Below are 67305 nucleotides of genomic sequence, written 5' to 3'. Positions count from 1 at the left end.
TAGCCTACTTGCGAGTTGCAAACTTCAAACCATTTTCCAAACAAACGGATATGCAATGCTTTGTTCCAAATTAGGCGATCTAGTCTATACTTGTTTTGCTGTGCGCATCACATAGTAAATCTAGGCTAATAACCGGAATAAGACGCATAATGTTTTCAAAACAAGGTATCATGGTTAGTAAAGGCCGATCTTTAATCGGGCGAGCGGGGGTGCTCATAGCTGACCTTCCCCAATCGTACCCAAGTTCCCGAGCCGAGACAACTTTGGTGATGACAGACACATGGCCTTAGGCAAACGAGTCAGGGTTTCCTAAATTCCCCAAAAATAAATATTTAGGTGGCGACTCTGTATCTGGCAAAGCAGTCCATGTTTGGCACTTTTTTACAAAAATCTGTTTTCCAAAACGATTTGCCAGATTTGGACTCTTTGGTTCAGATTTAGAACCGTGACAATTTGAGAGTCCGAACTGTAGTAAGCCCATACGAACAGAACGGGACTCATCCTCCCGGGGAGTTCAGGGAACGTCTACATTTTCTGGCGACTCTGCTGAGGAGAATAGAGAACTTGACTCGATCTCATGATATCTTGTTTTGACTACACTTATGCGTTTCTTTGCATTGCATGTGCATTGGTGCGCCTAGGACACCGTGTTGGCCATCTGCTATTCCTGAACGGTTTGTTGGAGGCTTCCCTTGTCAAGGCATGACCATAAGGCTGACCGGTTGCAGGCTCTGCCAGTATGGAAACACAAACCCCGATTTTACCGGGGCACCCTTTTTGACCATTCGACCTAGTGCATATTCGGAATCCAAAGTGACCATTCCAAGCTAGGACAGGTTGCTTACCCGATTGTAGGTTGTGTGAAACCACTGCGTGCGTAGTGAAACCCTAGCTCCTGACAAAATAGGACAGGGAAACCCTATCCCAATATAGGGGTGTTTTGGTTCTCACTTGCTTGTTATGTGCTTTTAGAGCGTGTCTCTACAGGAATGCATGTATCAGTTTGCAAGTCTGGGTATCAGGCCCGAGCATGACTCAATGTGTTTTGGTTGTTTACCTTTTGTTTTCCGTTGTTGAGTCGTAGTGCGCTGTGTTCAGTCGTAGGCCCAATACCCGATCAAGAACTCATTTCTCAATTTCAATCAAATCGTTCTGTGCTCGGAGTGCTGTGCGATTCTCCACATTTGTGCAAAACAAGAATTTGTTCTTTCTTAAAACTGCAGGGTTCAACCCAGGTCATGCAAGAGCAGTAAAACAAGGACCTATTTGAAGCTATATGGATTCTAGACTACAAAGCAAAAGAAAAGAGCGAAAATCGAAGCATCTGAGTGTGTTTCACCTTCAGCAAATTCCGTGATTGTACTTCGGATGTACCTCTTTAGGCCTTGTCAGTGCTCCGAAGAATGAGTGTGCCTCTACTCCAAGCTTAAGCTTGCTTCAAGTCAGAATGGCAATTAAAGCAGCAGCAGATGTTATCTCTCGCCAATATAAACAGGGTGTACCCTTTTAAAGCGAAGTGTGTTACAAACCCCTCCGAGAGGTAAATCGGAGGTCGCGTTTGGATTTGGTCTCATTAAGGCTTGTATTTCCTTATTCGGCATTTTGTTTCAAACACGCTTTTGAAGTTGCACATTCGTCACATCGTTATGCACACCATTTCTCGCATTGTTACACACACCATTCGTTGCATTGTTATACACATTTATCTAGCATTGTTATGCACCGTTACACCTACATTGTTATGCACATTATATTTGCATTGTCATGCACCTCTTCACTTGCGTAGTCACGCACATTCCACTTGCATTGTTATGCACGCCCTTTTCTGCCTTTCTGAAACACCGGGATACGTCCTATGTTTCTCCTCCTTTTCGAAACACCGGGATATGTCCCTATGCTTCTCCCCTTTGGTTAAGAGCATTTGGAATATGTTCCAATGCTTATACCTTTTCGAGACACCGGGATACGTCCCTACGTTTCTCTCTCTCCGAAACACCGGGATACGTCCCTATCTTTCTATCTTTCTGAAACACCGAGATACATCCCTATGTTTCTCATCCTTTCCGAAATACCGGGATACGTCCCTATGTTTCTCCTTCATTCCGAAACACTAGGATACGTCCCTATGTTTCTTCTTCTTTTTCGAAACACCAGGATACGTCCCTATGTTTCTCATTCCTTTCCGAAATACCAGGATACGTCCCTATGTTTCTTCTCCTTTCTTTCTTAAACACCGAGATACATCTCTATGTTTCTCTTTCTTTCCGAAACACCGGGATACGTCCCTATGTTTCTTCTTCTTTTCTGAAACACCGGGACACGTCCTTATGTTTCTCATTCCTTTTCGAAATACCGGGATACGTCCCTATGTTTCTTCTCTCTTCTTTCTGAAACACCGGGATACGTCCCTATGTTTCTCTTTCTTTCCGAAACACCAGGATACGTCCCTATGTTTCTCATTTCTTTCCGAAACACCGAGACACGTCCCTATGTTTTTTCTTCTTTTTCGAAACACTGGGATACGTCCCTATGTTTCTCCTTCGTTTCGAAACACCGGGATACGTCCTTATGTTTCTCTCTCTTTGGTTAAGAGCATTTGGAATACGTTCCGGTGTTTGAACCACTCTGATACACTGGGATACGTCCCTATGTTTCTCCTTCGTTTCGAAACACCGGGATACGTCCCTATGTTTCTCCCTCTTTGGTTAAGAGCATTTGGAATACATTCTGGTGCTTGAACCACTCTAAAACACTGGGATACGTCCCTATGTTTCTCCTTCGTTTCGAAACACCGGGATACGTCCCTATGTTTCTCCCTCTTTGGTTAAGAGCATTTGGAATACGTTCAGGTACTTGAACCACTCTGAAACACTGGGATATGTCCCTATGTTTCTTCTTCGTTTCGAAACACCAGGATACGTCCCTATGTTCTCCCTCTTTGGTTAAGAGCATTTGGAATACGTTCCGGTGCTTAAACCACTCTGAAACACTGGGATACGTCCCTATGTTTCTCCTTCGTTTCGAAACACCGGGATACGTCCCTATGTTTCTCCCTCTTTGGTTAAAAGCATTTGGAATATGTTCCGGTGCTTGAACCACTCTGAAACACTGGGATACATCCCTATGTTTCTCCTTCGTTTTGAAACACCGGGATATGTCCCTATGTTTCTCCCTCTTTGGTTAAGAGCATTTGGAATACGTTCCAATGCTTATACCTTTCCGAAACACTGGGATACGTCCCTATGTTTCTTGCATGATCATAAGTTATGCTCGGCTTTGTGCATTGTCTTGCATTTTGCCCCTGCCCTCGAGCGCATATCTTTGTCTGCTGTTTGTATGCTTTGTCTAAGTCTTTGGCCTTGTCAAAAATGGGTCGTCTCTAGGCTTTGACATTCATTCCCTTCATTTTTATGACTTTCGAGTTTTGTCAAAGAGGGGCAACTGTAGACACCCCATTTTTGACCGTCCTTAAGACTTGAACGTCATCGTTTGAACACTCGATGATTACCCTTGTTTGTGTTCGTCTTGAGTTCTCGGAGGTTTCGGCTACGCGCCTTACCTCAAGACCTCTCGACTTGTTTGTTTTGTGTTTGGTTTTGCATCAAACACTTGTTGTTTTGCTTCTGAGGGTGGGAAATAACTTGTAGGCCATCCCCACACCTCACAGGCCATGGCTTGAGGCCACCAGCCTTGGTTCCTTGCCACTGGCCATTGGTGATGGCCGATCGGCACTATTGATGGTCAGTTGGCATTGTGTTTGGTCGGCCGGCCACTGATTTTGGTCAATCGGCCACTTTTTCTGGCCGAGACCTTTTCTTGAGGGGGTTTGAACCTTTTGAACCCTTGGTTTTAGCTTCTCCAAGAAGCTTGAACCCTTTTGTCTAGCTTCTCCAAGAAGCTTGAACCCTTTGTCTAGCTTCTCCAAGAAGCTTGGCCCTTTTGTCTGGCTTCTCCAAGAAGCTTGGCCTTCTTGGCCCTTTTTGCTCCAAGCTTCTAAGAGAAGCTTGGACACTTCTTCCTCTATAAAAGAAGAGCTCCTCTTCCATTGCAAGGGTTCCAAGAAATTTTTCTAAGGCAAAAAACATCCATCTCTCCCTATATCTCTACATTTTAGCTTCAAAGTCCATAGTTCTTGGCCCCTTTGCACCACAACTCCTAAGCACACACCTCCACCACTCATCTAAGGTTCTTGGAGGGTCTTGTGGGGACTCAAGAATTGGTTTTGACTCAGAAAAACCTGCTAGAGTGCTGATTTTGAAGAAGGTCTTCAAGGGTGAGTTTCTCCCTCTTTTATTCCTCGTTTTTGCACAAGTCTTTAGCCTATCTTGCACACTGTTTTGAGCTTAGTGTATAACTGATAAAAGCTCTATTTTTGCATGCTTTTGAAGTTTGTTTCAGACCTCTTTTGAAGTTTTTTTAAGACCACTTTTGTGTTTGGGGTTGTTTACCCCCTCTTAGGCCTTGTTTGGCCCCCATTTTGTGCTATTTTGGTGAGCTCCGGGACCACCTTGTTTGGGCCTCCTCACCACTGAAATCTTGACGGATTTTAGTGGTGAGGATGGTGGTTTAAGGTCCTAAAAATGAGAGGGCCATCCCCTCTCCTTGTCGCCTTCAATATTGGCCATTTTTGCCTCATGTGTGAGCATCATTCTTAAGTTCATGTTGACCATGTCTTAGTAGGTATTTGGTAGTATTTTGCCATGTTTTACCTCTGTTTTAAGTTAGTTTATAGACATCATGCTTGCTTTGCATACTTGTCTTGTAATGCCATGAAATTGCCTTAACATGTATCTAGCATTTAGACCACTATGCTTACTTGTTTTGCCTTTGGCTTTGTGAAGCTTTTATGCATGTTTTAGTGTGCTTGAGGACTGTTTTTCGTTGTTTGGGTCATCCATGCTTTGCTTTGTATAGCTACCATGTAATCTCCCTTGTAGGCCTTGAGTGTTGGACCCTCTAGCATGCTCTATTTACATTATTTTAGTGGTTTGGAACTACTTGCCATGTCATTTCAGTCCTTAGGGCATGCTTGTATGCTTGCATTTGATGCTCCTTTAATACTTTAAGAGGTTGGTGTCTTATGTTCCATGTTTGGCCCCTTTTGCATACCTTTAGAATTAGGCCATTTAGATGCCATCTAGGTGTGTCTTTGACCTTGTTTTGACATGATTTGGGGTTGTTTTGTTTCACTTTGGTCATTTGCTTCATGTGTCAGATGACCATAGTTTAAGTCCTTGGGCTTGGTTCCGTGCCTTGCATGCTTGTTAGCTTAGGTTGTGTGCCTAGTATACATTGCTTGCGCCCATGCTCATGTTGCATACTTAGCTCACATGCTTAGGTTGCATTTGACATGCATGCCTTGCCTTTTGATTAACCACGATTGAGGTTGGGCCCCTTGTTTGTTTGTATGCATTTCATTCTAATATTGAATTGCATGCTTTGGCTTCTTGGGCCATCACGCATTGAAATGCATGATTGGTGGTCTGAGGGTCGAGGACCATCCTCCTTTGAGTCACGAACATGATAAGGAGGGTGTTGGTACAAACATGGCTTTGAAAATTCTTTGACATGCCTTGTCTGTCCTCTGCTGCTGTCAAAACAGGTTTCTATAGGAATCTTTGGCCGGCCGACCATCTATACTGCCGACCGACCAAATATTTGTGGCTGAGAGCTCCATAATAGGTCAATGACCAACTCCCTTTGGCCGGTGGTGATTTCCCTTGGTCGGTGGTGTTCCACAGTGTCCATGGAGTGTACTTTGGGACTTGTGCAATTTTCAGAGGAGTAGAGCAGGGAAAACAGAGGCAGCTTGTGCATGGCGACGAATTTCCAAGCAAACCCGAGCACGCATGCATCGGACCCTCTTCCCAAGGTTGTTTATTGCTTTCTACTAGTTAGGTGGTCTGTAATAATTAATTAGTTTGTAGGTTAATTAATTTGTATATTCTTTTGGTTCCTCCGAGCGAAGGCGAATTTGTAATAAGTGTGGGTGAGTGTGTGCATGTCTTCCAACCCCCACTTCTTTCTCCCTTTTACTTACCTACTTTTGATGGTTAGTACTAGGGCATGTTTCAATTAGCATCCTTATGCTTGCATGTTTGCATCATTCATCTATATTGCATGCACCGGGCTCGGCGCATCATACTAACTGCATTGTATTTCAATTCCAAGTTGAATACATATATTGAACTGTCGCATCTCATATGCCATTCTTAGGGTAGCCGAGCCTATTCTAGTTGCATTTTTGCATGTGTTGCATTAGCCATCTTAACATGAACTAGGATCGTGCATTTGATTACTAACTAGTTTCTGTTTTGGCTCGGAATACTCGGTAAGTGCTTATGCTTTAGCATCCTTGCATGCGTGTGAGTGTTGCCATGACAGCATGCTTGCCATGAGGCTAATTGTTTATGTGATATAACTGCCTGAATGCCTGTGAGTGAAGGTTGGATTGCTTAAATTGGGACAATTCATTGAAATCTGTATTTTAGCCTACTTGCGAGTAGCAAACTTCAAACCATTTTCCAAACAAACGGATATGCAATGCTTTGTTCCAAATTAGGCGATCTAGTCTATACTTGTTTTGCTGTGCGCATCACATAGTAAATCTAGGCTAATAGCCGGAATAAGAACGCATAATGTTTTCAAAACAAGGTATCATGGTTAGTAGAGGCCGATCTTTGATCAGGCGAGCGGGGGTGCTCATAGCTGACCTTCCCCAATCGTACCCAAGTTCCCGAGCCGAGACAACTTTGGTGATGACAGACACGTGGCCTTAGGCAAACGAGTCAGGGTTTCCTAAATTCCCCAAAAATAAATATTTAGGTGGCGACTCTGTATTTGGCAAAGCAGTCCATGTTTGGCACTTCTTTACAAAAATCTGTTTTTCAAAACGATTTTCCAGATTTGGACTCTTTGGTTCAGATTTAGAACCGTGACAATTTGAGAGTCCGAACTATAGTAAGCCCATATGAACAGAACGGGACTCATCCTCCCAGGGAGTTCGGGGGACGTCTACAGTTTCTGGCGACTCTGCTGGAGAGAATAGAGAACTTGACTCGAACTCATGATATCTTGTTTTGACTACACTTATGTGTTTCTTTGCATTGCATGTGCATTGGTGCGCCTAGGACACCGTGTTGGCCATCTGCTATTCCTGAACAGTTTGCCAGAGGCTTCCCTTGTCAAGGCATGACCATAAGGCTAACCGGGGGCACTTTGTTGTACATCTTATATGAACTAATTTTATTGAATGTGGGGCACTTTGTATATGTAGGACCAATGATTGTGTAGATGTGCGTGTGTATGTGGTAATGTGGGGTTATGTGAATGTCAGCTCGGGGGTGTCTGTGTTGGTAACTGTTTTGTGGTGGGGATATGTTGTATGAAGACTTGTAAATGTCCTCTTGTGGGGGGGAGTTTAATGGCTGCAAAGTACTTGTAATTTGGGGGTCTATTGTCACCTGGTTTCCTTGACTTGATATTTATATGTAATGGTTAATGATGTGTTAGTTGTACGTTAACTGGAATGTTGAATGTGTTTTTATACCGTTGAAGACTTAAAACGTGATTTGTTGTGTGGATTTATGAATGATGGTAATGTTGGTTAGTTGTGTTTCGTTGTTGTTAGACGTGGTAGGTGTTTTTTTGGTTTTTGTCCATGGTTCTTGTTTGAATTGGTAAGTATTATTGGGTCGTACTGTATTTGGTCGTGTGTTGTTATTACACTGTTATGGAACAATTGTAATAACTGTAGTCCAGTTGGGTGTGTTACTGTATAGGTAAGAACTTCAATATAATTGGTTGTGTGAATTTACGAATAATGGTAATGTTGGTCGGTTGCTTTGTGTCGTTACTGGACGTATCAGTGGTTTTGTCCTTTGTGTCCCTGTTTTTATTTTGAAGTAAAAAATGTTCTTGGGTCCTAGTGTATTTGATTTCTCTATTATTGTCAGGTTGTTGTCAAACAAACGAAATTGCTATAGTCCCATTGATTATTGTTTGATTGATTAACGGGTTTGTTATTTTAATTTGTAAGTGTTGCTTATGGTAGATGTTAATTTCAGGTACGAAAATGGGTTCTAGTCCATAGATGAGGTTGTGTGAACATGAATGACGTGCCGCTGCTGGGTTGGCGTCTATAAGTAAACTTAGGGTGAACATGCCAGGACGAGTACTGTTCAAGCAACCTAACATTGAGGCTCGTTCGGTTGGTGCTAGCAAACAGTCGAAACCGAGACTGAATTTTTGTTCTAACGTTGCCGAAATCATTAAAATGGTTTACGCTACGAACTTGAGGGACGTGTATCTAGCACATTTGAGGACGACGCCTTTTTGGGTAATGATTGAAGCTATATTAATTAATCAACTTGATCACAAAGAGTTCAAGAAAGGGGATGACCTGATTATGCGAATTATAAGGTCGTACAACGTTAGGGAAGGGAAGTTTGTTATTGGGGGACGAGGTGTTGATTTTATGGATCAGGACGTGAAGTTGTTGTTTGGTTTACAAGATGGAAATACATTCCTTGATTTGACGCCAAGGCCAAGACCTGCATCCGATTTTGTATAGCGTAGATGCCCCAGAACAAGCCGCATTACTACAAAACTTGTTAGGGATTTGCTGACCGAGACGGCAGCAAGTGATATGCCCCGTGACCATAAGGACACTACAAAATTCCTGTGTCTATATGTGTGTGGTAAGTTGTTTTTTGCAACATCTGGAGACAATAAGTTGGACATTCATCCGGTACATGGACAACATTGATGTGATGAAATTGTATGATTGAAGTGGAGTTGTACGTAACGTGCTAATGTGTTCGGTGAGGGATTTCCATCAGAAACCGGAAAGAGTGACCGGATATGTAGTTACATTGATAGTAATTATTTTGTAAATAGTTCGATTGGTATTTTTTTATTTTTTTTACCACTGTTATGGTTTTTGTTAGTAAATTGGTTGGTGGTTGATTGGGTTTGTTTTGTGTTTGATTGCACTCCAGTTTTGGCTATGTGAATACGCGTCTAATATGAAAGCCAAATACGCATATAGATTTCCCAGGTTCCTGAAGTGGGACATTGGTGAGGTGGTATCACGTTTGCGTGGTTTGAAACTATCTGGCCCAAACAACTTTGAGGTACGTGTTTTTTGGATTAGCATGTTCTTTTGAGCCGCCAGTTATTCTAGTGGTGTAACTGTAATGTATCTTCATTATAACATGTGTAATAGGTTAATTGTGTTATTGTTTACTGTAGGTGGCGATGGAGCAGTTAGTTGTCGAGGAGCATGAGTTGATGATATTGGTAGGGGATTCTGTGTGAGTGGAAGGAGTTGTTGGAGTGGGTGCTGACGGGGGAGAGGGGTACAGTGTCGGGTGGTGTTTGTAACATGACTGGAGATGTGGACGTATTTGGCGTTGAATTTGGTAATGAGTTTTACGGGAACATGTAGACCGAACCGAGGACGCCAGTTTCAAATATGAAAAATGGACGACATGGAGAAGAAACTGGTGAGAATTATGCTGCGCTATGTACGCAAGCTACACGACAATGTAGTAGTGAAGTTGGATAGGACGGGTGTGTTCACATTGATCTGTCTGAAGCCAAAATGACGCTGGGGGATGGTGTTGCAAGCCAAATTATAACGGATTTGAAAAATGAAGTTGCTCGTTTGAAACAGAAGAATGACATGCAAGCAGTTAACTTGGTGGGGGGTTTTGAGAGAATTTTTAGGGTGAAAGACGAGGAATGCAAAAAACTAGAAGCTAATAATGCAGAGTTACGAAAAATTGTTGCAGCCCTTGAGGAACAAGTCACAGAGCAAGCTGTGCACAATGTTACGCAACGTTTCAATAGTGTTAACGTAAGCAAAATAGATGGGGTTAAAGGGGTAGGTGGTGATGTCAATGTCATATTAGGCGACAGTAATAACAACCCACCAATCCATGATAGCATAGTGTTGAACGCATCTACCGTCACGTACGTCCCTATAGCGGACAATTATGTAACAAATGATGTCATGCAACCGAATGACAATGATGTGGTTGTTATAAGGCCTTTGAAAGCAGAATGTGGTAGTAAAGCTGGTGGTGTGAACTCGTTCGTGTGTAATATCAAGCAGAAGGTGAGGAAAAATCTAAAGTTGCCAGGGTATGAGTACCTAGATGTATGGGGTAGGACGCATAAGGTAGAAAAGAAATATTGCAGTTCGATGTCTGTTGGGGTTGGGTGTGATGTGGTAGGTTTGCAATGTGAGGATGTGATTGATGTCGAGACAATAGCGGATGGGAAGAAGATATTCACAGGATTTGGAATCACAAATCGGAATATAGTGTGGAAGATGATGTCAGAACGAGAGAAAGATGTTATCACTGCTGCCTATGACAGATATAGTGATAGGTGCGTACTGCTATTATGTTTGTGTATTTTACCAAGTACTGTCAAATGCGTTACGTTGGTCACATGTGTATATATTAATGTTATTTGTTTTAACTTGTGGGAAAGGCTGTTATGTGGGTGGGACGGAAAGATGGGAATGCCGTATACTTCTCTGACGTTCAAGCAATAGTGAAACATGTAGGTGTTAGGGAAAATGTAAGTGTTACGTTATGTATTTTGTATTTGTAATTGTCTGAGTGAGTCAAGTTCTGATTAGTTTGTTTGGTGAGCATATGTATTTATAGGTTATTGACGCATACGCGGAGGTGCTATTTGACGAGCAAGAAAAGTTGAATGTGGGAAAAGATTTTTCGAAAAATTCTTAGTTCTTCAGCAACATCTGCTGGGTATGTATTTGTTTTTGTTCCCATTAGTCACATATGTCGGTTGGTTTTGTGAGTATGCTAATTTTGGTTTTGGTACAGTCTGATGGTGGTCGTGTGCAGGATGTGATGAAAGGTGAGAATGTGGACGTAAGGTTCAAATATTTGACTACTAATTTACACGCTAGTAGGGGTGCGCATTACATACATTTTCCTTTATGCCACCTAGGGCACTGGTCTTTAGTGGTGTACGACACTTGTACGACACCAAGGTTAGAAGTTGGAAGCATTATAATTCCATGCGGAATAGGTCTGGGACCGGTGGGGTTCATTATGCCGAGGCTGTTAAACTGGTGAGTTAATTTCACTTGTGGATTATTTGCACAGGTTGTAATATTAATGTAGTGTTAAGTAATGGTTTCTGTTTTGGTTGTATGACATTGTGCAGAAAAACATTGTCACGGACGTGTAGCGGCAATCAATGGTAGCGCATGGGTTGGAACAAATGGTTGGAACGCAAGAGTTTGACATGACAATGGAATCAGTCGTCGAGTGCCCCCAGTAACGTCCAGACAGGTAAGCGAATCAGATTCAATCGTAATGATGCTGAAGTTGTGTATTATGTGATACGTATGGTGTTGACGTAACAGAAGTGTGTTTTGTGTTGCAGCATGGGCTGCGCAATCATCGTTTGCGCTATAATGCGGCAATATGTGCATCACGTGGAGGTGGGGCGCTCTTTGAAAGGCGGTAACTGCAGTGTTTTGCGATCAAACATAGTAAGGGTTTTCGTAAGTGATCCTGTACGTGGCGTAGCGAGCAACATAGGCCGACTGGTGGGGTGACGGCATTTGGGTTAAAGTAACGTAACTATGGACAATGAATAATTGTAGTAGTAGTGTTAAGTTAGTATTTTTGAAGTAACATTGTTATGCCCAATTACATTTAACAGTTCCCGATTTTTGGATAGTTCATATGTTTTGGTTGTTTAGCAGTTTCAGTTTGGCGTTGGTTTATGATAAGGATGTTTTTGGTAGACATAATCACAGATTGATATTGACGTTTTGGTTTATATGTGTAGTTTATGTTACATTTTGTTTATGTGGTTTGATGACGTAAATGCGTTGTGGGGATTGAAGTTGTTATTTTTTTAACTTTGTGTTGATGTGTATGTGTTGCGAATTCTTTGTGAAATTTCACGAATGGATTGAGGTGTTTTTGTTCGCGTTGTCAGGTTGTCAACAACCCACAATTCGTAGTAAGTGTCGAAATGGTTTAATGACGAAACTACGTTGTGAGGATTAAAGTTGTTGATATTTTAACTTTGTGGTGATGTGTATGTGTTGTGAATTTTGTCTGTGAAATATCACGTATGGTTTGGGGTGTCATTGACATGTTTTTGTTCACGTTGACGGGTTGTCAACAACCCATGATTCGTAGTACGCGTTTTGTGCAAGTGTTTGTTTTAAGGGGTAATGAATGTGTGTGTGTTACGTGTGGGTTTTAAGTTTGAGTTTGACTACTTGTAGGACAAGTTCACATTGTAATTTGTTGAGACTGTTGTCACACAAAGCTCGTTCAGGAGTAGTTACACGAACATTCCTACTGACCTACGTGTGTTACTTTATGGTCAGCGTGGCAGTCTGCGATGGCCAGCCGGTACAAAATACGTAATGTACAGAATTTAATGACTTAGTTTTGGAGTTGAAAATTACCGTTTTTAATAACTATATCTAGGGGTGTCCGCGGTTCGGTTTGGGACGGTTTGCGGTTCGGTTTGGACCCGCCCGCATTTATGCGGTTTAGGGAAAAGTCAACCTGCAACCGCCCGCAATGCGGTTTGTGCGGATAGAGTTCGCAGATGTGCGGGCGGTTTGCGGATTGAACTTTTTTTTCAAAAATTTATTTTTAAACCTTTTTTTTTTCCTCCCATTTTGTCAATCTTTATTTTGGACCTTTTTCCTCATATTTTCTAAAATGCTCCAACATTAATAATTAATGAATTAAAACTTATAAAATAAAAAACACAACAAATTCAATTCGTAACCTAAACAAATCATTCAAAATCTACATTCATCATTAACTTGCATTCATCCTACATTCATAATTCATAACCCAAATAAAAAAATCTTACATTGAAATTTCTACATTCATTCCTAACCCAAATACAAAAAAAAAAAAAAAAAGGTAAATGAATATGAATGGAATAATGAACTTTACCTTCATGTTGTAGTCACATCCATAAGTGTAATGGATGATAAAAAATTTCCCAGTTTCCAAATCCCATGGTGGCTGAAAAATCAACATAGCAAGAACTTTTAAGAAAGCTTTGATGTGCACATAATAATGTTGTATCTGTGATTCATCAATCCACTACAATTGAAAAACCTAAGAAGAGATTAACAGTGCAGGGTTCAAAACCTATATCATAAAGTCTTTTCAAAGTATATGCTGCACACCATGCAAAGCCGAGGCCACAACATAAGCATACCTTAGTTCAAAAAAGGAAAATATAAATGTCAAAAAAATTCACCATTCCTAAATTTTAACTCAACTGCAATATAAGTGATTTATTTTCTCTATTCTACTCACATTTCTAGCACCCATCCAAATGTTTTATCAGTCTCTGGGTCATCTTTCATTCTCAAAGAAATATTCATCCATGTTGGTGCAATCTTCTCCAGAGTATCCTGGACATTTATGAAAAAGACACAAAAAGAATAACAATAGAAGCCAAAATCAACAAGCCACCGTAAACTCAAAATAGTTTAAGACTTAACATGAATTAAGATGTATTTCAGAAGTTACTGCCATGTGATAGGAAACTGAGTCAAACCAATTATTAGGAGGTAAATAGTGAGAATGGATTTTACCTTCTTGATAATAACAGGGGAATTGCCTATTGGATCAATATTTGTTACAGGGCCATTCTCCTTGGCAAAAAACTTCCTTACAATCTTCTCATGTTCTTTGGGCTTGATGTAGAAAAAAGGAAAGCCAGCAGAAAGCCCCCCATGTGCCAAATTAGGAAGTGGATTTACAAATATGTGATCAGGCTCTGCCATCAATATGTATCTATGGCAGTAGCAAACAAACAGATTTAGAGTTTACTGAATGTAAAATGTAACTCAATCATTAATAAAAAGACACTCACTCTTCTTCAATAGTAGCTTTTTCCAGCCATTGTACAAAGGCCCATGGTCTATTTAAAATAATATAACCCTGATATAGCATTTGAAAAACATATTAGAAAAAAAAATTAAAATAATAAATTAATTAAATAGTTTTCAAAATCTGACCGACATTAATAACAGCTGCATATTTGATCATAAAGGAGAGGGAGAAAATGAAGTGGGAAAAATGTTCAACTACATCTTTACTGATCATTATGGAAGCAAATAAGCAGCCTAGCTGGAACCAAGGTGTAAATCTGTGACTTGCAGTTAAACTTTGGTCGATCAAGAAATCAGTTCATAAGTGTTCCTAGAAGTTTAAAAAAAACCTTAACAGAATTACATGAAATTTTAACGACTGATTTGAGTCCTAGGAAAGGAAAATAGATCATAGGAATCAGATAGAAAGACAAAACCATCCACATATTCATTAAGAAATTATTTGAAGAGTTAAAATATGCATGATTGCCCCAATTATTTTTCTTGCCTAAATTGAAATATCTAGGAGCCAAAACAGCAAAATTTTCCACCCCTTTGAGGAGCTTCAATTAGACAACACATTGTTTAACTTTCTAAGAAAACCCCAAATCCAGTCAGCTAGAGTTCTCAAGTTGCAGACATGTTGTTCAGATTTAATTTTATTTTAATAACAGATTCAAAATTCCTGAAAATATAAAACAACTAAGAGATTACAGATTCAAATTTCAAAAAAACACAGATTACAGAAAAAAAATCAGATCTGTAGGAATGTATTATATCACACAGATTCCTGAAAATATATAACAAATTTAATTCCAAAACAAATACACAGATTACAGATTCAATTTCAAAAAAAAAATCAGATCTGTTGGTCCAAAAAAAAAATCAGATTTATTTCCAAAGAAACACACAGATTCGATCAGTGCAAAGATGAGAGATCAGAGAGAGAAAGAAAGAGAGGCTTACCTGTGAGTCGATCAGTGCAGAGATGCAAAACCAGAGAGTGAGACTGATGAGATGAGAGAGTGAGGGAGACAGATCAGAGAGATATCTGATATATATATGTTGTAAAAAAATCAAAGATCGGGGCGAGAGAGAGAGAGAGAGAGAGACAGAGACTGAAAGAGAGAGAGAAAGAGAGAGGCTTACCTGTGAGTAGATCAGTGCGATGAGAGAGTGAGACGATCGGTGCGATGAGAGAGTGAGAGAGATAGTGATGATATGAGACTGAGAAAGTGAGGGAGACAACGATTAGGGTTTTTTGTTTTGTTTGTTATAGATGAGATGAGTGAGATGGTGAGATGGACGGTCAGATTTGAAAGAAGAAAAAAAATAATTAATTAATTAATGCGGGCGGGTTGGGCGGGTGCGGTTCAAACCCGCAACCCGAAATTTGTATAAAATCCAAACCACACCCTACCCTAATGTGTTTGCAAAACCGCCCACACGCGTACGGTTCAGATCGGGTAGGGCGGTTTGGGCGGGTCAGATAACCCTACACCCAGCCCTAATTACATCATAAAACTACCGAACACCCGAAGTTGGGTTTGTAACCCAACAAGTGTTGCAACTGTGATTTTTTGGCATTCTAACCTTCTGCCCCTCCACAAACCACATATACACATTGAAACCTGCTTACACCACACATTTGCACGCAAACATAAATTTAGGTGTGGTTACAACATTTTTAAAAAACCAGCAAATGCATCAAGGAATACGATGCTTTTTTACTTATGAATGTGTGGGACAATACTGCCACGTATGTTGTGGCGTTAAGACTTGCAAAATTACTTGACGGGAAAAAGATATTAATAACAGAGATTACCAAATGTTGTTAAATATTAGAAAAATAGAAAAATGGTCGTGTGTCGTCGCACACGATTACCCAAAAAAAGCCATGCAAATATAATTGTTCCAGCCAACATTGTATATGTGGATGACTTTTATTTAGTGCTTGTAACATTTAACTAGCTAAGGTATTATTGTTGACGGGTCCGACTATGAAGTCGTCATTAAATTGGTTCATTGCACGTTTTCCTGTTATGGTTTCCCATGCATCTACATCGGCCGCATCTGATTTGCTGCACTTGCTCTCCCTTCAACAGAATTCTCTTCTTCTTTGGCCTACCAGGTGGACGTTTCACGACGGGTTGGTAGATAACGTAATCATGTGGTTAAATGGCGGTTGCTCCACGATAGGAATTGGGAAAATTGTTGCTTCGTACATTGAACGGTATTCACTGACATGGAAGTACGGTTTAACCAAAGTGTTCAAATCCCAACCGCTTTTCCGTACGGAAACCATGGCATGAGAACATGGAAACCCATTGAGCTGCCATTTGAAACATGAACAGGTGCGGTGTCCGATGTCAACAGTGACTGACAGGAAAGAGTGGACTTCATACACGTCCTCATTAGATTGGCTAACTTTCCATGACCTCCCTTCATTGAATGCTTTTTCAAGACAGGACTCCATTTTGGGACATATTGTGCCAGTCCATGTTTGGGCTGCAAGTCTACACTTCGCCATTTGTCGCATTAATTTCGCTTTAATACTGTCAACCATTCTTGTGATTGGGAGGTTGCGTGCTTCTCGCACCCATGAGTTGAATGATTCAGGAACATTTGAACACAGCTCACAGTAACGACACCCCCTGTAAATAAGGTGGCATTTTTGGAAAATAAATACGACATGTATGTTAATATGTTTGGTACATGTGAATGATGTGAGTAACAATTGTGGCGTACCTAAAAAATGCATTTGCCCAATGTTGTGGAGGTGCATTTGCTAAGAATTCGGATACTACTGCACGTCTTGATTTATGGTATTGTTCAACTTTATGGTTGAAGGCGGTAACAGTTGGTGCGTAAGCGTGATGGCGTAATTTGCTTACCAAACCCGCTCGATGCATACTGTTTGTGTACCACAGTCTATCCCTTAGATTCCTTTGCAAATGTTGGAGACAAAAAGCGTGCTCTGCATTTGGGAATATGGTGGGCATTGCTTTAAGCAGCCCGAGATTCCTATTTGATATGAATGTGAGAGGTCTGTTCCCATGCACCACCTAGGCAAGATATTGAAGAAACCAAGACCAGTTGACTGTGTTTTCGGAGTCAACAACCACATAAGCTAAAAGGAATATCCCTGCACAACGGAAGTAATTATGGGGTTGATGTTATTAGGTGCATAAGGTGTGTTATGAAAAATTTGGCAGTGTAGGTGTGTAATGACCCCAAAACATGTGTCATATTTATCAGTAATTAATTATGTGTTTATGTGAATTAATTGAAGAATATCTGTTTGAATTAGAAGAATATCTGTTGAGATGAGAACTTTGGGACTGAAATTGATGACCGTAATGGGTTCAGAAAACGAAATTGATCACGTCTATGTGATACCGGGAATTTTTAGAACCATTTGGGAAAATAAATTGAGGACTGAATTTCGTCTGAATCGCTAAGTCATGTTTGGCTCAAGATTATGGCACAATTCTAGTTTTTGTGTGATATATCTATACATAGATAAGGATGTTGACTCTTTGACTCAAAAAGAAGAAAAGAAAAATCTAGAAAGAGAGAGAGAGGAGAATTCGTGAGAAAGGGGAAGAAGGAAAAAAAGGGGAATCAAGCTACAACTTCTCCAATTAAGTGATTAAGGTAAGGATTCCTCTCTAACTTCTTGAAATAAGGTTGAATCATCAATGATCTCGTGTTAAATAAGAGGATTGGAAGGAGAAATATGTTTAATTTGAGCATGTATGGCATGAATAGATGATTTATGTTTATATTTGGCATTCTTGAGGAAGAACCTCCATGGATATGAAGAAATAAAGCTTTTACATGAATAGTTATGATTCTTCACCTCAATTCATGGTTTGATCTTGTATATGATGCATTTGGGTTTGTTTAGAAGCTATAATGTGTAATTCAAGTTGTGTTTCAAGTATTTTGGGTCTTGGATTTCATAAATGTGGAAAGTGATTTTGTAAAGAGGAGATTCAAGTTTGGAAAAAGAACCAGAATTTTGGATTTTTGCATGGTCCGCTCGAGCGGAGGGATTCCCGCTCGAGCGTGAAAAACAGCCTCCCAGCAGTTTGGGACTTTTTACAGTACGCTCGAGCGGCCAAAGTGGCGCTCGAGCGGGAAGGCCTTTTTCAGGAAAATTTTGGGGAAGTTGCAGACTTGATTTTAACATGTTAATTGCATCATTTATCATCTTATAAACATGAAATGAAGTAAAGGAAAGAATGAAGTGCATGAATTACAGGATTTAATGATAATGTGTATTGAGAAATGTGTAATATGTTGATAATTGCAGGTCAAGAGGCGAAGACCGTGCAACCGGTTTTGGAAACCCACTGTGAGTAACATTTCTGTAAAGATATGTTAGTATGATCTATGTTTAAAAGTGCTACGTTATGCTATGGTTTTGAAATGATAAATGTTTTCTGTGAACGAATGTCCAGTTTGCGAATCTAGTATGGCATCCATAGATAGTCCTAAGTGGACCAGTTTACGAGATCTCGGTATGTGTTTAATCGGTGTCCGGGACCGGTTACTCTAGTCGTTGGACGACATATGTTATGTTCTATGGAGTATGCCATTATGTATGTTCTGATATGAGATGATTATGTTTATGAATGATTTATGTTATGGATATATGAAATGTCGGACTTCGTTCACTAACCTCTTTACTGTTATGTTACTTGCTGAGCTTTAGCTCATTGTTTGTATATATGTATTTATAGGTGAGCATTCTGGAAGTCAAGCCTAGGCGGAGTCCGAGCTGAGCCGCCATTTTGAAGCCTACCCGGTGTTTTTGGTGCCTCCGAGTTGGGGCTAGGCCTAGAAGGCCATTAGGAAGCTTGGTTTTGATTGTACATGTGGCGTGAGCCTATGTTTTGTACATGAATTTTGATTATATGTAATGTAATGTAGTCGGTAAATTAACATTTTTTGGCATGTAATGTATGTTCATATAAATGCACAGCTCTTTGGACTATTAGTGGTTATTGTTTTCGCTTCCGCGAGCCCCTTTTATTTATGTTTTGTATAGCAAGGCCTGTGGTAATCTAGGATTACTGGCCGGTCTCGTTGCCAAACTCCTAGGGGCGAGTTTGGGGCGTGACAAGGTGAATGACAACAATACAAATTATGCATGTGATATGTTTGGGTGCATGTCAATGTTGCAATGTCATTGTGGAAGTTTGAATGAACTGACCTTGGTTCCCGTCTTTCGCAGTGGCGGCAAGTAAAAACCCTTTGAATTGTCCTTCAAGGAACGTGGCATCGAGGAAAAGCAATGGCTGGCAATGGTTGAACCCGTCAATACATGCTTTGAATGATATGAAGTACCGTATGAACCGGTGTGCGTAGTCATCATATTCAATGTTGATGTAGGTTCCGGGGTTGTGTTCCATTATCGCAGTACTATACCAACGCACCTGATCGAACGAAATGGAGTGTGCACCGAATAGTTCACCTCTTGCTTTTTCGACTCCTAGCCACGCCACACGGTACATGATGTCCAGCCCGTAATCCTGTTTCAGGTCCAATATAACTTCGGTGGGACGTGTTGGTGGCCTATCCCGCACACGTTCGGCTATGATGTCTGCGACAAGTTCAGAACCAACAAAAGAGTTTGTGGACGTACAGACAGCAACGCCGCAAATGTGTTCACTGTTCCATTTACGGAGATAGAAAAATCTGTTGGCCTCTAATTTTCGTGCGTGGATAGCCCACGTGCAGCCCTTCGAATCATTCATAGCACAAATGGCCGTCACCCGGACAGAGTCATTTTTGACGAACCTGAATTAGAAGCCACATTCCACGGCGTATTTTCGTAAGACATTGTGAATTTCAGAAGCCCCACTTTCGAAATGCTGTCCAATGTGGGTAAATCCATTGGCCCAGGGAGCGGAAAGGAATACTTTCTCTTTGTGTGGACAAAATGATTGCAATAGGTCCGCCTCATCGTCCATTTCCAACTCACTTGGTACCTTGTCTCCCGCGGTGTTGTGGCTGTGAATAGCCGCGTGGTCACTGTCTGGAATTTTGTTTCCCCCACATTGGTGAAGTTCAATGATCACATCAACTAACTGCAATCGGAACGAACGGGTGTAACGCCCTCAAAATAATAACAATAAACCCATCAGATAAGACATGCATTTACATATAAACTAACCACATTCTTTCATTCATTAGAGTTCCATTACTTATGTATTACATGTTAACCTCATAACAAAATGCCCTACGGGCTTACAGCTTTCCAAGTTAACACTTGGTTACAACAAAGAGTTCTAACTCGTTTACACATTAAGCCCTTGGCTTGAAATTACATGTAATACATCAAAAGTAAAACGACAAAACTATGCCCGCCACTAGCCTCCCAGCTATGTCCTTGGAGGTGGCATGCTTCCTGTACCTGAAAATGATATTCCCATATAGGGTGAGCCACAGCCCAGTAGAAATACACTAAACCAACCATGGACAATGACTAAAACATTAGCAATTGATAGTTGGTCAACACTGATACAATCACATAAATTACATATTTATGTCAACGACTTACAAGTCCCAATTACTTTTCATTTTCCCTTTTTCAACAGATAAGCATGCTAGCTCTATTATCATTTCCACAGATATGTATAAAAACTATATCTCACATTCAGATAAGCATAAAAGCTATATCCACATTCTCAACAGATATGTATATCAACAATATCCACAGATAAGCATACAAGCTGTATCCACACTTCACTTCACAAAGATAAGCATATGAGCTCTATCTTCACTTCTCTAGACAAGCATATGAGCTCTGTCTACGGAGTTCATCCCCTATCTCCTCCCAATACCTATCCGGTTTAGAGGTACATCCCCTATCTTCCCCTAAACCGCGGAGTACATCCCCTATCTCCTCCTCTACACATAACGTATATAAACACATTGGTTCTATATACAATCACACAATACACACATTTAATGTATTCTATCAACCGTCAAGTTCCATGACACATTCCATTGATTAGTTTCCGTTTACTTAATCATCATGCATTGTCTACAACAATCCCGACTATCCTCCACCGATAGCCCAAAGCAGTTATTTCTAAAACAGAAAATAAATGCACAAATGGATATTCAATCAACATTTCATTTCCTCATTTTCACCAATTAATTATCCCAATTAATTAAACAATGTAATTAGGCCATTTTCCATAATTACCATTTCAACCCTTAGGTCCCATTTTCATCAATGATTCAACAATCATTCCATTTTTCTATGCCAAACATGCATCTAGGTTTATTATGAATAAAACCCAAACTTTTGTAAAATTACACAAAAGCCCCAAACTTTCACAAATTTACCAAAACAAGCCCAACATCTCAAAATACCAAAATTTAAAGACAAAACCCATAGAGAGGAGTAGGTTATCCCTACCTCAAATTCGGAGTCCCAAAGGAGAAGACGACAAAACCCAACGTGCTCCAAAACCCGAGATTTTCAGATTAAAATGAAGCCCTCGACGATCAACAACCTTTTTGTAAAGGCCAAAGGTGAGTAAATCACTCCTACTAGATCAAAACCTAGAGAGAAGGTAGTATCTAGAGTGAGAGGCTCAACAATGGTGATTTTGAAAAAGTAAGAGAGAGAAGAGAAAGCAAAAAGTGATTTGAAAAGTCACAATTTCGGGACTTAAACCCAGTCTTCCGCTCGAGCGTAAAACACCCCGCTCGAGCGGCCACTCACAGACTTACGCTCGAGCGGCCAACCTCCCGCTCGAGCGCAGAATGCACTCGCTCAGCACTTTCGCAGAACCAGACCTCCGCTCGAGCTCCCAACCCTACGCTCGAGCTCACAACACTGCACAACCAGATACTGGATGGATGTAATCTACGCTCGAGCGCCAACACCTCCGCTCGAGCGTACAGGCCAAAAATCTGGGCAACTAGTTTTGGTTTCTAAACTCAACCAACCTGTAACCAACCCGCTCAACACATCCTATAACTCAAATACAACGTAAGAAAGGATGTAAACAAGATAATAAACAACTACCAACATCCACGGACACATGTCCGGATCACTATACAACAAGGGTAAATCCGGGATCGCTATAACGGGCAAGGCAAACCATATTCCGCATGTCCACATCGTTCTATAACGAGAAGTTGTTGTAACTCGGGATCTTGTAGAACAACAAAATTGTTCCCAGAAGTAGCCCGTCAAACTTGGAACACACATAATTGACAAGTTCGGCAACTGTGTCTAACGATTGCAAACTGTATGCGACATTTGTGGACCGATAACAATATAGAAGCATCATGAAGTCTTCCATTTGTAAAATGCACATGTATTTGTGCACAAGTATGCACAGTTAAGCATCTAAAAAAGATCTGCCATAACGGAATGAAATAATTAACATATGAATACTATTGAAAACCCAACAGTCTGTCACGGTTTGGGATGAAGCTACCCCGAAAAGTCATGAGTTTTTGAAAAATGAACTAGTCAATGAATGATTTCACATCCCATACACTGCATTATAACCATCACTGGGTCGTAAAAGTTGTTGTGAATGTATAGGACATATGATGGGGATCACTGAAGAATGCATAACGAACCACATACCTGTGTGCCACCAGATGGTGTTCACGTCAAGTGCAAAATTGATGATGGCTAGAGAATACGACTGCACTTACAAGCAAAAACCCTAGTTACAAAACATTACCAATGAATATTCAACACTCCTACCCCCTACAAAGTCGGGATTACACGTACCAAAACAGAACAAACATTCCATAACCGATGGGAGGACATATCCGTCAAACAACCAGTCACAAACATTCAAAAAGGGACTTCCCAGAACGCAATCACACCGCCCTAGGACTTGCTGAACGAACTAAAAATTCAAGGGACCAAACGAACCATAATTTAGTCATATAGGACTTTCCGATAAATTCTCCAAAATTTTAAAGAATGTTACCAATTAAATTTAATTAACATAACATAAAAAATTAAAAATAAAATTGATACAAAAAAATAAAAAATAAAAAATTATATGAGTCAGATGGACACAAAAGATAAGTTACAAAAACTACTAATATGATTTGCCTCAAATTTTAACATTACAAACAACATTAAAATGCATTATAAACCAAACTAGTTCTCTCTCAATTTCCAGTTTTGAAAATAATCTTATTAGATCATAATTCTATTGTGCTCTTCATATGAGAAATGATTTCACGAATGTGTGAATGTATTATCTAGTTATTTATTTTAAGTATGATATAAGTCATTCTCAAAATAAATTTTAACTATGTGGTAGTTTTTAATATGCATTTTTTATGTTTTCATTATGTAAACCAAATATTGAGTGTACACCCCCATGCTTGGGTTAAGTCTATTTTGAGTTGCTAATTCGATAAAGTTACCTTAAATTTATTCATGTTATAAAGAGGTAACTCTTGAACTTCTTATAATTTATGTCGTTATTCTCATTCTGACACTATAGTTTCACTTGGAAAATGAGTTAATTTTTTAATTTTTTGACTATTTTAGTCTAAAATAATCTCGTTTGGATTAATTTTTTTAATTTTTTTAATTTTTATGAAAGAAAATATAAAATAATTATAATTTAAATATAATATTTTATCTTATTAATTTTTTAATTTATTTTATTTTTTTATAACTATTTTAATGCAATAACCCCATATCAAAGGTGGGCTATGATAATGTATGTCATCTCTCCAGCTTGATTCTTCATAATGACAAACTAGCTTATCACCCGTGCTATGCACGGGATAATTATAGATATTTATATTTGTTTTAGATTTTTTTTAATATATAAAATATTTTTTTTAAGATTTTTTATAAAAATAATTTAACAATCTTATCACTAACCATAGTATATGAGAAAAGTTGAAAAGGATACTACAGTAACTATACACATATTGTATCTATAATTATTTGTATGAGGAAATTTTAAATGTTGATTAGGAGATTTTGACCAAATCAATAAATGCAGGCATGTGGATTGAAAAAAGTTAATAAATGCTGATCAGGAGATTTTGACCAAATCAGTAAATGCTGATTTTTTTTTTAATAAAAAATTTAGAAAATTCATATTGGGATATTGAAACTCCCATAGGACTTGGGGTTAAAAACCCCATTTTCCTTAAAAACCCCCTTGAGTGTTTATGTTTATCTAACTTCAATCATATTAAAAAATTAAATTATAAATAAAAGGAGATAACTTCAATCATACAAATCACATTTTTTTTTAATGCTATCTAACTACAATCACATTTTTTTCATAATAAAAAAAAATAATTCAAAAAAAGGATCATTAAAATAGTAAATAAAAAGATTATTTAGTAGTATTGAACAAACGACAATCACATTTTTCTTTTTGTCAGTGTTTATGTTTATCTAACTTCAATCATATTAAAAAAATCAAATTATAAACAAAAGGAGATAATTTTAATCATACAAATCACAATTTTTTTAATGCTATCTAACTACAATCATATTTTTCTCATAATAAAAAAATAATAATTGAAAAAAAGAACCATTAAAATAGTAAATAAAAATATTATTTATAACCATTGAACAAACTACAATCACATTTTTCTTTTTGTAAGTTAGCTTCAATCATATTAAAAAATAAAATTATAAACAAAATGAGATAACTTCAATCATACAAATCACAATTTTTTTAATGCTATCTAATTATCATCAATAATTAAAAAAATCAATCACAAATTAAGTCAATTGATAATTAAAAAACACAAAAATTTATTTTCAAAAAACATAGTGAGTTAAAAAAATCAATTACGATTTTTTTTTTAGTCAAAATACAATCTAATCATCAATAATTGGTATATTATGTGACCCTAATGAGTACAATCTATTTTGTTTTTCAAAAAACACAATGAGTTAAAAATCAAATCACAAATTAGGTGAATTGATAGTTAAAAAAACACAATAATTTTTTTTCAGAAAATACAGTGAGTTAAAAAAATCAATTACAATTTTTTTTTTCAAAATACAATCTAATCATTATCAATAATTGGTACTTTAAAAATCATATCAGAAAAAAATCAAATCAAATCACAAATATTTTTTTCATAAATAATTGTAAAGAAAAACCATTAAAGCAGTAAATAAAATATTAAATCACATTAAAAAAAAAGAACAATTGAACAAACTACAATTACATCACATTTTTTTCATAACAAAAAAATAAATAATAAAAAAAAGAACCATTGACTAACTACAATCACATTAAAAAAATAGAACCATTGAACTAACTACAATCAATCTTTTTTCTTCGTGAGTGTTTATGTTTATCTAACTTTAATCATATTAAAAATAAAATTAAAATAGTAAATAAAAAGATTAAATAACATTAAAAAAAAATCATTGAACTAAGTACAACAATTATATTAAAAAAAAGAACCATTGAACAAACTACAATCACATCACATTACAATCACATTTTTTTCTTTGTGAGTGTTTATGTTTATTTAAATTCAATCATATTAAAAATAAAATTAAAATAGTAAATAAAAAGATTAAATAACATTAAAAAAAAATCATTGAACTAACTACAACAATCATATTAAAAAAAAGAGCCATTGAACAAACTATAATCGCATCACATTTTTCCCATAATAAAATAAACAAATGAAAAAAAAAGAACTACTAAACTAACTACAATCACATTTAAAAAAAAGAGAATCATTCAACTAATTAAAATCACATTTTTCTCTTTGTGAGGGTTTATATTTATCTAACTTCAATCATATTAAAAAATCAAATTATAATTTTTTTATTCGCTAGAAAAATCACAAAATATTTTTATGCGCTATCTAACTACAACATTAAAAGAGTAAACAAAAGGAAAAGTCAATAAGGAGAAAACAAAAAGAAGACTTACTGTTTGCATACGTGGTCACTGAAGTTGAAAGTGTAGAAGTAAGAAGTCAAGAAGGAGAAAACAAAAAAGAGACTCACTGTTTTGCAATAGATATGTGAAAAGTTGAAAAGAGTGTGTGTGTTGAAGAAGTTAAAAAGATTTTGGAAGAATTTAATAATTGCTAAGTTTTTTTTAAAAAAAATCAAAAAAATTAAGAAATTAAGATTCAAATATTGAAACTCCCACAAAACTTGTAGGTTAGAGATAGATATAAATAAATAGATAGATATAGATATAGATATTTATATTTGTTTTAAATTGTTTTTAATATACAAATTATTTATTTTGGAAAAGGTACTGCAGCAATTATGAGAGAAGTCAAAAAGCCTTGTGGGTTGAGAGAAATTAATAAATGCTGAGGTTAATTTTTTTTTTTTTAAAAAAAAATTAGAAAATTAGGATTAGCATATTGGAACTCCCACAAGCTTTGGGGGTTAAAACCCTCTTTTGCTTAATATATAGTATAGATTATGAGAGAAGTCAAAAAGCCTTGTGGGTTGAGAGAAATTAATGAATGCTGAGGTTAATTTTTTTTTTAAAAAAAAAAACAAAAAATTAGAAAATTAGGATTAGCATATTGGAGCTCCCACAAGCCTTGGGGGTTAAAAACCCCCTTTTGCTTAATATATAGTATAGATTCCATATCTATACTATATATTAAGTAAAAGGGAATTTTTAACCCCCAAGGCCTGTAAGAGCTCCAATATGCTAATCTTAATTTTTTTAATTTTTATTTTTAAAAAAAAAAATTAACATCAGCATTTATTAACTTCTCTCATAATTACTGCAGTACCTTTTCCAAAACAAATAATTTGTATATTAAAAAAAATTTAAAACAAATATCTATATCTATATTTATATCTATCTGTTTATTTATATCTGTCTCTAACCCACAAGTTTTGTTGAAGTTCCAATATCTGAACCTTAATTTCTTAATTTTTTTGATTTTTTTTTTGAAAAAAAAAACTTAACTTTTATTAAATTCTTCCAAGTCTTTTAACTTCTCCAATGCACACTAAACCCTAAACCCTAAACATAAACACTCACAAAGAAAAAAATATGATTGTAATGTGATGTGATTGTAGTTTGTTCAATGGCTCTTTTTTTTAATATAATTGTTGTAGTTAGTTCAATGGATTTTTTTTTTAATGTTATTTAATCTTTTTATTTACTATTTTAATTTTATTTTTAATATGACTGAAATTAGATAAAAATAAACACTCACAAAGAAAAAAAATTGACTGTAGTTAGTTCAATGATTCTTCTTTTTTAATGTGATTGTAGTTAGTTAATGGTTCTTTTTTTCATTTATTTATTTTGTTATGAGTAATTATGAGAGAAGTCAAAAAGTCTTGTGGGTTGAGAGAAGTTAATAAATACTGAGGTTAATTTTTAAAAAAAAAACAAAAAAATTAGAAAATTAGGATTGCCATATTGGAGCTCCCACAGGCCTTGGGGGTTAGAAATCCCATTTTGCTTAATATATAGTATAGATTTATTTTGTTATGGGAAAAATATGATGTGATTATAGTTTGTTCAATAGTTCTTTTTTTAATGTGATTTAATCTTTTATTTATTGTTTTAATGGTTTTTCTTTATAATTATTTATGAAAAAAAAACATGATTGTAATTAGATAGTATGAAAATATTTGTGATTTGATTTGATTTTTTTCTGATTTGATTTTTAAAGTACCAATTATTGATAAGGATTAGATTGTATTTTGAAAAAAAAAATTGTAATTGATTTTTTTAACTCACTGTGTTTTTTGAAGAAAAAAATTATTGTGTTTTTTTAACTATCAATGCACTTAATTTGTTATTTGATTTTTAACTCACTGTGTTTTTGAAAAACAAAATGGATTGTACTCATTAGGGTCACATAATGTACCAATTATTGATGATGATTATATTGTATTTTGACCCCAAAAAAAAATTGTAATTGATCTTTTTAACTCATTATGTTTTTTGAAAAATAAATTATTGTGTTTTTTAATTATCAATTGACTTAATTTGTGATTGATTTTTTTAATTATTGATGATGATTAGATAGCATTAAGAAATTTGTGATTTGTATGATTGAAGTTATCTCATTTTGTTTATAATTTTATTTTTTAATATGATTGAAGTTAGATAAACATAAACACTCACAAAAAGAAAAATGTGATTGTAGTTTGTTCAATGGTTCTAAATAATCTTTTTTATTTACTATTTTAATGGTTATTTTTTTATGAAAAATAATTGTTTTTCTTTACAATTATTTAAAATCATTGTTTTTCTTTACAATTAAAAAAAAAAGAATCATTCAACTAATTATAATCACATTTTTCTCTTTGTGAGGGTTTATATTTATCTAACTTCAATCATATTAAAAAATCAAATTATAATTTTTTATTTGCTAGACAAATCACAAATATTTTTATGTGTTATCTAATTACAATATTAAAACAGTAAACAAAAGGAAAAGTCAAGAAGGAGAAAATAAAAAGAAGACTTACGGTTTGTATACGTGGTCATTGAAGTTGAAACTGTAGAAGTGAGAAGTCAAAAAGGAGAAAACAAAAAGGAAACTCGCTGTTTGCAATAGGTGGATATGAAAAGCTCTTGAGGATATGAATGTCAATCATTTTATTTCTTTTATTTTTATAGGGACAAAATTGGTATTATGAAAATATAAGAATCTATTGCTTTTTTTTTTTTTCTCTCAATCTCTCCACTTTTGGGAAGATTAGAAATGAGGGTTATAAGATAAATGAGTTTCTCTCAATTTCTTCCTATTTCTCTCCAGTTAAGTTATCCAAACAAGTAAAAAAATACATATCTCTCCATTTCTTTTCTTTTCTCTCCAAATCACACAATCCAAACGTAGAGTAAATATCTGGATTATAAAGAATTATAGGACAAAAATATAAATTAGTAATTCTAAAAAAATAAGAGATATATACAATAAGATTTTACCGATTTCTCTTCATAATTCAGAACTTATTTTTTTCAAAATTATTAGTGCCCAGACTAATAGGGTCATGTAATTATGACATTAATTAAATTCATTAGAAACCATGGTTATGTTATGAGTGGTGAATTCACGGGTGGCTTTGCCACCAAGTTATGTGCTCATGAGAGCTTCTTATGAATGCCATGCAGGCTGAAACCCCATGATCAGCATTAATTTCTAAACCAATTTGGCCAATAATTCTCTTCAATGCACGTTTAATGATCTGCACAAAATCGTTGCAATTCGATGCATGTATATTCAAGATTTTATTCTTTAAAAACAAAAAAAAAAAAGACAAAAAAAAAAAAAAAACGTATAAGTCTAGCAAATTATTTGTAACGACCCTCACCTTATTCTTGTCATACTTGCATACATTCTTGCATGGTCTTGCTTTATTATATTAATTGGAAGGATTTGTTTGCCTTGTTTTGTTAGAATTACTTGCGCGATCTTGCCCCTTGTTCGGTGTGTGCGTAGCCGAGGTCATCTTGAGCTTAGTCTGCCTTTGAACCCTTGTACTTAGACTTGTTTTAAGATCTTGTTCAAACCATCTTCACCTCGGGCATTCATTGCCGAGATGCTTCGCACTTAGTGAACCTTGTCCTTGGGCAGGTATGGCCTAGGCCGAGATGTGGCACACCCCGGCCAAGGTGTGGCACAGCTTAGTCAAGTGTCCTCCTCCCTAGCCGATGTTTTGTTATCCTGTTGCTGGATCCTTGATTTGAGCCGATGTCATCTTGTTGCCGATGTGTCCTACCCGAGCTTGCTGCATAAGCTTTGTCAGAGACTTGTCTTGTCTATCAATCACCTTTTTGGAGCTGAACCAATCCGATAACGCCACGTGTCCGAGCTGATTGTTAAGGCAGCCGGCAGACCTTGAAACAAATCATTTTCTTGTCTCAATCTTTGTTTTAGAGAGAGAAGCTCTAGAGAAGAGTTCTTGAGTGAGAGTAGTCTTCCAAGCTTGATCTTCGTGGTTTGAACCGTTGGATCCGAGTTTTGAGGTTAGAATCTTGATCTCCTTTGGTTGTTCTTGCTGATTACCTAGCTGCATTGCATGATCGAGTTTGTGTTGCATGTCATGCATCGTTTTGAAGTTTGTTTGGAAAGAGAAAATGGTTTTTCATGTGTTCTTGAAAAAAATCTCATTTTGATCGAAAAGTTTGGAATGAAAATCATGTTTTGTGTTTGTTCTTGCATGACTTTCTCTAATGGGTACCCAGGTCCATATATTTTGAACTCTTGGCATGAAAACTCAGATTTTTGTAACAAGTGGTGAACTTGCATCCATCTTTCAAATGAACATGTTCTTCATATTCTTCAAAGGAAAACCCAGGTTTTTCCTGACTTCGTTTAGCGGGACCTCGGCTTAGTCCTGGATGGTACCCAGTGTGTTTTCGAGAAACGGGAGCAGTGATTAAGCTCCCAGCTTGTTTTGTTTTGTCTTTGACTTGGATCTGGCATGAATGCCGAGATCATTTGCATGTATATATAGAGCTTGCTTTGAGAATGTGACTTGCCATGTGATTGTAGGTCCTTGATATTTGCTTTGAGTCTACACCTGAAGAACTAGGTGAGTGGTATTTCTAATAAAGCTATGTTACACTTGCTTTTGATAAATCTTGTTTTGTTTGTTTTGACGTGGTATTTGCTAAGCATGAATAAATGGCCTTGTTTGATTGTTATCCTCGAAAAGTCCCTTGTGCTGGAGGACTCTAAACTTTCCAGCACTATGTGTAAAGGATACGGTCCTTGTTAAATCGGGCTACGGGCCTAAGTAACACAAGTCCCTTGTGCTGGAGGACTCTAAACTTTTGCAGTACTAAGTATAAAAGGATACGGTCCTTGTTAAATCGGGCTACGGGCCTAAGTAACACAAGTCCCTTGTATTGGAGGACTTTAAACTTTCGCAATACTTTTGACCAAACGATTACGGATCGTACAGCCCTTGATACTTGAATGATGATATGATACTTGAATGATGAATACGGTTCATCCCTTGCTTCGCCGATGTTATAGTACTTGAATGATGAATACGGTTCATCCCTTGCTTCGCCGATGTTATGATACTTGAATGATGATATGATACTTGAATGATGAATACGGTTCATCCCTTGCTTCGCCGATGTTATGATACCTGAATGATGAATACGGTTCATCCCTTGCTTCGCCGATGTTATGATACTTGAATGATGATATGATACTTGAATGATGAATACGGTTCATCCCTTGCTTCGCCGATGTTATGATACTTGAATGATGATACGATACTTGAATGATGAATACGGTTCATCCCTTGCTTCGCCGATGTTATGATACTTGAATGATGAATACGGTTCATCCCTTGCTTCGCCGATGTTATAGTACTTGAATGATGAATACGGTTTATCCCTTGCTTCGCCGATGTTATGATACTTGAATGATGATATGATACTTGAATGATGAATACGGTTCATCCCTTGCTTCGCCGATGTTATGATACTTGAATGATGAATACGGTTCATCCCTTGTTTTGCTTATGTCAGTGAACATCTTTGGTTACTTGTAATATTTGATTGATGAATACAGTTCATCCCTCACCTTGCTAAAGTTTGATGTGTTTCGTTTTGAAGGACCTCGGCTATATTCATGCAAAACCTTTATTATTAGTACCATTCACTGAGTATTTGTACTCACCCCTCTATATATATGTAGGTGATGAGCAGGACGGCGGCGACGCCTAGATCGTTTGGATGCTTGTTTTGGATTTGTACTTATGTCGGCTTTACCTTGTATTTACGTCGGCGATGTCTGCTTTGCATGTCGGCAAATCTTGAAAATCATGCTTCTTGACTTGTATTAGCTGTATTTTGTATATGTCGGCTCGAGAAGCCTTTTGATCAAGATGTAACATGTTTTTTTTTATCCTGTTGTATCCAAGTTGTAAAGTTAATTGGAATGTTTGGCATTGCTTTGATCTACGCACAGCTCTTATGGACCACTTGTATTTGATTTATTGCTTCCGCATTTGTGAGCCCCCTATATTCATACTCTGATTGTGTTAAGTTTTGAAAAGTTGGCCTTCGGTAATTACGGATTACTGGCCATCACGGCACCAAACTACTAGGGGCGGTTTGGGGTCGTGACATTATTCTTATTCATAAAATGTGATATACAATAATAAGATATAATATTTTAAAAATAACATGATAGGAGCAACTCAATTGCCACATCTAGAGAGTTTGTGAGTTTTGCTTGCACTAATAAGTACTAGTGGGAACCATGCTATGCACGGGTATTTATAAATTTTAAATTAAAATTATTATGATTATCTTGAAATAATTTAATATTTTATGTTGCAATATACATGAAATTTATAAGTTAACTTTTTAAATTATTAGTTTAAAAAAATTAAATATATATATATATATATATATCACTACAAGAATTTACACATTTTGCGACCACTTTTGCCGACCAAAAAAATTTTTGTCGCAAAAAAATGACATTTGGCGACCAAATTTTAATTAGTCGCAAATGATCATTATTTTTGGCAACCAAATATTTTTGGTTGCAGTAGGTTATATTTTGGCGACCAAAAAATATGTTGGTTGCAAAAAGTGGTATACTTTTGCCGACCAACTACAAATTTGGTCGCAAAAGGTCACATATTTTTTGGCGACCAAAAATTTGGTCGCGAAAACCTTATTTTCAGCAACCAAAAAAAATTAGTCGCCAAATTAGTACTTTTAGCGACTAATATTTTAGTCGCCGTTGATTAAGATTTTGCAACTAAAAAAATTTGTCGGCGAAAGAACCTGTTTTTGCGACTAATTTGACGTTTGGTCGCCAAAAGTTTGGGGGGAAATTTGATTTTCAGTGGGGGCGGGATTTGAATTTTCTTTCTCTCCTTCGGTGCCCACTCTCTCTACCAAGCCTCACTGCCAAGTCTCAGCCTTTCTTTCTCTCTTTCTCTCTACCTAAGAATCCTCCTCCACATCTTCTCTTTCTCTCTCTCAAAAAACCCCCATATTCAGTTTTGTATGGCAGTTCGCTTGCTAGTATACGAGGTAGCTGACCTCTGCCTAGGCAAGCCGCCTCTCAAATCTCTCTCATGGTCGATGTCATTTGCTACCTCTGCAAAGACGAAAACCTCTCTTCTCCTTCCTCTGCTCTCAAATCCCCTGTTTCTGTCTTGCTCCCCAAACTTCCTGGTGTTGTCAGGCACGTCGAACCCTCTTGCAGGTATGGCTCTCTTTCTCTTTCTCTTTCTCCACTTCCCTGTTCTTCCCCATCATCTATATACAAAGGAATACATGATTTAGGGCAATCCATTTGCAAAAAATGGGTTTGTGTACTGAAATTGTTCATTGGGAAATTGATGATAGGCACTGGGTATAAACCGTTGATGATTTATTTGAAGCTATCAGATCTGAGGGCGCATCATTGTTTCATATTATTTTTTTTTGTTGGTCTGTATTTTCATGCTATTTGTGTATATTTAAAGCTGCATTCGATACTTTTTTTGGGATAAAAAATTGGGTTTTGGGTTTTATATTCAGTATTTATGCAATGTACCTGGTAGATTGAGTGATTCACTTTTATATTTTGTTGTATTTGCTTTTATAGATTGCTTGATGATAGGTTTTTCAATGTGTAGAGGGGTTTCTCCAATGTCCTGTACATGTTCGATAAATTGCCTCAAAGAATTGACCCCACAATTCTAGCCAAGAATCTATGCATGTTTTATATTATGTGTTATTGATTGTGTGTGCAGCTTTTGTATTTGTTTTTGCCATTAAAGTGGTGACATGGGAAATGCCTTTTTAATGATAAGAAAAATTGCTTAGGTAAATGTCACTGTATTGTAAAAGCAATTTGAGGTCTCTACTTTATTAAATGTCTTGATTGAAGGATTTTTATTTTATTTTTTGGCCAGATTGTTTGATGGACATTGTGTCTATTTCTATATCATCTTTTAGTTTGTTTTAACTTGTCTGTGGAAGGTTTCACTTGGTCCACCATTATTTACTTGGCTTTGTTGCGAGTCTTGGTGGCTCTGTCCAAAGATCTTTTAGTAAATTTTCTTAGATATGATAACAAATCAATGGATGAGAATGTAAATATATAATAATTACATCTAACAAGCATTGCACGAGTTGTTGACAATGTCATTTAGTATTCTCCTGTTCCATATTTTAATTCAATTTATAGGTGACAAAATTCTACCTTTTGCAGTCAAGTGGCCGATATAAATATAAATGAAAAATGAAGATGAAACTAAGAAAATGAAGATTTTCTGGTCACCTTCCGTGCGAAAAGAATGTAAAGCAATGCCCTCTTTCTTTCTTCTTTCTTGGTTCTTTTGCAGGTTTCTAAACCTTTAAGCTTGCAATGATGCAGGCTTGATATTCACCTTGCAGCTTGTATCCAAACCTATGATTTTTTCGGTTTTGTGTTAGGCCTAACAGTCTTTGGCTGTGACTTGGGGCCTCTTATTTTTTATTAATTATACTCTAGATGAAAGTTAATGAGATCTTTTTTGGTAAGTGATTTAATGAGATTTATTGCCCTAGAAATCAACATAGGAGTTTTAAGGGAAATGTAGAATATATTTTGTTTTTGGATCAGTGTTCCTAATGGTTCATGGAGATAGTAGTAGACTCGTGAAATATCTATTAAGTGGCTACCAGTTTTAGAAATTTTCCTTGATCTTCATCTGCATAGTAAAATCAATTTTAGTGAATCTAATGGTCTGTTTGTTGGAAAATTCAGTCAGAAGTGAATTTTCTGGGAAGGCTTTCTCATCCGAACTTAGTGAAGCTGTTTGGGTACTGTTGGGAGGATCAAGAGCTGTTACTTGTATACGAGTTTATGCAGAAGGGAAGCTTGGAAAACCATCTTTTCAGACGTAAGAACTTTAGCAAAGAACAAAAGAAAAGAAAAGAAAAGAAAAGAAAAACTAGCTGTCCATGGTTATATTGCATTGAATTGATTGCTGGATTTTGAACGGTTGTGCAGGGAGTTCTGCTGTTGAGCCACTTTCTTGGGACATACGGCTCAAAATAGCCATTAGTGCAGCACGGGGCCTTGCTTGCTTGCACACATCAGACAAGAAAGTCATTTACAGGGACTTCAAAGCATCTAATATACTGCTTGATGGGGTGAGAATTTATATGATCGTGCCTCGTAAGTTAATGAGTTGGATTTTATACTTGTGTTCTGAAAAGGCACTGACAATAAGAATAAGTAGGAAAAGGAACTTTGAATATGGTGACTATCTTGGAATGGAATGCGTGTCCTCTGTTTGAGTGACAAGGGAATGTAAGAAAATAGTTGAGTACATTTTTTTTTGGGGCGGGGGAAGGGGAGGGGAAGTTGATCCCGGGCTCGAACTTGGGTTTTAAGCTTGGCTTACCCCTAGGTATCCATATTTTTTTTTTTGCAAAAATTTGTATCAATTGGAGGGGGAGGGAACGTCAAACTTGTGACCTCCTCCTAGTGAGGAACGAATCATGAATTCTGGCCAGTACTTGTTATCTGTGTTTTCTTAATGACAAGGTCTATTATAAGGTCTCAAGACTTGGGAGAGTGACTTGAGCACTTATCTAGAATACAGGGACTGCCATTTCATCTTTTTAAATCATTCAACAAAACAAGTGGTGTATCAACATCACAATCATGTAGATAGATATTTCCTCTAACGGCATTCATGTAATGAGATTCATCCTGTGCATTTTCCATTGAAACAAACATGACCTACGATAAAATGGGGCAAACATGGAAAACAATTATTTTGAAAGCTTTTGTGTGTTTTGGTTGAGAACACTCAATTTTTAGAGAAACACTTCTAGGCTGTTTTTAGGGTAAATTACACTTTGCACCAAATCTCATTTTGGTTCCTACATACGAAATCATGATAATCAACCTCCTGCACTTCAAGTCAAATCCCATTTTTATCCTTACACATAAAATCGTGACAATAACTGGACCATGATTTTTTGTTCACCGGCTGCCCAACTACATAATGATAGCAACTTGTATTCAGTCAGAATTAGAGAGTAGTATAGTATAGTGTAACCTGTATTCAGTCAGTATTAGATTGAGGAGAGACAATGCCTAAGAAGGTATGGTTTTGTAGTTAATAAAATGGAGAAAGATTCAAAAGAATGTTGGACTCAAATCTAACTCCATTCACAAAGACATTAATTGTTATTTTACCTGTACTCGATCTGATCATTATATGTTATTTTACTTGCTGCAATTTGGACACCATTAATTTATGCATTTGTAATTTTAGGCACAAAGTGATAAGAACAAAGTAAGTCGTGCAGAGCGAAAGTATAATCATACAACTGGAACAAAAAGTTTTCCACGTATTCAAAAGGAGCAGGTTAATTCATCTTTTCATGTTGTATATTTAATATGATAAGGTATACATAATGTGACAGAATGATATAATTTATATTTTGGAATATATTATTTTGTAGAAAAATAAGTTGGGACACTCTCCAACTTGTGCTCACATGTTTAAAGTATGTTATACAAAGGAGACTAGAACCCCTGAGGCAACGAAAGCAATGATAGTATGTACCAAATAATTATATGTCCATTTGAACTTGTAGATTAGTTAAAATTTCCACATTATAATGTTGAGTTATTGAAATGTATATATTAAGTTATGTTTTTTGCAACCTTATAGGATGAAATGAATGAGAGGACAACCTTAAATGCAAATTTATCGAATAAGGGCCCAAATGATCATCATGGATTGTATAGAAATTGAGAAACTTCTTGATTTTTAAATATTGTGAAATTTCTAAATTTCAAATGCTACACATTAGAAACTCACCCAGGAAAAAGTGCACAAATCATCATCATGGATTGTGGGCCTTATTCAAGATAATATAGTACTGAGAACACCATACATTTTGTTGTATGAAAATGTTAGTGTTTGTATTTATTTTGATGGAATATGATCTTCAGGTGGTGATGTCAAATGACATCGTTACAGAAGAAAGAATATAAATTAATAGTCAACTATATATGGTGGTGACTATCAACACCAATTCATAGTTTGTATTTATAGGTGACAGTCAACTATCAATACAAAGAATTAATGATCGATGTATCAAATTTATTAGAGAGCTGTTATATATTATTTGCTTGTTTTAAACATTTTTTTTTATATCACTGATCAATACATGCATGATAAATATAAAGTAATATATTAGTATTTGCTTTTTCTAATACTTATCTCTAAATAAAAACGATTAGAAATAAAACTACCCAATAGTCACAAACTTAACTTTTTTGCAGGTATAAAAAGTTCCGTTTTACAAGTAGATTGCCTACCTCCCCTTTGAGGAGTGAATTGGTTTGGTTAATCAATCGAACAGCCTCTGGGTAGTCAAGTGCCACACCCATTATCCGATCTTTCGGCATTGGCATCTCCCTTTGCATCAGTTCCGATATTGCCATGTAATGAAACATGTTCATCATCCGTTCATTCATTATTTATCAATCTAGATATATAGGTTGCCAAAATAGGAGTTTAATTTAATTCACATGAAAGGTTCATTGAGGAAGATAGGAGTTATTGACAATATGGATCAATTTTAGTTGCCGTGTTTGGTTTCTGCTGTGTGGCACTATATTGGATCTGGAATGGTGGCTGATCCAATTTATTCTATAGACATAAGAATGCTATTGTTTTATTTACAATTTGATAATGGTAGTCATTTAATTTGCTAATGTGACCTTTGCTTTTCATGGACATTTTTCATTATTTGTCCAATTTTAACTGACATTATTTATCTTTTTCTTTGGTACAGATGGATGAACTCGTGCACAAAGCTAAATTGTACAGGACAAATTGGCACTTTTTGCATTTTTGGAAGGATTATATATTTTTGTATAGATGTATATGGAAAATATTAGGGTAGACTAGTAGTTATATTTTTGGATACACTACTAGTTATATTTTTTGATGGGTGTGTATAGAAAATATTTGGTAGACTAATAGTTATTTTTTTGGGTTGATGTACATGGATAAAAATTTCAAACATAATAACAAGTACTTGTTATGTTTTAAATTTTATGCTAGATGAAATATGTAGTTTCGAATTATTTGTGGATGTAAACTTATAATAGTTGCTGACTTTAATTAAACAGGTTCAGAAATGGTTGATATATGTATTTTGTTGAATGTTGATGATTCAACTTATTTGTTGGTTTGAATGATTTCTTCTTTTTACAGATTATATTGAATAAATTGGATGGATTATTATAAATTACAGGTTTATTTTGTTGGATGTTGGCGACCAAAATTTGGTTTTGTTTTTATAGTTTTGGCAACCAATTGATTAGTCGCGAAATGTCACAATTGGCGACCAAAAAAATTTTGGTCGCAGAATGTCACAATTGGCGACCAAGTGATTAGTCACGAAATGTGACAATTGGCGACCAAACAAATTTTGGTCGCAGAATGTCACAATTGGTGACAAAGTTTTTTGGTCGCAAAATGTCACAATTGGCGACCAAATAAATTTTGGTCGCAGAATGAGACTATTGGTGACCAAAATTATTGGTCGCGAAATGTCACAATTGGCGACCAAAATTTTTTGTCGTCAATTGTCACAATTGGCAACAAAAAAATTTGGTCGTTGAATGTGCTAATTGGCGACCAAAATTATTGGTCGTGGAATGTGACAATTGGCGACTAAGATATTTGGTGGGCAAAAGGCGACTTTTCGTGACCAAAATGTTTTTGTGACAAAATAGATTAGTCGCAGTAATGATATATTTAGCGACCAAAAATTTAGTCGGCAAATCCAACTTTTCCCGACCAACGAAAATTTTGGTCGCGAATTACTTTTGCCGACCCTCAATTGGCGACCAAACTAGCGACGAAAAAAATTGGTCGCGGATAACTTTTGCGGACCAAAAATTGACTTTTAGCGACCAATTTTTTTGTTGCCAAAAGTGTTAATTCTTGTAGTGTATATTTAGTGCAATTTTGATATTTTGTATTAAAAAAAAGTTAAACCAATTAAATGAGATTAACTGAGTTATGACATATCTCTTCTTATTATGAAAATATACAAATTTAAAAATTATAATTAAAACAAATTTATAATTTTATTATTAAATATGAAGTGAAATGATATTTAACAATAATTAATATGATGTTTCTATTATTAATCCAATAATTCAAGTTACATTTCTTTTGATTTCAATTTAATAACTAAAAATACAATATGAGTATAATACACACAAGGATTTCTAGTCTTTATGAATAAGAATGTTTCAAAATATTTTCAAACTTTCATCATTTTCTTTTAATTTTTTATATCTAATTTGATTTTAAATTTGAATAAATTTTTTTATTTGATATAAATTACTCTAACTTTTTCATTAAATTTTTATCAATTTTTAAAAGAACTTTCATTCTTATCCGAAATTTTTATTTCTTTTCACCAATTTTGATGGGAAAAAACATAATTTTCAACATTTCATCTTTTTAAATTTTTGTCAAATTATAATTTGATAAACAAATATATTAAGGGTTGAAGATTCTCTTAATTGGAATTATAGTGAAACCTCTTGAATAGTCAAAGTTTGAGTATGTGGTTTGTTGAAACGTATAATTTAATTAATTCTCTTCTCATATCTGTATAAAAATTGACACTTATGACTATATCATTATAAGTTGGATTATGAAAAAAAATTTGAGATGTCAAACATTTTCCATTTGTAAATATCCTACATATTAAAAAATTATTTAAAAAAAGAATTTTTTTTTTAGCTTTTTGATATGTATTTATCAGTTTTTTTATTTATTTATTTATTTTTATGGACAGAAACAATTGCTGTTTCAATTTAAAAACTTGAAAAGTAAAAAAAAAAATAGATTGGGTTTTTTAGAGATTAAGAAACCATCTAGTTCTTCTATATACTATTAAGATGGACTATTTTAATCATATAAAAAAATATAAATTATATTTAGACATTATCCTTATATATAATGCTATTATATACAACTATAGTTGTAACAAATTAACTATAATATATATATAAAAAGTTATATTAAGCTTTCATTTTCAATTAATTGAACTGTAATTAACAAACTAACAAATAGCAATAATGGTCTTATGAGATAGAAAGAGTATAAAAATAAAGAACATAATGATATTTAAAAAATTTAAATTTTACCTAGTTATACAAAAATTTAATGTTATAGTAAAATCTTGAATTTTCAATAAATTTTCACATTTTTTATAAAATAAAATGACAATAAAAAATTTGATACTCATTTTTTTTACTTCAATTTTATGGTCTTCATTGAAGGAAAAAAATCCGATCAAAATTCTTGGCATGGAACGGATATAGACATTTCGATTGCAACCATAATCACTAATAATTCTTCTCTACCATGCAAACTTGTAAACAAACACATAAATCTCACTAAAACCGAAACCAAAACCAAACCAACAATAAAGAAAGAGAATCACAAAGGGAAAAAAATAAAATTAATAAATAAATAAATTTATAGAGTTGGAGAATGTTACCTCCAACAACTTAAACCTCACCTAACCCAATCCGTTAGCTCCTCTGCCAGTGCCCGCGAAGTTTAGAAGTTAGGATGACTAATCAGATTATTCTTTAAATAAAACTTGAAAATTGATTAATTTTTCTCATTAAGTGATTTAAAATTTTGATATATATAGATTAGAAAAATAGATAATTATATTACTAAATCATAATTATCTTGAAGTAATTTAATATTTTGTCTTGTAATATACATGAAATTTATAAGTTGACTTTTATATTTATAACTTTTTATCTTGCAATATACATGTATATTGCAAGATAAAATATTTAATTTATCTGTAGTTTTCATTTGTTTTTAATTATTATTATTTAGGTAAGTTATAATGTGAGTTAGATATGTGATAGACATGTGAGTTTTATTGATTTAAAGTATAATGATGGGAGATATTTTCAAATTAGATTTGTTTAGATAAACTTTAAAGATTTTTAAAACTTAAAATTAGACTTTGACATGCAAAAAAAAAATTTATCTAAATAAATTAAAATCAAATTTATTAATTTTATCTATTTGTATATCTAATTTTTATTTTTTATTTTTTTGGTTATGTTATAATATAATATATAAGATATAGATATTTACAATTTTCATGAAAAATATTATCTGATTTTTGGGGAAGGGAGAATGAAGGAAGTTTTAATATATTTTTTTTTGGAAATCGGTGAGAGAGATTAGGATGAAAAGATTATGAAATATTTTTGTTATTAAATAAATAAGGCAGTCAATAGTTTTTTTAATCTATTTTATAAATTAAAAAATCAATAATTTTAGAAAAATGATTAATTAATTCCATTAAGTGATTTAAAATTTTGATAGATATATATCAAAAAAATAGATAATTATATTACTAAATCATAATTCCAATTTAGATTTTGTTATATCTTTTTGAGTTCCATAGCTAAATTCTTATATTCTTTATTTTTTTATGTAATCATAGTGTATGAGAGAAATTAAAAAGGGTGCTGCAGTAATTATGAGAGAAGTCAAAAAGGTTTGTGGGTTGAGAGAAGACAATAAATGCTAAAAAAAAAATTTTAAATCAAAAATTAGAAAATCAGGATTAGGACTTGGAGCTTCTACAAAGCTTGTAGATTAGAATCTCCATTTTCCTTATATAATACTAGCCTATCACTCGTGCTATGCACGAGATAATTATAGATATTTATATTTGTTTTAAAACTTTTTTTAATATATAAATTATGTTTTTCAAAATTTTTTATAAAAATAATTTAACAATCTTATCACTAATCATAGTGTATAGGAGAAATTAAAAATGCTACTGCAGTAACTATGCATGGGCTATATCTATACTATATATTAAGCAAAAAGGAGTTTTTAACACCCAAGGCTTGTGAGAGCTTCAATATCCCAATCTGAATTTTCTAAATTTTTTATTAAAAAAAAAAACTCAGCATTTATAAATTTTAAATAAGATAATATATAAGATATAGATAGATATCTACAACTTTAATAAAAAGTATTATCTGATTTTTTGGAGTAGAGAAAACGAATGCAAGTTTTAATTTTTTTTTTTTTGAAATTGGTGAGAGAGATTAGGACGGAGAGATTATGAAATATTTTTGTTATTAAATAAATAAATCAGTTAATATTTTTTTTAATTTATTTCGTAAATTAAAAAATTAATAATTTTAGAAAATTGATTAATTTGTCCCATTAAGTGATTTAAAATTTTGATAGATATATATAAAAAAAAGTACATAATTATATTACTAAACCATAATTCAAATTTAGATGTTTTTTTTTTTTTTTTTTGAGATCTATAGCCAAATTCTTATCTTCTTTATTTTTGTCTGTAACCATAGTGTATGAGAGAAATTGAAAATGGTGCTGCAGTAATTGTGAGAGAAGTCAAAAGGGACTGTGGGTTGAGAGAAGTTAATAAATATTGAGGTTGGGTTGGGAGAAACAATAAATGCTGAGGTTTTTTTTTTTGGTTAAATCAAAAAATTAGAAAATTAGGATTAGGATATTGGAGCTCTCACAAAGCCTGTGAGTTAAAAACCTCCTTTTGCTTAATATATAGTATAGACTAGCTATATCACCCGTGCTATACACAGATTGTGTTTACAATTATCTATATATGTGAATTATGATTTTTAAATATTTTTTTTAAATGTCTTTTTTTTTCCTTTTTTATATTATATTAAATTTTAATATTTTGATAATAATCATATGTGTTGGACTTTTCAAGGAATTAAATGTCTTTTTTTATTATTATATTATATTAAATTTTAATATTTTGATAATAGTCATATGTGTTGGACTTTTCAAAAAAAAATTATGCTTGTTCTTAATGCATTAAAGTGTTATTATGAGGGATAATAATCATATGTGTTTGGACTTTTCAAGGAATTCATATGTGTTGGATTTTAAAAAAATTATTTTATTTTTGTTCTTAATGCACTAAAGTGTTATTATGTGAGTAAGACTTGAGAGTTGAGAAAAGTTAATAAATGCTAAGATTTTTTTTTAAATCAAAAAATCAAGAAATTTAGATTGAGATATTGGAACTCCCATAAGGCTTGGGGTTAAAAATTCCCTTTTGCTTAATATATAACTAGCCTATCATATAGATATTTATATTTGTTTTAGATTTTTTTAATATATAAATTATTTTTTTTAAGATTTTTTATAAAAATAATTTAACAATCTTATCACTAACCATAGTATAAGAGAAAAGTTGAAAAGGGTACTGCAGTAACTATACACAGATTGTATCTATAATTATTTGTATGAGGAAATTTAAATGTTGATCAGGAGATTTTGACCAATCAATAAATGCAGGCATGTGGATTGAAAAAAGTTAATAAATGCTGATTAGGAGATTTTGACCAAATCGGTAAATGTTGAGTTTTTTTTTTAATAAAAAATTTAGAAAATTCAGATTGGGATATTGAAACTCCCACAGGATGGGGTTAAAAACCCCATTTTCCTTAATAACCCCCTTGAGTGTTTATGTTTATCTAATTTCAATCATATTAAAAAATTAAATTATAAACAAAATGAGATAACTTCAATCATACAAATCACGTTTCTTTTTAATGCTATCTAACTACAATCACATTTTTTTCATAATAAAAAAAAATAATTCAAAAAAAGGACCATTAAAATAGTAAATAAAAAGATTATTTAGTAGTATTGAACAAACGACAATCACATTTTTCTCTTTATGAGTGTTTATGTTTAATTTAACTTCAGTCATATTAAAAAAATCAAATTATAAACAAAAGGAGATAATTTCAATCATACAAATCACAATTTTTTTAATACTATCTAACTACAATCATATTTTTCTCATAATAAAAAAATAATAATTGAAAAAAAGAACCATTAAAATAGTAAATAAAAATATTATTTATAACTATTGAACAAACTACAATCACATTTTTCTTTTTGTAAGTTAACTTCAATCATATTAAAAAATAAAATTATAAACAAAATGAGATAACTTCAATCATACAAATCACAATTTTTTTAATGTTGTCTAATTATCATCAATAATTAAAAAAATCAATCACAAATTAAGTCAATTGATAATTAAAAAACACAAGAATTTATTTTCAAAAAACATAGTGAGTTAAAAAGATAATTACAATTTTTTTTAGTCAAAATACAATCTAATCATCATCAATAATTAGTATATTATGTGACCCTAATGAGTACAATCCATTTTATTTTTTAAAAAACACAGTGAGTTAAAAATCAAATCACGAAGTAAGTGAATTGATAGTTAAAAAACACAATAATTTTTTTTCATAAAAAACAGTGAGTTAAAAAAATCAATTACAATTTTTTTTTTCAAAATACAATCTAATCATTATCAATAATTGGTACTTTAAAAATCAGATCAGAAAAAAATCAAATCAAATCACAAATATTTTTTTCATAAATAATTGAAAAGAAAAACCATTAAAGCAGTAAATAAAAGATTAAATCACATTAAAAAAAAAGAACCATTGAACAAACTACAATCACATCACATTTTTCCCATAATAAAAAAATAAATAATAAAAAAAGAACCATTGACTAACTACAATCACATTAAAAAAATAGAACCATTGAACTAACTACAATCATTTTTTTTTCTTCGTGAGTGTTTACGTTTATCTAACTTCAATCATATTAAAAATAAAATTAAAATAGTAAATCAAAAGATTAAATAACATTAAAAAAATCATTGAATTAACTACAACAATTATATTAAAAAAAAGAGCCATTGAACAAACTACAATCACATCACATTACAATCACATTTTTTTCTTTGTGAGTGTTTATGTTTATTTAAATTCAATCATATTAAAAATAAAATTAAAATAGTAAATAAAAAGATTAAATAACATTAAAAAAAAAATCATTGAACTAACTACAACAATCATATTAAAAAAAAGAGCCATTGAACAAACTATAATCGCATCACATTTTTTCCATAATAAAATAAATAAATGAAAAAAAGAACTACTAAACTAACTACAATCGCATTTAAAAAAAGAGAATCATTCAACTAATTATAATCACATTTTTCTCTTTGTGAGGGTTTATATTTATCTAACTTCAATCATATTAAAAAATCAAATTATAATTTTTTTATTCGCTAGAAAAACCACAAAATATTTTTATGCGCTATCTAACTACAATATTAAAAGAGTAAACAAAAGGAAAAGTCATGAAGGAGAAAACAAAAAGAAGACTTACTGTTTGCATACGTGGTCACTGAAGTTGAAAGTGTGGAAGTAAGAAGTCAAGAAGGAGAAAACGAAAAGGAGACTCACTGTTTGCAATAGATATGTGAAAAGTTAAAAAGAGTGTGTGTGTTGGAGAAGTTAAAAAGATTTGGAAGAATTTAATAATTGCTAAGTTTTGTTTTTCAAAAAAAAAATCAAAAAAAATTAAGAAATTAAGATTCAAATATTGGAACTCCCACAAAACTTGTAGGTTAGAGATAGATATAAATAAATAGATAGATATAGATATAGATATTTATATTTGTTTTAAATTGTTTTTAATATACAAATTATTTCTTTTGGAAAAGGTACTGCAGCAATTATGAGAGAAGTCAAAAAGTCTTGTGGGTTGAGAGAAGTTAATAAATGCTGAGGTTAATTTTTTTTAAAAAAAAAACAAAAAATTAGAAAATTAGGATTAGTATATTGGAGCTCCCACAAGCCTTGGAGGTTAAAAACTCCCTTTTGTTTAATATATAGTATAGACCAGCATATCACCTGTGCTATGCACGGATTGTGTTTACAATTATCTATATATGTAAATTGTGATTTTTAAATATATATATTTTTTTAAATGTCTTCTTTTTTTCCTTTTTTATATTATATTAAAGTTTAATATTTTGATAATAATCATATGTGTTGGACTTTTTAAGAAATTTTTTTTATGCTTGTTCTTAATGCATTAAAGTGTTTTTATGAGGGATAATAATCATATGTGTTGAGATTTTTCAAGGAATTCATGTGTTGGATTTCAAAGAATTTTTTTTATGCTTGTTTTTAATGCATTAAAGTGTTATTATGAGGGTAAGACTTGGGAGTTGGAAGAAGTTAATAAATGCTAAGATTTTTTTTTTTAAATCAAAAAATCAAAAAATTTATATTGGGAGATTGGAGCTCCCACAAGACTTGGGGTTTAAAAACCCCCTTTTGCTTAATATATAGTATAGATAGCATATCAGCCGTGCTATGCACGGATTGTGTTTACAATTATCTATATATGTGAATTGTGATTTTTGAATATATATATTTTTTAAAATGTCTTCTTTTTTTCCTTTTTATATTATATTAAAGTTTAATATTTTGATAATAATCATATGTGTTGGACTTTTCAAGGAATTAAATGTCTTTTTTTTATTATATTATATTAAAGTTTAATATTTTGATAATAATCATATGTGTTGGACTTTTTAAGAATTTTTTTTTATACTTGTTCTTAATGCATTAAAGTGTTATTATGTGGGATAATAATCATATGTGTTGAGACTTTTCAAGAAATTCATATGTGTTGGATTTCAAAGAATTTTTTTTATGCTTGTTTTTAATGCATTAAAGTGTTATTATGATGGTAAGATTTGGGAGTTTGAAGAAGTTAATAAATGCTAAGATTTTTCTTTTTTTTTAAATAAAAAAATCATGAAATTTAGATTGGGAGATTGGAGCTCCCACAAGACTTGGGATTAAAACCCCCTTTTGCTTAATATATAGTATAGACTAGCCTATCACCCGTACTATGCACGGAATAATTATAAATATTTATATTTGTTTTAGATTTTTTTTTAATATATAAATTATGTTTTTTTAAGATTTTTTATAAAAATAATTTAACAATCTTATCGCTAATCATAATGTATGAGAGAAGTTGAAAAGGGTGCTGTAGTAACTATACACAGATTGTATCCATAATTATTTGTATGAAGGGGATTTTAAATGCTGATCAAGGGATTTTGACCAAATCAATAAATGCAGGCACGTGGAAAGACATGTGGATTGAAAAAAGTTAATAAATGTTAATTAAGGGATTTTGACCAAATCAATAAATGCTGAGTTTTTTTTTTTAATAAAAAATTTAGAAATTCAAATTGAGATTATTTAGAGCCATTGAACAAACTACAATCACTTACAAATTTTTTTCAAAAATACAGTGAGTTTAAAAAATCAATTACAATTTTTTTTTCAAAATACAATCTAATCATTATCAATAATTGGTACTTTAAAAACCAAATCAGAAAAAAAATCAAATCAAATCAAATCACAAATATTTTTATGCACTATCTAACTACAATATTACCCATACTATGCACGGATTGTTTTTACAATTATCTATATATGTGAATTGTGATTTTTAATTTTTTTTTTCAAAATACAATCTAATCATTATCAATAATTGGTACTTTAAAAAACAAATCAGAATAACAATCTAATCATATTTTTTCATAAATAATTGTAAAAAAAACCATTAAAACAGTAAATAAAAGATTAAATCACATTAAAAAAAAAGAACCATTGACCAAACTACAATCGCATCACATTTTTTTCATAATAAAATAAATAAATAAATAAATAAATAAAAGAACCATTGACTAACTGCAATTACATTAAAAAAAAAACCATTGAATTAACTACAATCACATTTTTTTCTTTGTGAGTATTTATGTTTATCTAACTTCAATCATATTAAAAATAAATTAAAATAGTAAATAAAAAGATTAAAAAACATTAAAAAAAAAACCCATTGAGCTAACTACAACAATCATATTAAAAAAAAGAGCCATTGAAACAAACTACAATCACATCACATTACAATCACATTTTTTTTCTTTGTGAGTGTTTATGTTTATTTAATTTCAATCATATTAAAAATAAAATTAAAATAGTAAATAAAAAGATTGAATAACATTAAAAAAAAACCATTGAACTAACTACAACAATCATATTAAAAAAAAGAGCCATTGAACAAACTACAATCACATCACATTTTTCCCATAATAAAATAAATAAATAAAAAAAAAGAATTATTAAACTAACTACAATTACATTAAAAAAAAAGAATCATTCAACTAATTATAATCACATTTTTCTCTTTGTGAAGATTTATATTTATCTACCTTCAATCATATTAAAAAATCAAATTATAATTTTTTATTCGCTAGACAAATCACAAATATTTTTATGCGTTATCTAACTACAATATTAAAACAGTAAACAAAAGGAAAAGTGAAGAAAGAAAAAACAAAAATGAGACTCACTATTTGCAATAAGTATGTAAAAAGTTAAAAAGAGTGTGTATATTGAAAAAATTAAAAAGACTTGGAAGAATTTAATAAATGCTAAGTTTTTTTTAAAAAAAAAAATCAAAAAAATTAAGAAATTAAGGTTTAGATATTGAAACTCCTACAAAACTTGTGGGTTAGAGATAGATATAAATAAATAGATAGATATAGATAGAGATATTTATATTTGTTTTAAATTTTTTTTAATATACAAATTATTTGTTTTGGAAAAGGTACTACAATAATTATGAGAGAAGTAAAAAAATCTTATGGGTTGAGAGAAATTAATAAATGCTGAGGATATTTTTTTTTTAAAAAAAACAAAAAATTAGAAAATTAGGATTGGCATATTGGAGCTCCCACATGCTTTGGGGGTTAAAAACTCCCTTTTGCTTAAGATATAGTATAGATAGCCTATCACCAGTGCTATGCACAGGATAATTATAAATATTTAGATTTGTTTTTGATTTTTTTAATATATAAATTATGTTTTTTAAGATTTTTTATAAAAATAATTTAACAATCTTATCACTAACCATAGTGTATGGGAGAAGTTGAAAAGGATACTGCAGTAAATATGCACGGGTTGTATCTATAATTATCTGTACGAGGGGATTTTAAATGCTGACTAGAGAATTTTGACCAAATCAATAAATGCAGGTATGTGGAAAAGACACGTGGATTGAAAAAAAGGAATAAATGCTGATCAGGGGATATATATGTGAATTGTGATTTTTAAATGTCTTTTTTTTTTTAATGTCTTCTTTTTTTATATTAAATTAAAGTTTAATGTTTTGATAATAATCATATGTGTTGGACTTTTCAATGAATTAAATGTCTTGTTTTTTATATTATATTAAAGTTTAATATTTTGATAATAATTATATGTGTTGTACTTTTTAAGGAATTTTTTTATACTTGTTCTTAATGCATTAAAGTATTATTATGAGGAATAATAATCATATGTGTTGGGACTTTTCAAGAAATTCATATGTGTTGGACTTTTCAATGAATTTTTTTTATACTTATTCTTAATGCATTAAAGTGTTCTTATAAGAGTAAGGCTTGGGGGTTGTGAGAAATTAATAAATGCTAATGTTTTTTTTTTAAATAAAAAAATCAAGAAATTTATATTAGGATATTGAAACTCCCACAAAACTTGTGGGTTAGAGATAAATATAAATAAATAGATAGATATAGATATAGATATTTATATTTGTTTTAAATTTTTTTTAGTATACAAATTATTTGTTTTGGATAAGATGCTGCAGTAATTATGAGAGACGTCAAAAAGTTTTGTGGGTTGAGAGAAATTAATAAATGCTGAGCTTATTTTTTTTTAAATAAAAAATTAGAAAATTAGGATTGGCATATTGGAGCTCCCACAGGCCTTGGAGGGTTAGAAACTCCCATTTGCTTAATATATAGTATAGACTAGCATATCACCTGTGCTATGCACGGGTTGTGTTTACAATTATCTATATATGTGAATTGATATTTTTAAATGTCTTTTTATAAAAAAAAAATATCTTCTTTTTTTTCTTTTTTATATTATATTAAAATTTAACATTTTGATAATAATCATATATGTTAGACTTTTCAAGGAATTAAATGTCTTTTTTTTATTATTATTATTATATTATATTAAAGTTTAATATTTTGATAATAATCATATGTGTTGGACTTTTTAAGAAATTATTTTTATGCTTGTTCTTAATGCATTAAAGTGTTATTATGAGGAACAATAATCATATGTGTTGGGACTTTTCAAGGAATTCATATGTGTTGGATTTCAAAGAATTTTTTTTTATGCTTGTTCTTAATGTATTAAAGTGTTATTATGAGGGTAAGACTTGAGGGTTGGGAGAAGTTAATAAATGCTAAGGTTTTTTTTTTTTTAAATCAAAAAATCAGGAAATTTAGATTGGGATATTCTTTGTTAATTATGAAACATAAATCTTTTATTTTTTAACAAATTACAAATATACCATAAAATTTATTTAAAATATGAATTGGTCATATAATAGTAGAAATTACAACTATCATTTGTGATAAATTTTAATTTAATACAATACTCAAGGAAAAGAAAGAAATAAAGAAAAAAAAAACTATTATCCTATGCAATAATAAATTATTAAAATTGTTTATTGAAAAATATTTCTCATATCATTATAAAATTATTAATTGACTTAATAATTTATTTATTAACAAAATGGTTAACTGAAATCTTTTTTCATATCATTAAAAATTATTAATTTACTTAATGATTTACTTATTAATATAATTGATCAGTTGTTGTGAGAGTATGATTTATGTATTAATAAAATTAGTTATTTGTATATATATGCATTTTCTTCTGCTTCTTTATTAGTTCAGTGACTTATCTTAGTATTTTTAGATGAGAGAATTATCTTAGTATTTGTTTTATATTTATCTGTTGAAAACAACTACATATTGTAATTTTTTTTTTTAATGAATTCGGAAGAAATATTTAAAACTCATAAATTCACCCAAAATGATATGATAATAAAATTGGAGTCGACATTATTGGTTGTATAACAAATCAAAAAATCATACATATCATAACACATAATTCTATCATATATCTAAATGTCTTCTTTTTTTCTTTTTTTATATTATATTAAAGTTTAATATTTTGATAATAATCATATGTGTTAGACTTTTTGAGAAATTAAATGTCTTTTTTTATATTATATTATATTATATTAAAATTTAATATTTTGATAATAATCATATGTGTTGAATTTTTTAAGAATTCTTTTTTTTTATACATGTTCTTAATGCATTAAAGTGTTATTATGAGGGATAATAATCATATGTGTTGGCACTTTTCAAGGAATTCATGTGTGTTTGATTTCAAAGAATTTTTTTTATACTTGTTCTTAGTGCATTAAAGTGTTATTATGAGGGTAAGACTTGGGGGTTGGGAGAATAATAATGTTAAGTTTTTTTTTTTAAAATCAAAAAATTAAGAAATTTAGATTGGGAGATTGGAGCTCTCACAAGACTTGGGGTTAAAAATCCCCATTTGCTTAATATATAGTATAGATTATCTATATATGTGAATTGTGATTTTTAAATATATATATATATATATTTTTAAATGTCTTCTTTTTTTCTTTTTTATATTATATTAAAGTTTAATATTTTGATAATAATCATATGTATTGGACTTTTCAAGGAATTAAATGTTTTTTTTATTATATTATATTAAAATTTAGTATTTTGATAATAATCATATGTTTTGGACTTTTCAAAAAAAAAAATTTATGCTTGATCTTAATGCATTAAAGTGTTATTATGATGGTAAGGCTTGGGAGTTGAGAGAAGTTACTAAATGGTAAGATTTTTTTTTTTAAATCAAAAAATCAGGAAATTTAGATTGGGAGATTGGAACTCTCACAAGGCTTGGGGTTAAAAATTCCTTTTTGCTTAATATATAGTATAGACTAGCCTATCACTCGTGCTATGCACGGGATAATTATAAATATTTATATTTATTTTAATTTTTTTAATATATAAATTATGTTTTTTAAGATTTTTTATAAAAATAATTTAACAATTTTATCACTAACCATAGTATACAGGAGAAATTAAAAAGGCTACTGCAGTAATTATGCACGGGCTGTATCAATAATTATTTTGTATAAGGGAATTTTAAATGCTAATCACGGATTTTGACCAAATCAATAAATGTAGGCATGTGGATTAAAAAAAGTTAATAAATGTTGATCAGGGAATTTTGACCAAATCAATAAATGTTGATTAAGGGATTTTGACCAAATCAATAAATGCTGAGGTTTTTTATTTTTTAAATCAAAAATTTAGAAAATTAAGATTGAGAGATTGGAGCTCCCACAAGGCTTGGGGTTTAGAAACCCCATTTTTCTTAATATATTTGCAATCTATACTATATATTAAGCAAAAGGGGATTTTTAACCCCAAGCCTTGTGGAAGCTCCAATCTCCCAATCTAAATTTCTTGATTTTTTTGATTTTTAAAAAAAAATCTTAGCATTTATTAAATTCTCCCAACCCCCAAGTCTTATCCTCATAATAACACTTTAATGCATTAAAACACGTATAAAAAAAAATCTTTGAAATCCAACATATATGAATTTCTTGAAAAGTCCTAACACATATGATTATTATCTCTGATAATAACACTTTAATGTATTAAAAACAAGCATAAAAAAATTTATTGAAAAGTCCAACACATATGATTATTATCAAAATATTAAACTTTTATATAATATAACAAAAAAAAGAAGACATTTAATTCCTTAAAAAATCGAACACATGATTATTATCAAAATATTAAACTTTAATATAATATAAAAAAAGAAAAAAAGAAGACATTTAAAAAATAAAAAATAAACATTTAAAAATCGCAATTCACATGTATAGATAATTGTAAATATATTAATATAATATAATAAAAAAAAGAAGACATTTAATTCCTTGAAAAATCCAACACATGATTATTATCAAAATATTAAACTTTAATATAATATAAAAAAGGAAAAAAAAGAAGACATTTAAAAAAAATAAAAATAAGACATTTAAAAATCGCAATTCACATGTATAGATAATTGTAAATATATTAAGAAAAAGGGGATTTCTAAACCCCAAGTCTTATGGGAGCTCCAATCTTTCAATCTTAATTTTCTAAATTTTTTATTTAAAAAAAAAACTCAGCATTTATTGAGTTGGTCAAAAACCCCTGATCAGCATTTATTAACTTTTTTCAATCCACAGGCGTGCATTTATTGATTTGATTAAAATCTCTGATTAGCATTTAAAATCCCCTCATACAAATAATTATAGACACAGTTCGTGCATAGTTACTACAGTAACCTTTTTAATTTCTTCTGTACACTATGATTAGTGATAAGATTGTTAAATTATTTTTATAAAAAATATTTAAAAAAATAATTTATATATTAAAAAAATTAAAACAAATATAAATATCTATAATTATCACTTGCATAGCACGAGTGATAGGCTATCTATACTATATATTAAACAAAAGGGGGTTTTTAACCCCAAGCCTTGTGGGAGCTCCAATCTCCTAATCTAAATTTTCTAATTTTTTGATTTTTTTTTTTAAAAAAAAACCTTAACATTTATTAACTTCTCCCAACTCCCAAGTCCTACCCTCATAATAACACTTTAATGTATTAAAAACAAACATAAAAAAAAAATTCTTGAAATCCAACACATATGAATTTCTTGAAAAGTCCCAACACATATGATTATTATCCCTCATAATAACACTTTAATGCATTAAGAACAAGCATAAAAAAATTCATGAAAAATTCAATACATATGATTATTATCAAAATATTAAACTTTAATATAATATAATAAAAAAAAGACATTTAATTTCTTAAAAAGTCTAACACATATGATTATTATCAAAATATTAGACTTTAATATAATATAAAAAAGGAAAAAAAGAAGGCATTTTTAAAAAAAAAAAAAAGACATTTAAAAATCACAATTCACATATATAGATAATTGTAAACACAATCCGTGCATAGCACAGATGATATGTTAGCGCTATATATTAAGCAAAAGGGGATTTTTAAACCTCAAGGCCTGTGGGAGTTTCAATATCCCAATATGAATTTTTAAAATTTTTTATTTAAAAAAAAGAACTCAGCATTTATTAATTTGGTTAAAATTTCCTGATCAGCATTTATTAACTTTTTTTTCAATCCACATGTCTTTCCACATGCCTGCATTTATTGATTTGGTCAAAAACTTCTGATCAGCATTTAAAATCACCTCATACAAATAATTATAGATACAATCCGTGTATAATTACTGTAGTACCCTTTTCAACTTCTCCCATACACTATGGTTAGTGATAAGATTGTTAAATTATTTTTATAAAAAGTCTTAAAAAACATAATTTATATATTAAAAAAATCTAAAACAAATACAAATATCTAAAATTATCCCGTGCATAGCACGGGTGATAGGCTAGTCTATACTATATATTAAGCAAAAGGGGGTTTTTAACCCGAAGACTTGTGGGAGCTCCAATCTTCCAATCTAAATTTTCTGGTTTTTTTATTTTAAAAAAAAAATCTTAGCATTTATTAACTTCTCACAACCCCCAAGTCTTACCCTCATAGTAATACTTTAATGCATTAAGTACAAGCATGAAAAAAATTCTTTGAAATCCAACACATATGAATTCCTTGAAAAGTCCCAACACATATAATTATTATCCCTCATAATAACACTTTAATACATTAAGAACTAAGAGTGAAAGAATAACCAGAAGGACCGACCAAACCGACCGAACCGACCAAACCGAACGGTTTTCGGTCGGTATTTTAAGTTTTCAATCATTCGGTTCGGTTTACAGTTTTTGGTTTTTTTCGAACCAAACCGACTTATATAATATTAATAGGCCCAAAATGTGAAGCCCCAAACCTATGTAGGAATTACATGGCCTGAGCCCAAATTTTATGCAAAATGGATAGAAATATAGGCCCAAAATGTGAGGCCCAACTAGGAAAAAAAAGTCCAAAAATCGAAAAACTGGAAAAATCGCACCGCACCGTAATAAACCGAACTGCGCCGGTTTATGTCATTTTTCTAGGCAGTTCGGTTCACAAATAAAAAAAACCAAAATGATCGGTTCGGTACGAAACTAGTGAAAAAACCGACCGAACTGAACCGATTTCACCCCTATTAAGAACAAACATTTTAAAAAAAAAAATTCAAAGTCCAACACATATGATTATTATCAAAATTTTAAACTTTAATATAATATAATAGAAAAAAGACATTTAATTCCTTAAAAAGTCCAACACATATGATTATTATCAAAATATTAAACTTTAATATGATATCAAAAAGGAAAAAAAGAAGACATTTAAAAATATATATATATATATTTAAAAATCGCAATTCACATATATAGATAATTGTAAATATATTGAGGAAAATGGGTTTTCTAAATCCCAAGCCTTGCGGGAGCTCTAATATCTCAATCTTAATTTTCTAAATTTTTTATTAAAAAAAAACCCAGTATTTATCGATTTGGTCAAAATCCCTGATCAGCATTTATTAACTTTTTTCAATCCACATGCCTGCATTTATTGATTTGGTCAAAATACCTGATTAGCATTTAAAATCTCCTCATACAAATGATTATAGATACAACCCGTACATAGTTACTGCAGTAGCCTTTTTAATTTTTCCTGTACACTATAACTAGTGATAAGATTGTTAAATTATTTTTATAAAAAATCTTAAAAAATATAATTTATATATTAAAAAAAAATTAAAACAAATATAAATATCTATAATTATCCCATGCATAGCACGAGTGATAGACTAGTGTATAGTTACTGCAATACCCTTTTTAACTTCTATCATACACTATGGTTAGTGATAAGATTGTTAAATTATTTTTATAAAAAAATCTTAAAAAACATAATTTATATATTAAAAAAAATATAAAAAATATATAAATATCTATAATTATCCGATGCATAGCACGGGTGATAGGCTACTACTATATATTAAGCAAAATGGGGTTTTTAACCCCAAGCCTTATGGGAGCTCTAATCTCCCAATCTAAATTTCCTGATTTTTTGATTTAAAAAAAAAAAAAAAACTTAGCATTTATTAACTTCTCCCAACCCACAAGTCTTACCCTTATAATAACACTTTAATGCATTAAGAACAAATATAAAAAAAAATTCTTCGAAATCCAACACATGAATTTTTTGAAAAGTCCCAACACATATGATTATTATCCCTCATAATAATATTTTAATGCATTAAAAACAAACATAAAAAAAAATTCTTAAAAACACTTTATCAAAATATTAAACTTTAATATAACATAATAATTTTTTAAAAAAAGACATTTAACTTCTTGAAAAGTCTACCACATATAATTATTATCAAAATATTAAACTTTAATATAATATAAAAAAGGAAAAAAAGAAGACATTTAAATTTTTTTTAAAAAAAGACATTTAAAAATCGCAATTCACATATATAGATAACTGGCCTATCACCCGTGCTATGCACGGGATAATTATAGATATTTATATTTGTTTTAGATTTTTTTTAATAACAAATTTAGAAAATTCAGATTGGGATATTGAAGCGCCCACAGGCCACCTTGTGGGAGCTCTAATCTCCCAATCTAAATTTTCTGATTTTTTGATTTAAAAAAAAAAAAACCTTAGCATTTATTAACTTCTCCCAACCCCCAAGTCTTACCCTCATAATAACACTTTAATATATTAAGAACAAGTATAAAAAAAAAATTATTTGAAATATAACACATGAATTCCTTGAAAAGTCCCAACACATATGATTATTATCACTCATAATAACACTTTAATGCATTAAGAACAAACATAAAAAAAAATTCCTAAAATGTCCAACACATATGATTATTATCAAAATATTAAACTTTAATATAATATAATAAAAAAAAGACATTTAATTCCTTGAAAAGTCTAACACATATGATTATTATCAAAATATTAAACTTTAATATAATATGAAAAGGAAAAAAAGAAGACATTTATAAAAAAAAAAAAGACATTTAAAAATCGCAATTCACATATATAGATAATTAGCCTATCACCCGTGCTATGCACGGGATAATTATAGATATTTATATTTGTTTTAGATTTTTTTAATATATAAATTATGTTTTTTAAGATTTTTTATAAAAATAATTTAACAATCCTTAAATGCTGATCAGAGAATTTTGGCCAAATCAATAAATGCAAGCATGTGTAAAGACATGTGGATTGAAAAAAGTTAATAAATGCTGATCAGAAAATTTTTACCAAATCAATAAATGTTGAGTTTTTTTTTTTAATAAAAAATTTAGAAAATTTAGATTGGGATATTGAAGCTCCCACAAGCTTTAGGGGTTAAAAATTCCCTTTTGCTTAATATATAGTATAGATAGATTGTAAACACAATCCGTGCATAGCACGGGTGATATGCTTTGTAAACACAATCCGTGCATAGCACGGGTGATATGCTAGTTATCTATATATGTGAATTGCGATTTTTAAATGTCTTTTTTTTTTTAAATGTCTTCTTTTTTTCCTTTTTTATATTATATTAAAGTTTAATATTTTGATAATAATCATATGTGTTGGACTTTTCAAGGAATTAAATATTTTCTTTTTTTTATTATATTATATTAAAGTTTAATATTTTGATAATAATCATATGTGTTGGACTTTTCAAGAAATTTTTTTTATGTTTGTTCTTAATGCATTAAAGTGTTATTATGAGGGATAATAACCATATGTGTTGGAACTTTTCAAGGAATTCATATGTGTTGAATTTCAAAGAATTTTTTTTATGCTTGTTCTTAATGTATTAAAGTGTTATTATGAGGGTAAGATTTAGGGGTGAAAGAAGTTAATAAATGCTAAGTTTTTTTTTTTTTTAAATCAAAAAATCAAGAAATTTAGATTGGGAGATTGAAACTCCCACAAGACTTGGGGTTAAAAATCCCCTTTTGCTTAACATATAGTACTAGCATATCACCCGTGCTATGCACGGGATTAAATTTAAATAAAAAAAAACCATTCATAGTTATGTTAAACATATTTTTAAATTGTTAGCATAAAATATATGTAATTTTAAAAGAAAATATTGACATTGCATAATTAAAGTAATAAAAATAAGAATTTATTACATTTGTTCGAAATTCACTGAATAAGTAAAACAAAAAATAACTAAAATCTAAATTGTTGTGGGCCTTCCATCAGCATTCCTGCATTGTCAACATGATAGTTAGTATCATAATTAATGAACAATACATATATTATGTATTTATAAAATGTTATAAAGTAAAAAAGTTATACTTACATTTTTTTTTTACTTTCTGAAAGATATAGACATTCTTCAGACCAATCTATATTTAAAACAAAGGTGACGCACGGTGCACAATCTAGTTGACGTGGCATTGTTGGTACAGGTATGATAAATGTATAGGCACGGTCTTGGCATGACGCAATATAATTTTTAATCATTCTAACGCCATTATCCTATAAAATTTTGGAATTATAAGTTTGTGTTTGAAAAAGTAAGATTAAGTTATTTATAATAAATTTTATAACTTCCTACCTTTGATCTCATATTCTTCAAATATGATGGTTGACATCGCAAAATAAACTCTGCCCGTTTATCTTGAACAGTGAGATTTATTGAACCAGTACTGTCTTTGACCACAAGGTTAACATTGTATCTTATCAACCAAAAAAAAAAAGGACGCTTGTTAAAAGAAAATATTGTACCTAATAAAAAATTAAAACACTTATTAAGTTTGAATTATTATTGTACATAGTAATTATTTACCTAAAGAAAATTATAATATCAATATCATCATGTAGGCTGTGACGACAAACAATGTGACCATAATGATATTCAACTTTTTGATAGCAACTTTTGCACAAATCAATCCAAAGGTTGTCAACATCAATTTGTTTGATGTACCCAACTATTCGAAAATATGAGACCTACAAAATATTTGAAAAAACATAAATTAATCTCTCTATAAACAAATTATATACATATCGTTTAATTTTCATTAATTGGGATGATAACAATTATTACCTTTAGCATGGGTGCAAAATCACGTATTCGAATTCTTTTGGCATTTGATATTATCAATGACTGTGAAATTGAGAATCCATTTTTTCGATTCCAAGACACCAACTTTTGTGATATAGGATTCATAGCAAGCCTAGATAAACATGTCAATATATATATATATATATAATTGTGAGAATTATATTGTCATATATAATTGATTAATATTATACAATCATAACATACCACACTCGAATATGATTTGTATAACAGAATGAATGATTGATATATAACTTGTTGTATTTGCATGTAGCAAGACATGGACCTAGAAGTTGAGAAAAGATAATTTATTAATATCAATATTTGTATAGATAATAATATATAATATAATATAATATATATATAGATTATAAGATGAGAGAAATAAAGTGCTATCTTATTATAATAGAGGAGATCTTATAAAAAAAACGTGTAGACATGAATGTCTTCCTATTTTATTGTGTTTACAATTATATATATATATATGAATTGTGATTTTTAAATTTTTTTTTTAAATGTCTTCTTTTTTTTCTTTTTTTATATTGTATTAAAGTTTAATATTTTGATAATAATCATATGTGTTGGACTTTTCAAGGAATTAAATGTTTTTTTATTATATTATGTTAAAGTTTAATATTTTGATAATAATCATATGTGTTGGATTTTTCAAGAATTTTTTTTTTTATATTTGTTCTTAATGCATTAAAGTGTTATTATGAGGGATAATAATCATATGTGTTGGGACATTTCAAGGAATTTATATGTGTTGGATTTCAAAGAATTTTTTTTATGCTTGTTCTTAATGCATTAAAGTGTTATTATGAGAGTAAGACTTGGGAGTTGGGAGATGTTAATAAATACTAAGATTTTTTTTTAAATCAAAAAATCATAAAATTTAGATTGGGTGATTGGAGCTCCCACAAGGCTTGGGGTTAAAATCCCATTTTGCTTAATATATAGTATAGATAATAATATAAAATATAATATATACATATATATATATATATAGATTATAAAATGAGAGAAATAAAGTGCTATCTTATTATAATGGAGGAGATCTTATTAAAAAACGTGTAGACATGAATGCCCTCCTATTTTATTGTGTTTACAATTATATATATATATATATATGTGTGTGTGTGTGTGTGTGTGTGTGTGAATTGTGATTTTTAAATATTTTTTTTTTAAATATCTTTTTTTTCTTTTTTTATATTATATTAAAATTTAATATTTTGATAATAATCATATGTGTTGGACTTTTCAAGAATTTTTTTTATATTTGTTCTTAATGCATTAAAGTGTTATTATGAGGAATAATAATCATATGTGTTGGGACTTTTCAAGGAATTCATATGTGTTGGATTTCAAAGAATTTTTTTTATGCGTGTTCTTAATGCATTAAAGTGTTATTATGAGGGTAAAACTTGGGAGTTAGAAGATGTTAATAAATGCTAAGATTTTTTTTTTAAATCAAAAAATCAAGAATTTTATATTGGGAGATTGTAGCTCCCACAAGGCTTGGGGTCAAAACCCCCTTTTACTTAATATATTATAGCGACCCCGGTCTTTTCCCATTTGATTATTGTATCCAGACTTAGGTTCCGTAGATTCCGTCATTTTATAATTGTTGTTGTCATTCATTATTTTCTTATTTTGAGTCTTGGGTTGTGTTGGGAAGACTTGGAGCAGGTTGGTTGAGCTTAGGAACCAAGTCTAGTTGCCCAGATTTTGGCTTGTCCGCTCGAGCAGGGATTTGGACGCTCGAGCGGGGAATACACCCATCCAGTATGTCCTGTGTAGTGTTGGCCGCTCGAGCGGGGGATTGGACGCTCGAGCGGGAAGTCGTGAGTGACGCTTGAGCGGGGAGTTGGGCGCTCGAGCGGGAACCTGTCTGCAAAAACTTCTGGGAGAGTGCATTCGAAGCTCGAGCGGGAGTTTGGCCGCTCGAGCGGGAGTCTGTGAGTGGCGCTCGAGCGGGGGTTTCCACGCTCGAGCGGGGCGACTGGTATAAAAATCCGAGATCCGACTTTCAGGATCATTTTTCATCTCCTTTTTTATTTTAAAACCCTAGAACGGTCTTCTCCCTCTCCCTACACACCTTCTCTCTTAGGTTTGATCTATTTAGAGTGTGTTTCTACCATAGATCCTTCATTAAAAAGATAGAGTGAGTCAAGGGCTTCCGTTTAATCTGAACAATCTTGGGTTTGGAGCACTTTGGTTTTCGTCATCTTCTCCATTCGAGTTCTTCGCTTCAAGGTAGGGATTTCCTACTCCATCCTATAAGTTTTGTCCTAAGTTTTGGTATTTTGATATGTTGGGAGTACTTTGGTAATTTTGGGAAAAACCCTAGTAGTTTTGATAAATTAATTTATATAATTAATTTAAGGAAATTGGGGAAATCGGTTAAATGTATGAAATTGAGGAATTCTTTGATTAAATGGTGTAGTTGGATAATTAAAATCACTCGCCTATTGAATTGTTGATATATTTATTTCCAGTCTAGAAATAACTGTTTTGGGCTATCGGTGGAGGATAGTCGTGTTTGTTGTAGACATTGCATGTGGATTAGGAATAACTGAAACTAATCACATTGGTTAAGTCATTAATTTTGACTATTGCATTAATACATAAAATACGTGTATTGATTGAGCATTGCATTTGCATATATATTGTTTTGTATGGGAGGAGATAGGGGATGTACTCCACGGTTTAGGGGAAGATAGGGGATGGACCTCTAAACCGGATTTTGTTTGGGAGGAGATAGGGGATGGACTCCATTAGCATCACTTTTATGTGTGCTTATTTATATAGAAGTGTTTTATTGATACAGCACTAAAATGTGTATTAATCTGGAAGTATGAAGTGTTTTGATTTGAGCTTGAGTCTCATTCGTTTGTTGATATTGGAAGGATGTGAATATGAAATATGTAATTCACTGTTGTAAGTTGGCCAGGTTCTGAGCCATGTTGATAAAATTGGAAAGTAAAACGTGTCTTAGACAATAGTGTCATGAGACTGTAAAATGATGTAATTGATTATCTTGGTTAACCATCTATTGAATGCTATAGCTTTATTCAATGCTTATATTTGGTTTAGTACTTTTCTACTGGACTGTGGCTCACCCTTTATGGGAACATCATTTTCAGGTTCAGGTGATAAGCTACCTCCACGGACTTAGCCTGGAAGGATTTGATGTTTGGGATTTTGAAGACTTGTCTTTAGTTATATGTTTTATTTAGTTATTTTTGAGATTTCATGTAAACATTCAAGCCTAGGGCTTAACTTGTAAAATAGTTAGTACGCATCCTTCTTGGATCCAAGTGTTAGCTTGGAAAGATGTAAGCCCTTAGGGCATTTATTTTGATATTGCAGGATGTTACATGTGATGTCTTTCAATAAGAATACTCTGATGAATAACTCAAATGATTCGTTTTCTTTTATAAATGCATGTTAATGTTATGGTTATTATGGGTTTATTTTGAGGGCGTTACATATATAGTATAGATAGACTAGCCTATCCCCCGTGCTATGCACAGGGATAATTATAGATATTTAGATTATTTTTTTTTAATATATAAATTATGTTTTTTAAGATTTTTTATAAAAATAATTTAACAATCTTATCACTAACCATAATATATGAGAGAAGTTAAAAAGGGTATTGTAGTAACTATACACAGATTGTATCTATAATTATTTGTATGAGGGGATTAAATGCTGATCAGAGAATTTTGACTAAATCAATAAATGTAGGCATGTGGAAAGACATGTGGATTGAAAAAAGTTAATAAATGCTGATCAGAGGATTTTGACCAAATTAATAAATGCTGAGTTTTTTTTTAATAAAAAATTTAAAAAAATTAAATTGGGATATTGAAGCTCCCACAAGCCTTAGGGTTAAAAATCTCATTTTGCTTAATATATAACTAGCCTATCACCCGTGCTATGCACGAGATAATTATAGGTATTTATATTTATTTTAGATTTTTTTTTAATATATAAATTGTGTTTTTTTAAGATTTTTTATGAAAATAATTTAACAATCTTATCACTAGCCATAGTGTATGGTAGAAGTTGAAAAGGGTAGTGCAGTAACTATACACGAATTGTATCTATAATTATTTGTATAATAGGATTTTAAATGCTGATCAAGAAATTTTGACCAAATCAATAAATGCAGGCATGTGGAAAAACATGTGGATTGAAAAAAGTTAATAAATGTTGATCATAGAATTTTAACCAAATCAATAAATGCTGAGTTTTTTTTAAATAAAAAATAAAAAATTTAAAAAATTCAGATTGGGATATTGAAGCTCCCACAGGCCTTAGGGTTAAAAACCCCATTTTGCTTAATATATAGTATAGATAGCCTATCACCCGTGCTATGCACGAGATAATTATAGATATTTATATTTGTTTAATTTTTTTTAATACATAAATTATGTTTTTTATGATTTTTTATAAAAATAATTTAACAATCTTATCATTAACCATAGTGTACAGGAGAAATTGAAAAGGCTACTAAAGTAACTATGCACGGGCTGTATCTATAATTATTTGTATGAGAGGATTTTAAATGCTTATTAAGGATTTTAACCAAATCAATAAATATAGGCATGTGGATTGGAAAAAGTTAATACATGATAATCAAGGGATTTTGACCAAATCAATAAATGCTTAGGTTTTTTTTTTAAATCAAAAATTTAGAAAATTAAGATTGAAATATTGGAGCTCCCACAAGGCTTGGGGTTTAGAAACCCCATTTTCCTTAATATATTTACAATTAACTATATATATGAATTGCGATTTTTAAATGTCTTTTTTTTTTCTTTTTTTTAAATGTCTTCTTTTTTTTCTTTTTTATATTATATTAAAGTTTAATATTTTGATAATAATCATATGTGTTGAACTTTTCAAGAAATTAAATGTCTTCTTTTTTAATTATATTGTATTAAAATTTAATATTTTGATAATAATTATATGTGTTGGACTTTTCAAGAAATTTTTTTTTGCCTGTTTTTAATACATTAATAGTTTGATAATAATTATATGTGTTGGGACTTTTCAAGGAATTCATGTGTTGGATTTCAAAGAAATTTTTTTATGCTTGTTTTTAATGCATTAAAGTGTTATTATGAAAGTAAGACTTGGGGGTTAGGAGAAGTTAATAAATGCTAAGGTTTTTTTTTTAAATCAAAAAATCATGAAATTTAGATTGGGAGATTGGAGCTCCCACAAGGCTTGGGGTTAAAAACCCCTTTTTACTTAATATATAGTATAGATATAGATATAGATATAGGTATAGATATAGATATAGATATAGATATAGATATAGATAGATAGATGTAGATATAGATATAGATATAGATATAGATATAGATAGATGTGTTTAAATTTTCAAGGAATTTTGTTTATGCTGGTCTTTAATGCATTAAAGTTTAATTATGATAGGTTTTGACCAAATCTCCCAAAAGGCATGGGATTGGAAGAAATTAAGAAATGCTGAGGTTTTTTTTTTTAAATCAAAAAATTAGAAAATTAGGATTAGGATATTAGAACTCCCACAAGACTTGTAGGTTAAAAATCCCATTTTCCATAGATAATTGTGTTTACAATTATCTATATATGTGAATTGCAATTTTTAAATGTCTTATTTTTTCCTTTTTTATATTATATTGAAGTTTAATATTTTGATAATAATCATATGTGTTAGACATTTCAAGAAATTAAATGTCTTTTTTTTATTATATTATATTAAAGTTTAATATTTTGATAATAATCATATGTGTTGAGATTTTTCAAGGAATTCATATATGTTGGATTTTAAAGAATTTTTTTATACTTATTCTTAATGCATTAAAGTGTTATTATGAGGGTAAGATTTGGGGGTTGGGAAAAGTTAATAAATGTTAAGGTTTTTTTTTTTTAAAATCAAAAAATCAGAAAATTTAGATAGGGAGATTGGAGCTCCCACAAAACTTGGGGTTAAAAACTCTCTTTTGCTTAATATATAGTATAGACTAGCCCATCACCTGTGCTATGCACGGATGGTGTTTACAATTATCTATATATATGAATTGTGATTTTTAATTTTTTTTTTAAATGTCTTCTTTTTTACCTTTTTTATATTATATTAAAATTTAATATTTTGATAATAATCATATGTGTTGGACTTTTCAAGGAATTAAATGTTTTTTTTATATTATTATATTAAATTTTAATATTTTGATAATAACTATATGTGTTGGACTTTTCAAGAAATTTTTTTTATACTTGTTCTTAATGCATTAAAGTGTTATTATGAGGGATAATAATCAAATGTGTTGGGACTTTTAAAGGAATTCATATGTGTTGGACTTAAATTTTTTTTTATATACTTGTTCTTAATGCATTAAAGTGTTATTATGAGGGTAAGACTTGGGAGTTGGAAGAAATTAATAAATGCTAAGATTTTTTTTTTAAATCAAAAAATCAACAAATTTAGATTGGGAGATTGGAGCTCCCACAATGTTTGGGGTTAAAAACTCCATTTTCCTTAATATATAGTATAGACTAGCCTATCACCTATGCTATGCACAGGATAATTATAAATATTTGTATTTGTTTTAATTTTTTTTTAATGTATAAATTATGATTTTTAAGATTTTTTATAAAAATAATTTAACAATCTTATCACTAACCATAATGTACAGGAGAAATTAAAAAGGCTACTGCAGTAATTATGCACGGGCTGTATCTATAATTATTTGTATGAGGGGATTTTAAATGTTAATCAGGGATTTTGACCAAATCAATAAATGCAGGCATGTGGATTGAAAAAAATTAACAAATGCTGATAATGGGATTTTGACCAAATCAATAAATGTTGTGGTTTTTTTATTTTTTTTAAATAAAAAATTTAGAAAATTAAGATTGAGAGATTGGGGCTCCCACAAGGCTTGGGGTTTAGAAGCTCTATTTTTCTTAATATATTTACAATTATCTATATATGTGAATTGTGATTTTTAAATGTCATTTTTTTTCTTTTTTTTTTAAATGTCTTCTTTTTTCCTTTTTTATATTATATTAAAGTTTAATATTTTGATAATAATCATATATGTTGGACTTTTCAAAGGATTAAATGTCTTCTTTTTTATTATATTATATTAAAGTTTAATATTTTGATAATAGTCATACATGTTGGACTTTTCAAGAATTTTTTTTTTATGCTTGTTCTTAATGCATTAAAGTGTTATTATGAGGGATAATAATCATATGTGTTCAAACTTTTCAAGGAATTCATATTTGTTGGATTTCAAAAACAAAAATTTATGCTTGTTCTTAATGCATTAAAGTGTTATTATGATGGTAAGATTTTGGGGTTGGGAGAAGTTAACAAATGCTAAGGATTTTTTTTTTTTTAAAATCAAAAAATTTAGATTGGGAGATTGGAGCTCCAACAAGCCTGGGGTTAAAAAACCTCATTTTGCTTAATATATAGCATAGACTAGCATATCACTCGTGCTATGCACGGATTGTGTTTACAATCTATACTATATATTAAGCAAAATGGGGTTTTTAACCCCCAAGGCCTGTGAGAGTTTCAATATCCTAATCTGAATTTTTTAGATTTTTTATTTTTTATTTTTAAAAAAATCTCCGCATTGATTGATTTAATCAAAATCTGCTGATCAGCATTTATTAAATTTTTTTAATCCACATGTCTGCATTTATTGATTTTGTCAAAATCAGCATTTAAAATCCCATCATACAAATAATTATAGACACAATCCATGTATAGTTATTGCAGTATCTTTTTCAATTTCTCCCATACATTATGGTTAGTGATAAGATTGCTAAATTATTTTTATGAAAAATCTTAAAAAACATAATTTATATATTAAAGAAATCTAAAACAAATATAAAATATCTATAATTATCCCGTGCATAGCACGGGTGATAGGCTAGTTATTTATATATGTGAATTGCGATTTTTAAATGTCTTTTCTTTTTTTTTTTTTAAATGTCTTCTTTTTTTTTCTTTTTTATATTATATTAAAGTTTAATATTTTGATAATAATCATATATGTTAGACTTTTTAAGGAATTAAATGTATTTTTTTTATTATATTATATTAAAGTTTAATATTTTGATAATAATCATATGTGTTAGACTTTTTAAGAAACTTTTTTATGCTTGTTCTTAATGCATTAAAGTGTTATTCTGAGGGGTAATAATTGTATGTGTTGGGACTTTTCAAGAAATGCAGATGTGTTGGATTTCAAAAATTTTTTTTATCCTTGTTCTTAATGTATTAAAATGTTATTATGAGGGTAAGACTTGGGGGTTAGGAGAAATTAATAAATGCTAAGGTTTTTTTTTTTTTTTTAATCAGAAAATTTAGATT

At 31.4% G+C, this 67305-nt stretch overlaps 2 protein-coding genes and 1 long non-coding RNA gene across 3 annotated transcripts; 1 reads left to right on the top strand and 2 right to left on the bottom strand.

Moving 5' to 3' along the window:
* Positions 1–12810: 12810 nt before the first annotated feature.
* Positions 12811–15105, bottom strand: LOC114274595 (hydroxyproline O-arabinosyltransferase RDN2). The gene is made up of 7 exons (XM_082866769.1): positions 15087–15105; positions 14876–14921; positions 13912–13979; positions 13631–13832; positions 13350–13447; positions 13179–13248; positions 12811–13049 (listed from the first exon to the last, which is right to left on the bottom strand). Exons 4-6 carry the CDS (start codon positions 13820–13822, stop codon positions 13197–13199), a joined length of 342 nt encoding a protein of 113 aa, XP_082722895.1. The 5' UTR covers positions 13823–13832; positions 13912–13979; positions 14876–14921; positions 15087–15105; the 3' UTR covers positions 12811–13049; positions 13179–13196.
* A 944-nt stretch (positions 15106–16049) lies between these two features.
* On the bottom strand, positions 16050–19814 carry LOC114274585 (uncharacterized). The gene is made up of 4 exons (XM_082870554.1): positions 19718–19814; positions 19131–19520; positions 16997–17054; positions 16050–16563 (listed from the first exon to the last, which is right to left on the bottom strand). The coding sequence occupies exons 1-4, from the start codon at positions 19812–19814 to the stop codon at positions 16050–16052; spliced, it is 1059 nt and encodes a 352-aa protein (XP_082726680.1).
* A 17091-nt stretch (positions 19815–36905) lies between these two features.
* On the top strand, positions 36906–38047 carry LOC145789644 (uncharacterized). Its single transcript, XR_014327788.1, has 2 exons — positions 36906–37336; positions 37690–38047. It is a non-coding gene; the product is annotated as an uncharacterized LOC145789644 (long non-coding RNA).
* Positions 38048–67305: the final 29258 nt, after the last annotated feature.

Source organism: Camellia sinensis, chromosome 1, assembly GCF_055761805.1.
Source record: "Camellia sinensis isolate YWXY chromosome 1, ASM5576180v1, whole genome shotgun sequence".
Classification (NCBI taxonomy): domain Eukaryota; kingdom Viridiplantae; phylum Streptophyta; class Magnoliopsida; order Ericales; family Theaceae; genus Camellia; species Camellia sinensis.
This window is presented reverse-complemented; position numbering and strand designations above follow the sequence as displayed.

What these genes read in the sequence shown, in the direction of transcription:
- LOC114274595 (XM_082866769.1), bottom strand. Translation starts at nt 13,822, where the DNA reads ATGGCAGAGCCTGATCACATATTTGTAAATCCACTTCCTAATTTGGCA. An exon ending in CCCCTGTTATTATCAAGAAG is followed by an intron (nt 13,448 to 13,630) that starts GTAAAATCCATT and finishes ATAAATGTCCAG; the next exon opens with GATACTCTGGAGAAGATTGC. An exon ending in TTTGGATGGGTGCTAGAAAT is followed by an intron (nt 13,249 to 13,349) that starts GTGAGTAGAATA and finishes TTTTGAACTAAG; the next exon opens with GTATGCTTATGTTGTGGCCT.
- LOC114274585 (XM_082870554.1), bottom strand. Translation starts at nt 19,814, where the DNA reads ATGGATTTACCCACATTGGACAGCATTTCGAAAGTGGGGCTTCTGAAA. An exon ending in TGCGAAAGACGGGAACCAAG is followed by an intron (nt 17,055 to 19,130) that starts GTCAGTTCATTC and finishes TCCGTTGTGCAG; the next exon opens with GGATATTCCTTTTAGCTTAT. An exon ending in AACACAGTCAACTGGTCTTG is followed by an intron (nt 16,564 to 16,996) that starts GTTTCTTCAATA and finishes CCTTATTTACAG; the next exon opens with GGGGTGTCGTTACTGTGAGC.